The sequence below is a fragment of the Nothobranchius furzeri genome, chromosome 17, assembly GCF_043380555.1.
Source record: "Nothobranchius furzeri strain GRZ-AD chromosome 17, NfurGRZ-RIMD1, whole genome shotgun sequence".
Lineage (NCBI taxonomy): Eukaryota > Metazoa > Chordata > Actinopteri > Cyprinodontiformes > Nothobranchiidae > Nothobranchius > Nothobranchius furzeri.
The window spans coordinates 57,784,451-57,854,626 of NC_091757.1; the positions used below are offsets into that span (position 1 = coordinate 57,784,451).

Genomic DNA, 70,176 nt, shown 5'->3' on the forward strand with positions numbered 1-70,176 from the left:
TGCCATTCAGGTCAGGTGATTGACTAAGCAATTTCCTTTTCTGGATTTCTGGTCCAAAGATGAGAACTTCCGTCTTGTCTTGATTTAAAAGCAAAAAGTTTAGAGTCATCCAATGTTTTATGTCCTCAAGACAAGCCTGTAATCTACCCAACCGATTAGGTTCATTAGGGTTAATGGATAAATATAACTGAGTATCGTCAGCATAACAGTGGAAGTTTATCCCATGCTGTCTAATGATTTTACCAATTGGGAGCATATATATAGTAAAAAGAATTTTCCAAGCACTGAACCCTGTGGTATGAAGACGATTTGTCATGTACATTTACAAAATGAAATCTGTCAGACAGGTAGGATTTAAACCAGCCTAGCGCTGTTCCTTTGATCCCTACAACATGTTCAAGTCTTTCTAAAAGAACATTGTGATCAACTGTGTCAAAGGCAGCACTGAGATCTAACAAGACTAGAACAGACACAAGATTCTTATCTGAGGCCATGAGAATATCATTTACAGGTGCTGGCCAGTAAATTAGAATATCATCAAAAGGTTGAAAATATTTCAGTAATTCCATTCAAAACGTGAAACTTGTACATTATATTCATGCAATGCACACAGACCAATGTATTTCCAATGTTCATTACATTTAAATTTGATATTCATAAGTGACAACTAATGAAAACTCCAAATTTGGTATCTCAGAAAATTAGAATATTCTGAAAAGGCTGAATATAGAAGACACCTGCTGCCACTCCAATCAGCTGATTTACTCAAAACACCTGCAAAGGCCTTTAAAAGGTCCCTCAGTCTTGTTTTGAAGGCACCACAATCATGGGGAAGACTTCTGACTTAACAGCTGTCCAAAAGACAATCATTGACACCTTGCACAAGGAGGGCAAGACACAAAAGGTGATTGCTAAAGAAGCTGGCTGTTCGCAGAGCTCTGTGTCCAAGCACATTAACAGACAGGCGAAGGGACGGAAAAAATGTGGTAGAAAAAAGTGTACAAGCTCTAGGGATAACCGCACCCTGCAGAGAATTGTGACGACAAACCCATTCAAAAATGTGGGGGAGATCCACAAAGAGTGGACTGCAGCTGGAGTCAGCGCTTCAAGAACCACCACGAGGAGACTCATGAAAGACATGGGATTCAGGTGTCGCATTCCGTGTGTCAAGCCACTCTTGAACAAGAAACAGCGCAAGAAGCGTCTCGCCTGGGCCAAGGACAAAAAGGACTGGACTGATGCTGAGTGGTCCAAAGTTATGTTTTCTGATGAAAGCAAGTTCTGCATTTCCTTTGGAAATCAAGGACCCAGAGTCTGGAGGAAGAGCGGAGAAGCACAGAATCCACGTTGCATGAGGTCCAGTGTAAAGTTTCCACCGTCAGTGATGGTGTGGGGTGCCATGTCATCTGCCGGTGTTGGCCCACTCTGTTTCCTGAGGTCCAGGGTCAATGCAGCCGTCTACCAGGAAGTTTTAGAGCACTTCATGCTTCCTGCTGCTGACCAACTTTATGGGGATGCAGACTTCACCTTTCAACAGGACTTGGCACCTGCACACAGTGCCAAAACCACCAGCACCTGGTTCAAGGACCATGGTATCCCTGTCCTTGATTGGCCAGCAAACTCGCCTGACCTTAACCCCATAGAAAATCTATGGGGTATTGTGAAGCGGAGGATGCAATACGCTAGACCCAACAATGCAGAGGAGCTGAAGACGACTATCAGAGCAACCTGGGCTCTCATAACACCTGAGCAGTGCCACAGACTGATCGAGTCCATGCCACGCCGCATTACTGCAGTTATTGAGGCAAAAGGAGCCCCGACTAAGTATTGAGTGCTATACATGCACATTCTTTTCATGTTCATTCTTTTCAGTTGGCCAACATTAGAGAAACAAACATTTTTTCATTGGCCTTTAGAATGTTCTAATTTTCTGAGATACCAGATTTGATGTTTTCATTGGTTGTCACCTATAAATATCAAAATTAAACGTAATAAACATCGGAAATACATTGGTCTGTGTGCATTGCATGAATATAATGTACAAGTTTCACGTTTTGAATGGAATTACTGAAATATTTTCAACCTTTTGATGATATTCTAATTTACTGGCCAGCACCTGTATAACTCTCAGTAATGCAGTTTCAGTGCTGTGATACTCTCTAAAACCAGACTGAAATTCCTCAAACAGAGCATTAGTGTTTAAATGCTGACATACTTGGATGGCCACTATTTTCTCCAGGACTTTGGATAAAAATGGAAGGTTAGATATTGGTCTATAATTCACTGGGTCATCTGGATCCAGAGAAGGCTTCTTAAGTGAAGGTTTGATTACAGCAACCTTAAAATCCTGTGGTACATACCCATACACTAAGGATAGATTGATTGTATCTAGAATGGGGGCAGTAACCAAAGGAAATGCTTATTTAAATAATTTGGTTGGGACTGGATCCAAAATGCAAGTTGAAGGGTTAGATGAAGCTAATATTTTTGATAACTCTGAAAGCTCAACTGGATCAAAACGGTTCAAGCACAGATGAGGTTCTACAGTCACCTCTGATGCTGCCTCACTTACTGAGGAAGAAGAAATCGCATTAGGGAGGATGCTAAAGATTTTGTTTCTAATAGAATTAATTTCACTTGTAAAAAATCCCATGAAGTCATTGCTGCTGAGGGCTAAGGGAATAGATGGCTCAGAGCTATGATTCTGTGTAAGTTTAGCAACTGTACTGAAAAGAAATTTAGGATTATGTTTATTCTCCTCAATTAGTGCTGAGAAATAAGCAGTTCTAGTTTGTCGAAGCTTATTTTTATAAAGCACAAGACTATTTTTCCAGGACAGGTAGGCCTCCTCATGGTGCGTAGAGCGCCATGTTCTCTCCATTTTCCTAGAGTTTTGTTTTAAGGCTCGTAAATGAGAATTAAACCAGGGAGCCAACTTCCTGTCCCTAATTACCTTCTTTTTTAAAGGGGCAACATCATCTAATGCCACACGTAAAGAGGAATTAACATGATGAACTAAGGCATCAATTTGTGAGGGGCTAGAACTGAAAATATTGCCCTCTGCTACGTTCCTCTGAGATGCTGAGGACAGTAAAGATGGATCAGTTGATTTAAAAGATGCAACTGCGTTGTCAGATAGAGACCGACTATAGTGAAATTTACTTTCATGTCTCGAGAACTCAGTTATAAAAAAAACTCAAAGGTTATCAGAAAGTGGTCCGATACTTCTCTTAGCATACGGTGAACTGAACTAAGATGGCGTGGGACTGGTTTTTATTAATCTGGATGTTTTGATTTACGGTCGAATCAAAGTTGGCAGATTTATAAACACCACAGAGGCTATGCCACGCTTCAGAATGAGTAAAAGCAATGTGTCATGCGTTTACATTACGTGTAATCAGGATGTCTAGTGCAGCTAGATTAAAGTCATATTACTTATTAAACTTACTAATCATAACATTGTCATTTCATAGATCAGTCAATATCTTATTATTGACTAACACTTTATTTTTAATAAAGATAATCAGAGTTCTTTGATTTATTAAAAGGAAAGAGTCCTTTGTCTTCATTCTTCTCTTGAGCTGGAAAGGAAACAGTTTAGAAGCAAATGCATGACCAGGGTTAGGGTTAGGGTTAGGGTTAGGTCTCATGCAGATTAGTACTGTGTCAGAGGCATCTGAGGAGAGGGGGTAAATAACCTTCGGTGGAATAGCTCACGTTACACCTACAAATACAGGCCACTAGAGGGCAGTTGACAGGACTGCAGCAGGTTTTTGATGAAGGTACTAATCCTGATACTCCATCTGGATTATTCACGGCCAGATGGATTTTTGATGATTGTCTACAAGTTAAAGAAATGATTCATTCATATTTCATACAGAAACACAGAGCTGATACACACAGACATTTTCAAGTTTTTTTTTAAAAGCCTAAAATTTAAATGAAATTTAAGACCTCAGGAAGGTGTTTCCACTCATGATCGCTCTATATTTTCTTGCATTTATCTTTACTTCTGGGTTCCCAGTCCCCTAAACGCATCCAAAAAAATTACCCACATTAGTAATATATTCTTACATTTATATTCTCCAATCACCATACTGGGAAAAGGACACATTCACTCCTGTCTTCTAAATCTTTACTTTTTTATCTGTAGCTTTTTGAATAATTCATGTAAACCAGCTACCAGATCTCTCTACCTGAAGTCTAAAGTCTCAAATATCAGATTTATTTATAAAGCGCTTTTCAAACAAAGTGCTACTCAAAGTGCTTTACAAAATGACCCCAGATTCCCATAACAGGTTAAAAACATTAACAGACATATGCACTCACACACACACATGTAAAAATTATATTTGGCTGAGTCCAGATGAGCCCAGTAAGGTAAGGCAAGGAAACGCCATCAGAGGAGCCGTCTGCCCCGGCAGCATCAGGTCTTCCACACTAAGTCAGGGCGCTCAGGGGAGGGGGAGCATAGACCCCCACCTATAGAGCGCCCAGGAAGCTACAGTCGACCACCGCTCCCGGGGCAGAGGGCCCCCACAGAGGAAACACTGGATTAAAATGAGTAAACATATCATAAAAGAGCTAATATAAATGACAAAAGTTAGAAAATAAGTAATAAAACCATATAGACAGTAAAATAATAATATTAAATAATAAAACTGTGCTAAAATATAATCATATAGAACATGCAAAGCAAGTAATAAAATACAATCATGTAAAACGAGAAATAAAACTGTAGTAAATATTTAGATGAAAGCTAACCTAAAAAGATGGGTCTTGAGTCTGGACTTAAAAACATGAATGTTCTCTGCGGCCCTGAGGTCCTCCGGCAGCTCGTTCCAGAGGTGAGGGCCATAACACTGGAAGGACGCCTCGCCGTGAGTGTGTGTCCTGACTTTAGGGATGACCAGGAGACGCCTGCCAGAGGAGCGCAGAGGCCGCGAGGGTTCATATTGTAAAAACAGTTCTGATAGATAAGAAGGCCCAAAACCATTAAGACACTTAAAACCATTAGAAGAACCTTAAAATGGATCCTGAAACATACGGGGAGCCAATGCAATAATTCTAAAACCGGAGTGATGTGCTCCCGCCTCCTGGTCTTCATCAGGACACGTGCTGCCGGATGTTGTAGAATTTGTAAGCCTGAGATGCTCTTTTTGGGAAGACCAGAAAGCAGGGCGTTGCAGTGATCTATCCTACTGGTGATAAAAGCATCAGCGTCTCCGTATTGGCCCGAGAGAGAATGGGGCGGACTCTGGCGATGTTCTTTAGATGATAAAAACCTATTTTGGTGAAACTTTAAATGTGTGGGATAAAAGTCAGCTCAGAGTCAAAAATCACACCCAGGTTCTTCACTTGTTCAGAAGGATTAAAAGACCGAGATTCATGTTCAGCTTTGAAATGAAGAACTTTGCAGAACAATACAGTTAAAATACACATAAACCTCTAACTCATCTGTGTGCTTTTTTCTTTAGCAAAGACCAGCTGGTCTTCTAGTTTTGTTCACCTAACCCTAACCCATCTGAAAACAACCCTTGAAGTACAGATTGGTGAGTTTGAATGAATGGTGCCAACTGGAATCTTTGAAATTAGACCAACTATTTTCCACATGAGCTGTAATTTAAACCCCAGAAAGTCTGAGTCTGGGTGAAAACGGTTATCTTTGTAGCATAAATGACAAAAGAATTAATTTTGCTTTCTCATAAATTGTGATATTTCATATCGTGTAGCTTTTGTTCAGTGAAGCATTTTGTGTGTTTTCTCCGTGAAAGGTGCAATAAAAATAATTTACTTATTTGATTACAAATGGAATTTTCAGATTTGTACATCAGAGTAATTCATATAAAACAGATTTATGCTTTGTCCCATCCTGCACTTCCTGAGATACAAAGTTGGATGTAATCTGTTAAATGGCCACTAGATGTCGCCAAACTCTTTATACATAATTTCGTGGCATTTTTTTGCAATAAATCTACATTTTTTAAAAATCCATGTCCAGCAGTTTTAAACTTAATGTACCATACTTTATCCCAAGTAAAATGGAAGCTGAGAAAAAATTACAACAGCAGTTTTATTTTACTAAAATTAATCTCTCCAAAAATATATTGATAAAAAAACCTTCAACAAACAGCTTAAGACAAATAATGCTTAATAAATCGAGAGTACAACATGTTTTTCCATCCTGTGACGTGAAGAGCAGCAGCATTTTTACAAATATTTAAGAGGTTTAAAGCTCATGTTTCACTGGGGCTGAAGCTGCAGGCTTTTGATGAACACAGTCTGCAGCTCAGTGATGTCCTCAGTCGCTTCTATTGGGATGCTGAGTTTCAGTTCGGGCTCACACGCTCCATCGTAGCCATATTGGCTAAAGTGGTCATAGCGGGAAAACGCACAGCCCCCCACAGCACCCTGAGGATGCTCATAGATGTCCAAGTGGTGCTGTGGGGAGAGGCGGTTCAAGGCCTGGCCCTGGTGTGACCCGTGGTAAAGGAGATGCTGGTGGTGTTCAGGCCCCGGGCTGTGACATGGGCTTTGGGAAGGGCTGTGGGGCATCGGGCAGGTCTGCAGGCAGCTGTTCCGACGCATGGCCCGGTGGAGGTCCAGTCTAGCGATCAGTGGCTTTCCTATGTTGACACTTCTGGACCAGTATACGGGATGATCGTCATCCATGGCTGCAAAAGTGCCCTGAAGGCACACGGTGAAAACCAGCTCCTCCTGTTACATTATATTAGGAGAGAAAATAGTTTTCAGTAAGAGAAACAACCCAGATGCTTCCAGAGCTAAAAGAGAACCTTGGAGCAAAGGAGGATTGTAACAAACGATTAAAAAATGGGTTTCTGGTGTTGTTGTTGTGGAAAAAAGAACTGTTATGAACTATAAGCATCTTTATCAGACTGCAGAATATCAAACCCTAATGCATACTGTTGTAGTTTTTAATAAGTAAGCCTTAGTGTCACAATTGATCAGTCTATGTTCTTTGTACCCGGAGCTTCTGCAGCGAGCTGAGTCTGGTGTACAGACAGTGCTGTGGCAGACTGCTGGACAGCAGGTAGATCCCCGTCTCCTCTGGAGTCTCTCTGTTCATCTCTTTAGGATCCACATCTAGATCCTGAAAACAAGCAGGGACACTTTTCAACCTCAAAACCTAATCGATCTTTAACGTTTACAAAAACCAAGAAATCACAACTGTCAGATGAAAATGTGCGACATCACCAGTGAGAAGTCCGTGACATGAGCCTGGCAGAAAGACATGTCCTCTGGCTTCTTAATGATGTGAGTGTAAATGACGAGAACGTTGGAGAACTCCGCAGCGAAGCCCAGCTTGATCTGAGCCCCGCAGTCAAAATGAAGACTCATCGTCTCAGGAAGTTCTGGAACAACAAGCAAACACTTTGGGAACCAGGTTTTAGTTGCTAAAAACAAATCATGTTTAAAGAAAATATTTTATTTATTTGTAATGAAAATTATCCATAATTAATACTAAAAACCAAAACCACGTAAAATATCAAATCTGAGAATCTACCAAGAAGCCACGCAAATAAATCGATTTTTAAACTCGTTTCCCCCAAAAAATTAACAAGAAAACTTCAAGTTTTCATTTTCCGGGATTCCAAAGGCTACTTTTTATTGGGAAATAAAAACGCATAAACATCATTATAGTTCAAGTCAAACTGTATTCTTTTAGTGGAGCTAATACAGCCACATATCAAGCCGAGTTTCAATAAAGGAGACGAGTTTTTCCTTCAGAAAAATGACTTTACTGCAAAAAAGCAACATTTAAAGTTTTAAATGTCAACATTTAATTTTAAAGTTACTTTGAAATGGAATTAATACATTTTTAAATCTTCAACTTAATACATGATATAAACCGAATAAAGATGTTTAAAAATAAATAAAATACCTAACACAGGAAGGAGAAAATCTCAATAGTTTTGAGAAAAATTGCTTTCACAAAAATAAAAAAATACGCTTTTGAAGGAATAATTTAGATTTAGGCTGTTGAGTGAATTCAACACTAAAAACTTAGATTTAGTTTTTAATATGAATCACTGACACGTTTATCTCCTCAGACTCCTGAAAAGCTGCAAATACGGTATCTTTAGTTTTGTGCGACTGGTTGGCTGAAACCCAAGAGTAGCTGAGTCATGGTTTACAGATTTGTTTAGGCAACTATTTCTAAGAATATGATGTTAATCTAACAAGCTTCATGCAACAGTTGAGCTGTTGAAGGAAACTCCCATGGCCGTGTGTCTTTCCTGTAAAGATCGATAACTGCCAACATCTGGCTGAGCGAGACGTGTTCAACCTCCGGACGCTGAGAACTGAAGATTAGCATGTTTTATGTCATGCTGTGTGTTTGCTAGTGGGCGTACCGTGAGCTTTGGCCCACAGCCGGCTGTGAGCGAGATCGGCGCTGTCGCCGGGCAGAATAGGATCGGTCAGCGCTCTCCGCTCTGCCAGACTGCTGCGGATCTCCAGAGCCTGTTTACCCTTGGTGGCATCAAACTGGCCCATATCTGGAGACGAGAAAACCGTGAATTGATATTATTAATAAGCACCTGAATAAAAGCCGCAACCTGCTTACTTTTCAAATGGATAAAAAGTTGTAAATAATCTGGGCCACACTCGTCTACAAGCCACAGGTGTCCACTTTTATATGTCCAGGTAACGTGCACAAATACGTAGAGTAAATGGGTTTTTCCAACATGTGCCTGTGACATGGCTGGTTAAAAATAAATAAATAAATAAATAAATACATACAGGTACAATAGCCTGCCACCTCCATCTTCCCACTCAGAAACAAACCATCCTCAGTCTCCCTTTTGCTGTCGCTGTCAGTATCCTTTTATAAGGAGGAATGGGACTGTTGCAGTACAGTAAAGTACTAATAATACTTCACCTTCAGCAACTCTGTCCAGCAGCACAGTGATCTTCTCATCCTCCATCAGCCGCTTCTTTAAAAACTTGACAAACACACCGTTGGTGAAACCCGTGGAGCTCAGCTCAAAGGCCTCAGCATCTTGGCACCTAAACAAAACAGACAAATGCGTCACGTTACGATTCTGAAATCTAAAATCGCAGAAGGAACTGGATTGTCTCAGACTCACGTTGCATATCCAAAGACGATGTTGGCTGTGACTCTCAGGACATTGTTTGGAGCGCTGTCGTCGTGAAAGTTCCTGGACAATAAATCGGTGAATAAAAATGATTAAAATGACGAGTGATCAGTTCAAAGTGCTGAAATACACGTGGAATTACTGACCTCTTTCTGCACATATCTAGCAGAAAAACATTGAGGCCCGTTTCTTTCTCCTGCATCAGTTTGAGGATGCTCTGCACACACAGACAGTTGGCTGAGCGGTACGGGTTCGGCGCATCAACCGGTACCATGAAGCTGTTCCCGTAGTTCTCATATCCGTGACCGGCGTAGTACAGCAGGCCTGCGGGCACATGAACAGGTCATTTCTGTTTTATTCGTCATAAATAGGGTCACATTTAACTTTAAAAATAAATGCATCTAAACTCCATTACCTTTAATTTTTTATTTGTAATAACTACAAATGTCCAAGGTTATCGGTTCTATTTTGGCATTAAAACGTGATTTTGGCAATGATCGCTATCAGACTCTTTTATTTAAAGACAACTTTTACATACCAAGCACATCAAACTCTTGGGCTACTTCTCACTCAAAATGTCAAAATATAGACAACTCTGTTTAAAGTGTAAGTATGATAGGACACGCGTGATGTTAGGTACCTAGAATGATTTAGCGTTTCTGTTAGAATTGGGGGACGCCGCATATGTTGGTGGTGGTTAAAGTTGGTGTCGTGGACTATTTCGACGTATCGACTATCTGTAAAATGGTAAACGGCCTGTTTTTGATATAGCACCTTCTAGAGCCCCCCAAGGGGCTTTATAACAGTCATTTACCCATGCACACACACTTTCACACCCTGGTGGTGATGAGCTACAATGCAGCCACAGCTGCCCTTAGGTGCACTGACTGAGGCAAGGCTGCCACGCACCAGCCCCACCGGTACCTCCGACCACCACCAGCAGGCACGGTGGGTTACGTGTCGTGCCCAAAAACACGACAACAATATTCTCTGCCAGGAACCAGGGTTGATCCTACAACCCTCAGATTTCCAGACAATCCGCTCTACCTCCTGAGCTGCTGCTGTAAAAAGCTGATATCAAACATCCCTGGTAATAGCGGAGCCCAACAAACCACAGGAGAGGTGTGTTGAAGCAAAGTCCCACCGTAGACACCCTTGTGTAGCAGCAGCAGGAACTCGTCCACGGCGTTTCTCATCTCCGACTCGGTCAGGTCCAGCAGTGAAACAACTTTAAAGTTCAGCTGCTGCAGCAGGTTGCTGAGGTCGTACACATCCACCATGGGGGCTTTGAGCTGCGGGTGGTTCTGGTACGAAAGATTACCAATCAAGAGGGCCACTTTGTTGGTCGCTGGAGGGTTGAACATGAGAGAAGGAAACAAAAACCGTTTCAAAAGGTAGGAAATGACGTGAAAAGGTGAGCTGAGAAAAAATATTCTGTTCATCGCAGTGAATACATGACTGTCCACAAATGCCTTGATCAAAATCAGAAAACCTGCAACGTCTTTATATTTGCTCTGAAACTGGACTAAACTTCTTGTTGTCAGGACGCTGTTGTTGGTTTGCAGCCGTGAAACAACCACAGACGGTATAAACCATAGAGAGAGCCTCCAGGTGTGAAAAGTGATGCTAAAAACCATCATCTATGAACAGATCTACAGATACAAAACGGGAAACCAGGAACATTTTCAGTAACGTTCTTTAGGGGAACTTTTGACTTTTTTATGACAACCGACTTCAACAGGAAAAGAACAAACAAACCATAATTGTCAGTGGTTTAAATGAGACCTATCAAAGACGTCACACCTCACAAAAACTACAAAAGCCGGTTCATAACATGCAAAGGTCTGCTCTAAAAGGATCGGTCATTTCCTCAAAACATGCGTGTGTCAGTTAAAGTGTCAGAGGCATCAGCGTGAGAAGTCCTGCAGCCATTGTTGGATAGTCCAGCGGCTTCGTCATGCTTTCATTACGACCCGTTCCAATGCAAAAGAGTCCAGCTGTGCACAATTTTAAACAACATACTCTGTATTTGGTAGTCACTGGTTGTGCAAGTAGACCCACTTAAAAAGATGAGAGGTTAGTGGTTTTCATCAAAGGTCCCTTCAACGTGAGAAAGAATGTTAAAGAAATCCAAGCTCTTCTATATCCTCATTGCATTTATTACTGGCAACTATCTGAACTCGTTATCTGTATAATGGAGCTGTTTACACAGCCTGCTCCAACTTCCACCAAGGCCAAGAACGGGGAGCTGTCTAAGGACACCTGGGGCAAGATTGGCTCATCCCAGGCTTGTGCAGGTGTACAGTCTACAATAAACAAGCAGCAGGGTGAGAAGAGATCAATTATTAGCCCCCTCGACCTGGGGCTCCATGCAAGATCTCACCTACGAAGGTACAAATGATCTTGAGACAGATGAAAAACAGCCCAGAAATATATGGGAGTGTAGCGTCAGTGACCTGAAGAACACACCCACCTTAAAGCATGGGGGTGGAAACATTATGCTTTGAGACTGCTTTCTGCAAAGGGGACAGGATGACTGATCCATTTTAAGGAAATTAATGAATGCGACCATATATTATGAGATCTTGGGCGATAAAAAGTCCTATAGTGAGAACACTGAAGATGACATGTGGCTGGGTCTTCCAGAATGACAACGATCCCAGACACACTAACCCTAACCAATGAATGAGTGACTACGTAAGAAGCATTTGTGTGACGTTTGGACATTGGATTACGCAAACCAAGTCTTTATTTTTTCACTGTAACACGAATTATTCTGACCAGTAACGGTTAGACTGAATTTACACCTTTGACTTAATGAAATTAGCTTTGTTTTGTTGCTGAGTTGCTTGAGTTTTGCAGGTAGAGTAATGGAACTCATTTTGCTGTAAAGAAGAGTCTGGGCTTTAATTTAAGTGGCTGCTTCTGTGGATAGGATCATAGTGCATTGTTGCTGAACTGGTCCAACACACCCACTGCCAACTGACTGGCTGGCTCAAATTCACGATTTAGGAAGAGCCTCTGATTGGCGGATAGAATCAACCATGGGGGTGGGGGGGGGGGGTGGGGGGGGCTTCCTGCATGCGCTAATCATTATGAATCTGGATGTTGAGAAGTAAATGTTGCCACTGACTGATGCTGCGGCAGCTCTGTCTGTTTTTCTCACTGCTGTAAGGAGCACACACACACACACACACACACACACACACACACACACACACACACACACACACACACACACACACACACACACACACACACACACACACACACACACACACACACACACTTCCCCGTTCCTGAGAAGTGTGTGTGTGAACAAACCCTACCGGTTCGGGACCCGGACCAACACCACCCAGTTGGATCGGTGCAGGCCCAGATGTGAAACTAGAGACAATGTTGAGGTAGAAAACTGGATTCTATCATAAGATTGGTAAATTGGCATCCCCTAGTGGTGATATGTGGTTAGTGCATCTAACAGACCGTAAATGCACCCCACCCAAACAAACTGGACCAACCGCTACTGGACTCTGTGGAGGGAGTTGGGATTCCACGTTGCTCAGAGAGGCTCTAGAGAGGATTTACCAGGAAGAATGAGCCAAAATACCGGCGGCTACAGTGTGTGCGACACTGGCGAAGACCTACAGGAAACGTTTGACCTGTTATTGCCAACCAAGATCACGTTACAAAGGTGAACTTTTGTTATTAACCAAGTACTACTTTTCTGCATCATCATAAAATACATTATTTAAACATCAATGTGACTTCTCACAGTTGACGTGTGCCTGTGATAAAAATTACAGACCTCATCTTTTTAAGTGGGACAACTTGCACAACCAGTGGCTCCCAAGTTTGGCCCAACTGTATCGGAACCGAACGGGAACATAGGACTGTAAATCCTTCTTACACATATAGATGCTTGTCTTCGAGAGAAACCGTTCTAGTTGGGGAGACATTTTCAGGAAGAAAAAGCATCACTTTGCTTGACAAGTTCTGACGATTCAAGAGTTTTGAACGTAATGACTCGAGCAATGAATACGTTTAATAAGGAATGACTTCAGCGTCACAGGTATGGTACATTCTGACACGACAACACAAAGTAAGAATATTCTAAAACAGCAAAGAAATTGTATGAAAGCAAATGATGCATCAGGTCCAAAAGCACCGAAGGGATTACAAACTGCTGCTAGGATGTGCACAGATGGCTGAACGTTTGGAGGTTTGAACTAACACTTATGAGAATTTTTATTTTCATCAGAGAAATTTACCAACAGCTGAGAAAAACTGATCCAAACCGAAAAAAGAGAGCAAAATACAAACGCGTTGATTAATTTATTATATTTACTTACTTTCTCCTTCTTCGTCACTCTTCCTTCAAACTCTCTAGTTTATTTGCATAATCTATAATAATGTTATTCTGACTGACATCACCATCAGCATATAAAATAGCAGACACAATAATATAGCTGAGAGAAAAGTCGACTGTAGTTCAGCCAAGAAAAACCAGATTAAATGTGTTTTAGTCTCTCACCACAAAGTTGTTCTGGCGCACTGTTTAGGAAAAGTCCACTGGGAGCTGAAATTTGTAACAGAAAACACACAAAATTATCCTGATGCTTAAATATGTTCACATGATTCCAGAGCTTTAAAATGTTTTACCTCCTCCAAAAGCATAAATGTCATCTAGAAATCAGAAATGCAAATATATTACCTTCTCATAAATACAGCGACTTTCACACCACTGAATAATAAAACTGGGGGAACAAATGATCAACCCCAAAAGTCTTGTGAGGAATTTGTTTCATGCAGTAACCGACAGACATGGTTAGTGTATCCTACGTTAAATGGGTTTTCAACAAATCCCAGGAAAAGATCCGAACAGTTAAAAACAACATCCTTGAATATGTAGGGTTGTGTCTTTATGAACTCCTGGTGCAAATCTAGACTCTTCAGGAAACACGGGTGATGGTGTGACCAGTGCAAGCTTCCTGCAGCGTTCTGAACCTCATTACTGGTGTTTGCTTTAAATAATCTGTGCAATCGAAGCTAAATGAACACAGCAGAGATCCACTACCATTCTGTGCACACGACTGCAGAAAATGTTGTCTACTTGGATTTATTTTAATTGAGTTAAAATGACTTGTTTTAATGAACGAATGAATGCGGCATGAGCTTCCAGGCAAGATGCAAGATGTGGGTTGCACCTAACAACATATGCAAAACTACCGCAAAGATTTTCAAAAGCAACATATTTTATTAGTAGTAAATGTTTTCTAATTCCAATAGAAGTCAACAATACAGACAACTGACAGATTAAATCTGAGACCAGTTCTGTGTTTGTTCCAGACTTTCACAGGATTTGTTGATGAGGGACCCAGACCGCCCTCCTGTGCTGATTGGAAGTGACACTCAAATAAAAAACATGCAAAGGAAAGCAAAAGTTAAAACCTTGTCAGGTTTTTGATTAATAACCACGAGGTGGTGATAGAAATTATAATTCACATGCATTAGAGTCCTGGGTCGGGATGAATGACTAGCTACGAGTCGGCCAGCTGGAGGTTTCAACTCTACCTTCAGAGCATTCCATTGCTCCTGTAATCTGGACAGAGATCCTTGGTGCTTTCAGCCAGGAACAGAAGCAAACATCCACTCATGGTGAGAAATAAAAGCTGCTTGTGAACAACTTGTACAACATCTGCAACATACCTACTGCAACATCAACCTCATTGGTCCACATTCTTTCAGAGCTGCTGCTGATCTCACAGCGGTACCTGCCGTGATGATCCTGCATCGCATCAGCAACCTGAAGCACGTTTATAAATCAGTCATCTAAACAACGATGCCGAGTCGACTTCAGTGTCGAGTGGGATTTTTTTCTAACGGTACCGTGAGTTTTCTCTTCGTGGCGTTTGGAATCAGGACGCCGTTTCGGTACCACTGGTAGCGAGGGATCGGCCGCCCCACGGCTCCACATTCCAGCAGCAGGGCTTCCCCGGCGTGCAGGTGCTGCGACTGAGGCTGGATCACCAGCTTCATCCGTCCGTCTACGGAGTGATAACTCTGCCCTGATGCTGTCAGAAGAAAGGACCTCGTCTGTTAAGTTTAACTGATCATCATCAGTTCTCACGGCAGAGCGGCTGGGCTGTTTAAAACGTTACCACAAGGCGTGCTCCCGTTCAGGACGTCCACTTGAGCCCACTGGCTGAATTCACAAACATCTCCACTGTTGATCCTGCAAATGTAAAAGCCAGCGTCCTCCAGCCGGACGGGACTTATCAACAGTTCTGGAGTAGCGCCATGTGGGACCTGGGAATAAGAAATGGTTTCATGTTGGGAAGTAGTTTAGCATCAACCCAGCCGCCACACACACACACACACGCACAAGCACGCACGCACGCACACGCACACCCACACACACACACACACACGCACACGCACGCACGCACACACACGCACACCCACACGCACACACACGCACACACACGCACACACACACGCACGCACGCACGCACGCACACCCACACGCACACACACGCACACACACACGCACGCACGCACACACACACACACTGTTTTACTCTCTTTTATTTTCACTTCCCGTTTGGAAGTTTCTTAAAGTGGGATTTTACGCTCGTCATCAATCCTGAGAACATCTTGTAGTAACGAGCCACAAGGACACCATCTGGTCCCGTTTCTTTAGTTGAAGCTATACAAATATGATGTAACACACTTTCACATTCAAAAATGAATGTTAGTACCTAACATGTAGTTTACACAGATATTCAGAACGTGTCCGAAGTCTTTATAAACGTGTTCCTCAGGTTGTGTCTGGATTTGCTGAAACTTTTAGAAACATGACGTTGTTCTGCAGTAGGCAACGTTTTTACACCTCCACTCTCCTCACCTTTAAGGCACAACACGTAGAAAGAAGAAGAAACTACTTTTCATGTAAACACCTCTCAAGATTAAAGTCACGAGGTGCATGAATGTAGCCAAAAGTCTAAAGAGAAATATTCAAATAGGCTCTAAAACCCTGAAGAACGGCTGATAACCACTTTTGAAATACTACAAGAAAGTCTAACCTATGGAAAAGATTGATTTTTGTAAACAGAGCAAATGTAAAGTTCACTTATTTATTATTATGAGCAGCATGAAGAAAACGATGTTGGTGAGGGTGAGAAGCCGTCTGCTTCCAGGCCCTTTTTCTGGAATGCCGTTGCCCTGCTCCGGTGTGCCTGACTTCCTGGTTCTCTTCACACGACACACTTTAATCAAATTATTGAGCAGAAAATCTTTTTTAAAGTTTATATCAAACTGAGTCATTTTCTCACCACAGCAACTGCAGACAAAAACAATCTGACAAGGAGAAAAGCCACCAGATTATCGTGCAGCTTAATCCTAATCTAAACTAATTACTGGCATGGTCTCGGTAAAGGAAGAGGGGAAAGTGAAAGGAAAAGCTCCTGCCTCAGACAAGCACGCATGGATTTGTCCTAAAGCTGCAGAAGACGGGCATCCCAAGTCCAGACAGGTTTACTGTTTGTGTTTCTCTTAAAAGCTGATGAGACGGCACAGTTATGGGAATGTGTGTTTGGTGGTAAAAGCTGCAGATAAAATGTTTAAGAAAATGTAAAAAGATAATAATGTTTGAAAGAAAAAGACCAGAAACGCAGCATAAAGAGGATACAGGGTGTCAAAACTCTTAAAGAAAAGGGCTAAAATGATCAAGTTAAAAGTCTCTGAGGGCCATAAATATGTGATTTTGTTTATAATTAAAAATGTTAAAAATGTCGACCTTCGTCAGCAGCCTGCTGGAGTCAAAATTCCAGAGAACAAAATCAATCAGAGGGCCGCAGACGGCCCCCGGGCCACACTTTGGACATGGCTGATCTAAACAAATACAGTTTTTATGGTGCAAGCATCAACTGTAGATCAGATATTAGTTATTAATCTGATGCATCTAGCAACATATGACAAACTTATGAAAAAGCTAGTCAGACGTAGCTATTATTATTATTTTTTTTTTTTATCCATTTGTTTTCATGCAGCAACGGACAAATATTCATTTAGAAGAGGCTCCAAACAATCTGCAGCATGTTTCTGTTTCCCTACCAGCTGTCTTTGTTTAAGAAGCTCTCAGATGAAAAGTTTTCCTCCTAAATAACCAAAAAATGTACATTTTGTAGAATCACCCAACCATCTTAAAGCTCTGCACATGAGAATGACATCTTGTCACCATCATTCCAGAAAATGCAGCACAGGTTTCCCAGGATATCCTAGCATGCAAACAGTGTATTTCTGTATTACTCCTATTGAAAACCCTAAATTAGACTTGTCCTGCAACACCATATAAAAAACAGTTTTGCTCTAGAAATGCACGGCGTGTGTTTCAGGGCAGCCGATCATCAGCTGACGCTCATGACATTCTCCCAGTTTGAGTCTGAAGATTGTTGTTTGTGTTCTTTCCAAAAACACTCACCTCTTCTCTTGATTTAAACCACCGGTACTGAAGTGGAGATCTTCCCACGGCGTAGCAGCTCAGGCGCAGATTATGGCCACATATGAGAGCAACAGACTGAGGCTGAACGAGGATCTGCAGTACTGTAAAAGGTTGAAACAAACGTTTGATTATAGAGCATCCTGCTTGTTTTTCTCACAATACTTTCATGTGTTGCTGCATTTTCCATCCCAGAAAGATCACCTCGTTTAAGAATATATGCAGTTAGAAAAACCTAAACTGAACATCGCTCTACAGAGCGGCACCTTTTATAAACATGTGTGGCGTGTTGGTGGGACAAACCATGAGCCATGTAGAAGTCAAATAACCTAAAAGCTTGATATTAGGCTGGTGTGGGGTTTCCTGTACCTGGTGGCTTCAGGCACTGCAGAGCCTCTGAGTTGCTCAGAGTTTGGAGGTAGTCCATCAGGTGACCCGTGGTGCATCCTCGCTCTCCCATCAGCCTCAGCAGCATCAGGCTTGGGCTTCCTTCCACCTCCAGAACCCTGAGAGAACACATCTCCATGTCGTCCGAGCTGGAGGATGATGCAGGAAAAGATGCACAATCTTAATGATGTGTCACACTGACTGTTAAACGGATTAGTTCTAATAAAACTAATTTCAAAAACACAAAACGATTAGTTTAGGTGGAATTTGGAATAAAAACACTTTTTAATTAAAAAAAACGTGTATTTTCTAATAGAATACCCAATTTTAGTTCAAATGCACACTCATGTATGGCAAAAAACTGCTGCAAAACACTAAAGTACACACCCTAAACATTTATTTAAGAAACAGCTGATAATTAGGCTCATCGCCTCTATCCAGTAAACATTAATACCTTTTAACTGAATTAATTTATAATAACCTAATAACTTCAGTCTCTTGAAGAGATCCTAACAACTGAATCAACCTACCTTACTTTAAATCTTTTGTCACTGCCAACAATCTCTCCTAACTTTCGCCATCCGTTATTGTTTGATTTATCCAAAACCTCACAAAGTTTCTTCACCACCGACTCTTTCAGTGAGCTGATCTTCGTGGACCTGTCCAGGGAGTCCGCCATGGCAGCCAGCTACAGAGCTGTACACACCGGAGCTACACTTCACTGCAGTCAAGCCTCGATCAATAAACGAAGAAAAACATGAATAAAGTTACACATCAGGTTTGAACTTCCTGGAAGACGTACGAGTGAGCAAAGCACGCCCGTGTTGGATTTCCCCTTGCCAGCTGAAGGTTGTTTCGGACAAGATAGTTGTAGCATTATGTCGACAGGTTGATGTGAATTTTAGCCAACTGCACCTTATTTTAAACGTTTTTACAGCGTTTTTCAGTACAAAGGGCATTTTCCCAAATTTCTACATGTGTTCTCATGTGTACTAGCCACAATATTTGTTAGTTTGAGAAAAGCAGGGCGACGCATCTTTGTTAGCTGCTAATGCTAGCTAGCAAAATATGATAAATAGCAAAAAGTAAAGGTTTTAAATTTGAACGAAAATCCAATTTTTACAAATTTCATACTTTTACGTTATTGTGTCAGACATAATGTTAGAAAAGTTCTTACAAAACATAGTATAAATACTTAAGAATTGTAAAAATGCTTTTAATTTGTCTAGAAGAGGACTATCTTGTACTAGAGCTATCTTGTTTCTTGTGAACTCTTTGGCTGCATGAAGCTCACACGGTGCATTCTCTACCTGCTGTTTAACACAACACCTCTCCCACTCGATCAGAGATGTTCAGGATGTGAAGAAATAAACACTTTAATGGAAGAGACGGCATCCACCCCTCTTTGGATGGAGCAGCTCTTCTGTCTAGGAACATGGCCAATTTTATTAGTCCAGGATCCAGACCAGGACGTAGTTTAACACACCCCTCTGCAGCTTCTGTTACTGTTACCCATAGATATGTATATAAACACATCTATGCTGTTACCCACCCACAATCAAACAGATGAAAAATCAGGCTTAATAGAGCAAATCGTGGGAATCTAAAAAATTAGAACAAATTCGACTGAGCAGAAAACTAGAAAATTTAAATGTGGTTTATTGAACAGTAGATCTGTTTTTTCAAAGACTTTGTTAGTGAATGACTTGAGTTGTGATAATCAGATCACTTTGCTCTCTCTCTCAGAATCCTGGCTGCAGCAAGACGACTTTTAGTATAAATGAGTCTAATTATTTAAATCGTCTCATTGCTCAAAGTACAGGGCGAGGAGAAGTAGCAACCATTTTTCATTCGGACCTATTAATCAACCTTTTACCAATTAATAGTTACAGTTCTTTTAAACATCATATTCTTAGTTTTCCTAATCCAGATTACAAAACTCTAAAACTACTTTTGTTTGTAGTTTTATATTGTCCGCCAGGCCCTAACTCTGTTTTTGGATCAGATGTCAGATTTTTTTTTTATATCTGATTTGGTGCTAAATACTGATAAGGTCATTGTAGTGGGGGATTTTAACATTCATGTGGACATTGAAAATGATAGCCTCAATGTAGCCTTTAGTAATATCTTAGACTCAACTGGTTTTACTCACACATAGCTCCACCCACTCCTGCCAACATGCATTAGACCGTGTGCTGACTTATGGTGTGTGAGAAAATAACAGTAATTCCACACAATTCAATCCTGTTGGACCACTTTTTGATAACCTTTGAGTTTATTATAACTTAGTTCTCTAGACATGAAAGTAAATTTCACTATAGTCTATCTCTATCTGACATCGCTGGAAATTTCAATAAACAGTCCAAACTGAAACGTAACATGCTCAACTTGAAGTATCTGAACCATAATAGAGGGATTTACATTTCAATGGTGGTGGAAACAAAACCCATTGCACACTGCTGCCAACTAGCGGTCGGCATTTGAATTACACCAAAAGAAAAGAAAATACACTAATGTTTGCATGTAAATTCTTCCAAAAACTAGTGTTTATTTTGCAGATGTTAATAGATGTTAGTAAACATAAAAATAGTGTGTGTGTGTGTGTGTGTGTGTGTGTGTGTGTGTGTGTGTGTGTGTGTGTGTGTGTGTGTGTGTGTGTGTGCGCTCTGTCTTCTCCATCCCCAGTGAGTCGTGGTGGATGGCTGCTTATACTGAGCCAGGATTCTCTGGAGGTTTCTTCCTGTTAAAAGGGAGTTTTCCTCTCCACTGTCGCTGCATGCTTGCTTAGTATGAGGATTGCTGTAAAGTCACTGACACTAGTCAGTGACTTGATGCAATTTGCTGGGTTCCTTATATAGGAAACATTATTTCTGATTGGCTTAATGAACTGACCTGAATTGGAATGTTTATTATGTGAAGTGCCTTGAGACGACTCTTGTCGTGATTTGGTGCTTTATAAATAAACTTGAATTGAATTGAATAGATGGTATAGAACAGGCATGTTCAAAGTGTGGTCCTGGGGCCATTTAAGGCCCATTTGAAATTATAAAAGGATTAGCTTTATCTCTCCAGCAGGATGTTGATGTAGATCTACACTTTCTGACATACCTTTATGTTCAGATTTGGAATAATATACCTGTTTTGGGCTTATCTTAATTTAAAATTTTCAAATTAACTTGTATTTTTGTAGCCCACTAGGACTATTGACTTGACAGTATTGGCCCTTGTCTTGAAAGGTTTGGACAACCCTGGTGTAGAAGCTCGTTTTGGTTTGTTTATCTCCACTTTTCTGATTTATATTGTTACTTTTATGACTCAGAAACTTCTGCAAGACTGTGACATCCATCCCTGAACAATAAAAGCAATTAGATGAAAGCATTCAGCACAGAAGTATCACAGATGCTGAGACTGCCTGAAGCTGAATGTGAGATTAACTCCATGGCTAGAGTCGTTGTCATTTTTTCCCTGCCTTATTGAAAACTAATTACTGACAGACAATAAGAAAATACAGCCGTGATGTTAACCCACTTGCTCTCTTGAATAATAACTGTCTCAGTGATTTCTGGGTCTGCTGAAAGCACCTCCAAATCTCAAAATGAGCCTTATGATTTAGTTTTGTTGTGTGCTAAATCAATAAAACAATGTACAGTTTAGTATAAACTTGTATAACTTGTTCTCAAAGCACAAGAAAGCAGCGGATGTCCCTTTCCAACTGAAGGAAGCTGCCAGCAATGATTCCCAGTGAGTACTCTTGAGGGTGATAAAGTAAAGGTGGTTCACACAGGGGCGGGGCTAGGGGGTGGCTGCTTGGGCTCAAACCCACGATGTTTTCTGAAAAACCCCAGAATCTGAATTTTACTTTTAAGTCCACCAGAGAGGGCTGGGCATCTTTTAATTCATTTACAACAACATTTCGATGGATATTTCCAGAGATTAATGGTAAAATCTACTGTATTTTCCAGATTATAAGCCGCTACTTTTTCCCACGCTTTGAACCATGCGGCTTATAATGAGGTGCAGCTTTAGTCAACCAGAAAGGATGGATGCTGGAAAGTCTAATGAAGGAATGGTTAAAGGAGCGCTACGGAAAGCACCCAGGAGGATTTTTTTCACAGTAAAACGGCGCTGCTTGTTTTCCCAGCTTCACCCCGGGATGATGACAGCAACATGGAGAGCGACACGGACATCGCCACAGAAAAGGTATGTGACGAAGCTCTTCTGAGGCTGTTCAACTCCGACACTGAAGAAGAAGAGGACTTCAGTGGTTTCAGTGCGCAGGAGGACGATGAATAAACTAATCAATAACTTTTCTGTTTTGTTTGATACTGATCAGTTCAGTTATGTTCAGTTAAACTACGTTTTCAATTCAGTAGATATCTGCGGCTTTTAGCCCGGTGTGGCATATATTGGGGTGCGCTCTATAGTCCAGAAATTACGGTACACATTGTCACTTTAAAATTATAAAAGTTCATAATATATTTATTATATCATTATATCGGTTCACAAGAGTAATCTAGTGCTTTTTGTCTTCTTTAAGGTGGTCAAAATGTGAAAATTCAAATGTATCACCAAAATGTTAATATATATTTCACTCATCTGGGCTAAACCCCAGATCTTTTAAATCCTAAATCCACCCCTGGGCTCACACAAATGGGTGTCTTTATTGATAACTTGCTCCACCTAAAACCACACGTAGACAATCCTGTGAAGAAGTTGAGGTTAAACATAGTTTTTATTTTAAAAACAAGTTGTGCTTTTCTTTTAATACAAAGAAGCAGCGTGTTGCTGCCACATTTTTGCCTGTGTTGGACTCCAGGGACATTTTATTCATGAATACTTCTGGTTGACACTCTGTTTCATGCTTGATCACTTGTTGCTTTCTGTTCCATTTGCACAAACTGAACTTAAAAAAGAGCTTTTGTCTAAGAAGCACCATCGGCTCAGAACACAGGAACGCAGAATGACATGAAAGAGAAAATTTCACTGTGTGCTTTTAATTGCAACCGTTTCATCTAAACTGCTGCAAATCTATTCAAATTTTAATTAAATCTTTTTATTTCCTCCCTGAGTTTAACGGTGTAATCTTTCCGTGTTTTGATACCTGCTGTTGCCATTCTTGGCCAGGTCTCTCTTTGAAAAGAGGGTTTTAATCACATCTGGATAAAAGGTTAAAAATGGCTCCAAATTCTTTTACTGCCACTCAGATTTTCCTGTTAGATGTTTTCTGTGATTTATGAGTCAGAAAAATCTAATCCTTAAAATGGCATTAAATGCAGACAGAGAAAAATGAAATTCACAAAGAGATATTTTTCAGCTATGTGTCCCTAAAAGCCCAGAAAGCTGGAAGGGTGGAGGATGAAAGATTATGAAGACATGGATGCTGTGGCCTCTTTGTCTACTCCAATTAGTTAAAAGTGGGGTTCTGGATAAGCAGTTGTACAAATTATCAAAGGCTTGATGAACTAATTGCACACAAAGGACACGAGAGGCCTAAATAGTTAGATCTTGTTTTATTTTAAAACACTGACTTCATTAGACGGTTCAAGTACTTTGTCATTTCATCAATATTTTAAAAATAAAAGGAAATCACAGTAGTTTGGACAGATGTTTGTCAAAAACTGCGTACTCCTAAAGTAATGAACAAAGGACTGAGTACACATCCCTGAGGAGCCCCTCATGTTTCTTTTTATGTTGTGATCAGTGTTGTTGCTGAACGCGTTCATTGAACGATCGTTCGTTTTTTCGTGAACTGAACTCGTTCGTATTTTGCCTGATGTACGTAAAATTGAGTGCGTTTGTCCTGGTGTGCATGAACGGGTTTATGAACGCTTTCTTTTGCCGTTCTAGCTCCAGATCTCCACGGAGCTTTTCCGGAGCTAAAGCCTAGCTAAAACATTGTGTTAACCATAGGGTTTATAAAAAGTAGAACCCGCAAATGCGGCCAAACGTAGGCAGTAGCAGCTGGTGCGGCGTCTACTCTTCTACGTCTATGCTATGTGGAGGAGTCAAAGTTCATTCAGAAAAATTGAAACAGGACTTAACTGAAAGATTATACATTTTTAATGTTTTGCACTTTTAATATTGCACTTTGAGTTTGCTACCTCAGCCTGCTTCCTAAGATTGTTTAATCATTTCCCATTTAAAATAATGTTTTCCTGGTGTTATTGAGAATATACTGTCTGGTAAAAACTGCAGCTGGGTATGAGTGGACTATTGGAAAATTATGTCATAAGTTTTATATATATATATATATATATATATATATATATATGAGAAAAAAGAACTATGAAGTTTGTTTTTGGAACAGTGAACTTAGTTAAATTTTTTTAATTATGAACTAAGAAACAAACTAGTTAGTTTTAAAATGTATGAACTGAAATTTCAACGCTGGTTGTGATGTATTACTACATGGGTGTTGTCATAAATCCAGGTACAGGAGATTTATGTCCTGGCAAAGATAACTACTACGAGCAGACCTAATATGAATAACGGCAGAAGAAATGTCAACAGTTATAGCTCTGCTCTTTTTTCACCAGACTGCATTAGACTAAAAGTTGATTTGTGACCAAATATGATCAAAATCTGTTAAAATCCTCGACATAGACACTTGTTCAAATGTATATATGTTAAATTGGTTAAAATGCACTAATTAAGAACAGTTTCAATATCTAGAACAATGGTGGTCTGCGTCACACAGGTTTACATGAAGTAAACGTCATGGAGTTGGACTGAAATATAAAAATGAGTGAAGCTTATAAATCATCAAAAGTGGCTAGATTACTTTTAATTGAGTGTAATAGTTTGAGCTTTTTTCATTATTTTTAGTTTGTGACAGTTTTTAAAAGGCACAGCCCACATAACAGGGCCTCGAATTGGTTATGTTGTACAAAAAATAATTGATTTCAATTGATCTTGATTAAAAATAAAGACAAGTACCATTCAGACACTAATGCAGACATAAAATCCACGATGTTTCGATTTTTCGTAATTTTTTAAAATAATGTTTTAATAGTTTTGGACATTATTTTAATAAGTGTGACAGCAAAAACTTTATCAACAGCACCATACTATTTGTATACATTATTGATTGGAATCTTGCTATAAAAATGGCAAAAAAAGCAACCATTGCAAAAGCGATAAGGTATGGATGCTCTGAATTCTAGCAGTGTGAAACTGTCTAAGTACTTGAATGGTCATGGTACTTACATATTTGTTCTAGTTACCTGTTTGGTAACATTTTCTTTCAACAGCCAGACAGGTAAAACTCCCACTCTCGTGTTTTACCTGACTCGTGGTGCGTTTACAGGTCGCGGCATTTTCCGTGATGCGTTCAGGACACTCCGGACTTTAATTGTCATTAAAAAAAATGACACGATGCGTTCAATAAAGAAACACAAGACTAAAAATTATTCTAGCTCCCTTTTTATGATAAACTACTAAACACAGTGAGCAAAAGTATCGTTCAAGTAAGTAAAGTTAGTTTAGAAATCTGCTTTAAGAAGTGGGAAACAAAACTAGCGAGGTGATGCATCTCGCATCGGTTTTCGGGAATCTTTGTCGGCTCTCAGGTGGGCAGGTCGTCGCGAGAGGCTCCCCCCTCCCCGATGACTCAGAGTACACCTCTCTCTCCCATCTCATAAACCAGCATACCTGAGTCGTCAGGCGCAGCGGTTGCCAGGTGAGGTCATAATGACTGAGGAAGACTCCTTCTCCACAGCATTTAAATGAAGAACAAGAAAGCTGCGCGCGCCCTAAAGCGACAGGTGAGTGATAGCGTCATGTTAAAAAAAGCAACCTGACACAGAAAAGCTGTTTTTAATGTACTTGTGCTAACGCAGCTGGAAGCAGAATGTTATGTAATCAATCATTCACAAGGCTGTTTCTTTTCCGTGTTGGACTGTTGCGTGGATCTGCGTGTGCGCGCGCACAAACACCTGCAAAACCAGCATATAGGCAATGGCACTATATTTGAGTAAGCAAAAATTCAGTGTTCAGGCTCATTCTGATGATTTTCTATTGCCACTTAATGACATTTAATTTAGTTATTTGTTTTTATTTTATTACTCAGAAAATAAGAAAAGCGGATGAAACCAATTTAGGAGGACCTGCTGTTGTTTTTGTTTTGCTTATTATTTAGTTTTTTTTTATTAATCAGTGTATTGATATTACTGTATTGTGTACTCAGTCATCTGTGTTGCAGTGAGGTATTAAACAGTACAGCATGGAAACACTGTTGCCTTGGTGACAGTGTTTCAGCAAAAAAAATTACCCTGTTTACCTATAAAATAGCATTAAAATCAAGTTTAATTCTGAGTGCGGAGTTTAAAAATGATCAGATTTAGCTGTTTAAAGATCTTTTATTTTGTTTAAGACTTTGTTTTAAATAGAAACAGATTACAATCTTCTGGGTTTCTACATTAAAAAATGCTGAATTAGGTTTAATTTTTAACATGCAGTCTCTCTGAGTGTAGAAATAAGGGAATAAAGCCTCGTCCAGGTCCTACCTTCCCCAAGCAAGTGATCCTGTTAAAACTTGTCAGAGCAGGTGTCGTAGCACGAAACTCGGCTTGCTGTCGCACCAAAGGTGGAGCAGAAATTGTGAAAATGTTTAACAACTAAATTACAGCCTTGTTGTTCAGGGAAGGGAAGTTGCTCGTGTGTCCGTTTACATTTGGCATTTTAAGATTTATCATTTTTCATAACAAAAACAAAACAAAAAGCGTGTTTCCTTTGAGCTTGTACATTTCCAATGAGTGTAGAAACTTGTGGGGAAAACAGCAAAAAGTGCGCAGCAGAACAGCCACTCTGGTGGGAATTTGCAACATGAATGTCCCTTTTTAACAAAGCGTATTGTGTGTTGACCTGAGCCTGCACATATTCGTATTCATAAACTCCCCGCAACACGGAAGTGCATTAAACGACCTCAAGTGAATTGATGTCTGCCAAACGAGTTAATAAAAGGAACAAAGTGCATGAAATGAGTACTAAATCCAGTTTTTACAGCTGAAAATCTCATCTTTGATGTTTTTGTTTAGCTGATATTTTCTGTTATCTAATAAATTGTGACCCTTTTTACATTGAATATCGGGTTTTATCAAGCTTCCATGTCAGTTGATGCTTGAACAAACCGTTACCGGTTTGGTTTGCTGTTTTCCCTCCATATCTGCTTGTTTTAGGTAAAACAAGAGCTGTGGCCGAGCCCCCGGGTTTATACAAGTGCATTAAGGCAACACATTCTCACTCCCAGTGCGTCAAAAACAAACGCTTGGTCAGCCACCCTCCGCGTCAGACCCCTGACGCCAAAAGTGCCCTTTTTCGTTACTTATGTGCGAAAAGTTTTTTTTTTTTCCCTTTTCTGACTGCAGATCCCAGCGCAGCGTTACACTGACGCGATGGGATGTCCGCAGCCAGGGCACCAAACAAGCTCATTGTACCTCACCCTAACCTTATCCTCTTGTTATTTAACCTTCCCCTCACCCCTATCCTAACCTTAACCCGGATATCCCAATGCGTCAGTTTTACGCTGCTTTGGGATCTGCAGTCAGAAAAGGGAAAAAACCCTTTTTGCACATAAGTGACGAAAAAGGGCACTTTTGGCGTCAGGGGTCTGATGCGGCGGGTGGCTGCGTTTGTTTTAGACGCGCTGGGAGTGAGAATGTGTTTAAGGACATGCATCTGATTTCACTCTGCTGTCTCACAGCGTGACGGGTCGGTGCCAGGATGAGGGGAGATCTCGGGCTGGTGATGCTCTGGATGCTGTCTGCAGCTAAGGAATGTGATGGTAAGTTCTTCCATCGGTAGATCCGATTTTGAATCAGTTTTTTATAGGGAGCCTAAGTCTCCTCCATTTGCGGTTGGCTCATGGGTCCCCGGAAGAACGAAAACATTAATGCAAGTAAATGGGGCTAAAAGAGCTATTTTGTAATCCGTTTTGCCTCACGCCCTGGATCGCATATGTTGTACTGCAATTTAAATGGAAAGGAATGATGGATGTTTCGCCCACGCCTCTCATGTACTTTGAGATTCATCAGCTTGTAAAAGTTTGTAAGTAGCATGACTACAAACAAGACGTCAAACACATGTGGAATATATGACGTCCCCACAGAATCTGGCTGCATGGTGGTGCAGTGGTTAGCACTGTTGCCTCGCAGCACGAAGGTTGCAGGTTTGAAACTCGGCTGCGGCCTTTCTGCGTGGAGTTGCGTGTTCTCCCCGTGCATGTGTGGGTTTTCTCCGGGTACTCCGGCTTCCCCCACAGATCACAACATGCCCTATAGGTTATAAACTGTAAGTCGCTTTGGATAAAAGCGTCTGCTAAATAAATAAACATAAACATAAAAATCTCCTCTCCCCTAGCTTAGCTGCTACTTGCCACATGTTCAGATTTATGGTGATTCTCTCCTACTGGAAAGGAAGGATTTGAAGTTCGCTGTACTTACAGCCATTTTCCCACTGTTTTTCTCTGTGTCTGGTTCGATGACGTCACTTTCGTGAAGCGCGTCCTGGACTTATTTTCACACACAACCTAAAATTTTGTTTCCCCCCATTTGAAAATAAGCACATTCTTGGTTTAAAAATGCGTCTTTGAAATTCACGGACATGTGTGAAATACATGGCACATAACAAGTGGAATTAGAAAATAGCATTTTTAGCCCCATTGACTTGCATTCATTTGTTTGTTCTTCCGGGGACCCGTAGTCCGGAAGTAGATGGGCTCCCTGTTATAGTGTAGCCTAAAGCTCCATGAATGTGATTCGTAACATGGGGAAAAATAAGAAACTTGTTTGAGCTTTAAGATTAAATGGCTCATGGTCACATGACACCCATGTCTTTTGTAGATATAATTTCATAAAATTTCATAATTTCCTCGCACTTCCTCTGCTTCATTAAGAAATTATTGCAAGCCTTCTTTTGCTGGTGATTTTTATATTTTATGCAGACTGTAAAATTGTTGACAATTTATTTTAATTTTAACTTTCAAGCACCCATGCACCACTTGTTATATATTTATGTCTAGGGATGGGTGATATGACAATAATATCACATTGTGATTTTCTTTCTTTTGACAAATAATTTTATCACAATTATTTAAACAATTTTAACTATTGCTACTGAATATTTCAACTATAAATGAGAAATGACCTGCACTTGTAAAGAGCATTTGTGAGTCAGTGGACCCCAAAGCACCTTACACTACAATGAATCATTCAGACACTCACACACTGAAGGTGATGAGCTACACGTAGCCACAGCTGCCCTGGGGCACACTAAGGCGAGGCTGCTGTGAACAGGTGCCACTGGTCCCCCTGGCCACCACCAGCAGGCATGGAGGGTGAAGTGTCTTGCCCATGAACACACTGATGCGGATGGAGCCTGGATTCAAACTGACCACCCTCTGGGGCAAACTCCTAATCCCTGAGCCTCCGTCTCCACTTTTTTCTTATATTAAAACACAAGTGTAAAAGGACAAAAATATCTGTAGGTACTAATTAGCTATCTTACGCTAGCATGTGCCAATAACGCTAACTTATCGCCACAGCTGCTAATGAACCTAATCAACTCACAGTTAACAGATCAAAGCTGTAATAGTCAATGAGTAAACATCTTTAGCATTACTTTCTTTTAATGAATACGTTCAAGAGTGATCAGGGTCTGTCTGTGTCACATCTAAAGTGGTCTGGGCGGAAACATTTTCCATTAGATAAATTGTTACGGTTGTGATCTCTCTGCAGACGGTCATCATATCCTTCAAAATTAGATATAGCTATATCTCATCATAGCTGATTTTAGTACACTTTTTAGCAGACTGCTGTAGACCGTGTGTCCACGGGTGTGTAAATGCACACAAACTCTGGATTTTAGTCAAAACTGTGTACAACAATGTAAGCAAAACAAAGCAGGGGACGTTGTGTCGCTGCAACAGAACAACTTTCCCCGTCACTTTCTTTGCAGTCATCCATCTGATGTTTGTGTTATAAATCTGACAGTGACACTGCTTTTGCTCTTTCTGCATTCAGCCTTCAAATTAAAGCTCACATATGTAGCACTTTCTCAGATAAAAATCATAACAAACAAATGAAATAAATGTATTAAGATCAATCTGTTATGATGCTGAACAGATTTAAATATACAGAAAAGCCAATAAAAAGTGAGCAGAATTCATTAGTTCTAATTAAAAAATTCCTGAATATTAAAAAATACTTTAGGTGTTTTGTAAAATATAGAAGACTGACATTCCTTCATGCCAGAAAATTTGTTGAAAAATTGAGTACATTTTGTTTGGTCCGATCTTTATACCTTTGTCACAATCGGATGAAACATTACTGCATCTTTTAGCACATGGAGTTAATCAGTATAACTCATTTTCGCTATAAATCTGTCAAACTGATAAAAGTTTAGCCATTTTTGTTTCCCAAGGTCACCCACACGGCCAAAAGTTAATCAGCTGTTGATGGAAATCCAATGTTTACTTTCTGATAGTTTAATTCAAATCTGTCCTGTGGTTGAAGAAAGGTTTTGCTAGCCCTATGAAAGAACACACACACACACACACACACACACACACACACACACACACACACCTGGATTTTAATCACGTCTTGAACACATCTGAAATATGCTGAGCTTCTAGATCACGCAAAAGCCTTAAAAGATATTTAATGTCGAGGTTTAAAAGTAACTAACTAGTGAACAGACAATAAAAGTAGACCTGATCCTATTAGGAGCTTTACAAGATCTGAATGTATTTTTTATTAAATAAGAAGTGCTTTAAAATGTCACTGAGAGAAAACATAAGCTAATATAATACATGCACTGAGGCTATAGTACAGCTGTGGTGCTCTTGTGACAGAAGCATCAAAATAGTACCACTCTATATACGTAGCCTAGCCTCCATAGCAACAGAGCACATGTCTGAACAGGACTGCCAATGCTGTTGGAGATCAGTCTTTTAAAATGAGTCATGAACATGAAATCTCTCCTGAAACATGTGTGCACAGTCTTTCGGCGCATGTTTAAAAGTGGCACAATCCTCTTAGGGTACAGTTCACACTATGACACTACTATGGTACTAAATGCTTCTATGCTGTAGAAAAAAACAGGTTTCACAAATTAAAGGTTTTGTCACATTATTATTATTATTGTTATTGTTATTATTGAATCATTCATCTTAAATGAATAAAACCAATTAAGATTTTTTAAATGAAAGCCCGTCCATTATATTGTAAACATTTTAAAATAAAATAAATAATATATTCTTTTTTATGAACTGAACGTGGAAAACCGATGCTGATGATTTCATCTAACCCTAATTGTTAATTCACATCTAATGATTGTTTGTGACCTGTGTTGCCAGGTACATCTCCACCAGGGAAACCTGCTCTGGTTGGTTGCAGGTCTCCGGAGAAGGAGACGTTCACCTGCTGGTGGAAACCGGGCTCTGACGGAGGACTGCCGACCACGCACCGCCTCTACTACGAGAAAGAAAAGTTAGTTCTGAATACAAACATTTTCCAATTCCTCCATTTTGAACTCAGCTCACAGGCCGATGGAGACAAAGGAGGAGTAGAATATAATTTCTTAATCCCACACACACACTTAGAGTAACAGACAAACTTGTCTTCAGCTGAGTTTGGCTGATTTGTTGTTTGTTTCAGCTTCAAGGCCACCAGATTGTCTACTTCAAGATATGTTTATCACCCACACTGAGGGCAAATTAACCTAAAACCTGTTTTCAGTCGTATGTCCTGCAGAGTAGCAGGTGGAAAACTACTGGTCCCTTTGCTCAAGTCTATGTGCTTTACTACTACTGTAACCACGCCCATCTAAAAGTCACCTGTGAGACCCTCACCTGCCCTGCCCAAAGGGGTAATAAAAGTTATAATGGGGGATATAACATTTACAATCTTGGAGCAAATTTTCATTTATTTTGTAGTAAAATTAAAATTAAGCTGTGGAATAATAATAATGACCACTTTTAAAACTTTACATTGAAGTTATATTATGTTTTTAGACAATGGTACAATCAACCACCTAAAATTTAAATATCTGTGCATTAACTGAATAGTTACTTATTTCTTAAGGTTCTTTTTGACAAGCAGGTTATAAAATTATTTGATTTAGTCATAAACCTTTGTGTGAAGTAAACCCATTCACATCAATATCTGGCCATTTATTTTTTATACATTTTTTATGACCTGTTTTTGCGTTCATCCCAATCATACAATATGTGTATTTCTATGTTTTTTCCCAGTTTGTTTGTTTGTTTTTGCTAGTTCCAGATCTTCAACATGGATGACCACAAACAAACAACATATATTATTACATTCTCTCATTTCTTTTAATAATCCTTACTTCTCTGTGACTCAGACGTGACAGCTATACGTTATCTTTGGAGGAGTTACAGGCGTGCAAATTAGAAGGCAATTTTCTAACATTTAATTAACTTTTTCTATTTGATCTGGAAGAAATTATTTTGATTATTACAATATTGATTAAAAACACCTAATTAATGAAGGAAATTGAATACAGTTGTTAATACATCATAAATCATATATAAATGTTGTAGATTTCCAGTTTTTGATGATTATAGAAATCACTGGTGGATTTTTAGTAAGTCACTGTGTTATAAAAATCATAAATGTGGGTTAAATTATTTCAAGATGACACTTCGGAGCCTATTTCAGTCGTCTCAGCTGCCAAAATACCTGATTCGTGCAGTTGGCAGTGAAAAGCTTTAAACGTGTTTAGTAATTACTGCTATGTATTTACTGCCCACAGCATAAACGCTGACTTCTTCATGTGCGCATGTTAACACCCACATGTTGGTCATTAAAGGTCTTGTTTTGGTTGTTTACAGGGAAGAGGGAATCCATGAGTGTCCGGACTACCACTCAGCAGGAAATAACTCCTGCTTCTTTGGCAAGAACTACACATCCATCTGGGTGGAGTACAGTCTGAGAGTGGTGGCCTTCAACGCCCTCGGGAATGCCTCGTCGGACACATTAGACATCGATGTTATGAAAGTCTGTAAGTTGTTACTGCCAGTTAAGAATAAAAACACTTTCTCAACTAGGAAACAAAAGTGTCCTCATAAAAAAGGTTAGGGTTACAACCGAGGCCTAAAATGACCTGCTGCCTTTAGGGAGTTGAAACTGGGGTCTGTTAGCCTGGCAAGCCTTTCTATATACGTAGCTATATAGTCTGGCCCAGTCGTAGGGTGGAATGGTTGTTTTTCTAACTGTCCACATGCAATTACAGTGCTAGGACCAATCAACAAACAATGTGACGTAGCTCATCACTATGGATGTCAGTCAACAGGGCAGTCTACCATACATCGTCAAAGAAAAAGCAAATAGGCAAGGCAGCTTTATTTATAGAGCACATTTCAAACACAGAGGCAATTCAGTGTGCTTTACAGTCATCACAATATGATATGAAAACAACATAAAAAATTAAAATACACAGCTAGAATTATAGTTTAGAGCTAAAGGAGAAGATAAAGTTACAGCGCAGATTACATTAGAGAACACAACATAAGAAACAAATCTTTTAAAAATCTGATGAGGTCATGAGGGTTTTTGGTTTAGGGTTAAACAACTCTGGGGTTGGGGCAGATCTGAGGTCATGGGGAAGCTGACTCCATATGTGAGCAGCATGGTAACTAAAAGCATCTCCACCGTGTTTGGTTCTGACCCGAGGTTCTACCAGCTGATTGTTTCCTAAGGATCTCAGAGCCCTGTTGGGTGTGTATACAGGAATGAGATGGGACGTGTATTTTGGTCCCATGCCACTGAGTTATTTATAAACTAGTAGGAGCACTTTGGCATCTATTCTGTGGCTTACTGGTAACCAGTGTAGGGATCTAAGAACAGGAGTGATGTGCTCCGTTCTCTTAGTTCTTGTTAAGACTCCAGCAGCAGCGTTCTGAACAAGCTGCAGCTGCTTCACAGCGTTTTGGGGAAGACCAGTTAGGAGACCACTGCAGCAGTCCAGCCGACTAGAAATAAAAGCATGAATAAGTTTCTTTAATTCTGGTCTGGACACGAGACCTCTGACTCTTGATATTTGGTGAGGTGATAAAACGCTGATTTAGTTATAGCCTTAATATGTCCAGAGAAGCTCAGGTCTGAGTCAACGATTACATCTAGATTTCTAATCTGGGTTTTTGTCTTTATTCCCCTGGAGTCCAGCTGAGCAATAGCATCCATTCGTAATCTTTATTATGCTTTTCCACAAAAAGTCTGACGTATAGCATGGTATGATAATTAAAATATAGATTTATTTAAACAAAATAAATAGTCAACATATAAAATCCCAACAGGTAGGCTAGAAAAGTCTATGGTAACCCCACATGACCTGTTTAATAGTGTGCTGGTTGTTGCAACTGTAGGCTGTACAAAAGTGGGCATAGTGGCTCAATCTGCGTTGACTCCAGCTGTGTTTGAAGAGTGAAGAGACCCACCCAATATGGCGGGGACGCTGTTATGCTCTCCAGCACCTGATGGCACATCTGCATATTCATGTCTATAGTTGTGCTTAGCTGCTTGAGACGTCTGTACACCCTGCAGTGCATGCTGGGTACACGGGCGTATTATCGTTAATTGACCGCTCCGTCTTGAGGAAACGCAACTCTATTGTGCAACAGGCTCACATAAATTATTCATTTTGCTGTAGAGGTAAGGGGACGGACTTTGTGGAAATATAAATTATGAAAGATTACCTACTTTATATCATAGAATGGGGTCAAATAGTCACATTTAACATTTTGAAACTATACACACCCCAGCTTTAAAGAATAGTGTTTTGTTCAAATCTTGTAAGAAGAATCTCGTGTGATTGCCAAGATCTTGCATGGTCATGTTCAAAGTATGTGCTAAAAATGACGGCTCTTCTAACATTCCAAGTTTTAGCTCTGCAACGTGTGCAATAATGAGGACAAACATGTCATTAGTGTTTACTTCTATCCCCAGGGGCTATGCGTCATGACAGCTTCTTGCTGTGATATTTTATTCAGGTAAACCTAGACTTGTTTTTGTTATTTATTTATTTGTTTATTATTGGGGAGTTTAAAAGATCAAAGCTCAGTTCTCAGAATGATGTGAATAATTCAAAACGACAAGCATGTTGGCAAAACCAAACATGCGTTAGAGATCATTTTGATGTCCTGTTGTTGGTGACCTGTCAATGATGATAAATAACAACAACAACACTTTGAGGAGCTTGTTTGAACCCGGAAATGTTTGGGTGATGTATATTCTAGTATTTGATAATAAATAGTGGATTTATTTGCCCAAAAAATGTTCTAAGTGGACCGTGTGGGATGTAGAAAAACTGTAGTCTTAAAAGTACAATAAATGGTGTAAATCGGGCTGCATGGTGGCGCAGTGGTTAGCACTGTTGCCTCGAAGGTTGCAGGTTCAAAACTCGGCTGCGGCCTTTCTGCGTGGAGGTGCGTGTTCTCCCCATGCATGCGTGGGTTTCCTCCGGGTACTCCGGCTTCCCCCACAGATCACAACATGCCCTATAGGTTTCTAAACTGTACGTCGCTTTGGATAAAAGCATCTGCCAGATAAATAAACATAAACATAAATCGTAGTGGTAATTGACTGTAATTCCTCTGTTTTTCTTAAGTTTTTGAGGTTTTCAGAAAGGGGCCAGTTTAATAAAATCCCCTGCTTTTCTTTTTTACATATTGTAGAAAAAAAGCTTTTTATTAAATTCCACTGTTGCTGAACCAAAAAAAAAAACACGGTTAGTTTAGATTTATTTGAATTTGGATTAGGAATATACCTCCAGCAACTTTGAAACCGTTTTCTTTTTCATCCCTACATACACACTTTTTGGAAAATATCAACCAGAAAGTAAACACTAAGCTATTGACCTCTACTTGAAGGAGAATCCACCCTACAGAATTATCTTTATATATCGAGCTAATGATTGGCTCTGTTTTATTGGCTGCACAGGCGTCTTACGCTGAAAGAGGAATGGAAAAGTACTGAGCTGGCGGGCTCAAGTCTGAGGAGAATGAGGTGGAACTGGTTTGAGACCGGTCTGAATGGCGTGTACAGTCGCAGATCAAATTTCCCGTCCTTTGTTTGGTGTTAAAGATTGTACGGTGGTTTTGTACTACATACATTTTTTTTATTTCCAAGGGCCTTTGTTTGAAATGAATCATATTGGAGAGAAATGTGTTTTTCCAGTGGAAGACGTTCTGCTACAGCAGCTCTCATGTGGGGAAATGAGCTTGTTTCTTCACATGAAACTTGCTATCAGCTGAAGGGAAGGGCCGTATATTTTGTTAGATTCAAACGAGGTTAACTGCATTTAAGCAGCATAATGTTTCCTATTTCTGTAGCTGCAGAGTTTTTCCAGTCGCGCTCTTTATTTACCTACATGCTCAAAACATTTTAGCCATAGAAATGCTTGGTAGAAACCACGCCACAGGCTTCACTCGTTGTTTTGAGCCGACATTTTAAAAAGAGCTTTCTAAAAAACTGAATGGAACATCAAGAAAGAGCAACAGTCGGGATCACGTTAAAACTCGTTGAAACCTCAATGAAGTGTCAGATCAACAGGTGCAAACCTACCTCATCGACTCCACATTTACAAAGCAGCAGTTCTTTAAAGATGGCTGCAACAAAGGAGACCAGCTATTAAAAACTCTAATATTAGGTTCAAGTTGAGGTTAATGAAGCGGCACATCAGACTAAAATCCCTCATGAATTTAGCTTTATTTAGCTTCCTTAGTCTGCTTGTGGTGCTCAGCAGCAGCAATGTAGCTCATCATCACCATGTGTGAATGGGTGAATGACTGATTGTGTTGTGAAGCGCCTTGGGGGGTTGAAGAACCTCTGCTATATAAATACAGACCACTTATCATTTAGCTTTTTGACAATTCGCTCAATCTGAACTGCACAGCACATGTTTGTAGGGCTGCATCATTATCAAACATTAATCCAATGGGTTTTACATCTCTCTAATGTGCTTTAAGGACCCTAAAAGGTTCATTTTCTTATAAATATTAGAGAATTATATTCTAGTGGTTGATGGTTCAGCTAAAAGCCTGCAAAAATACACGAACATCTTGTTTTCTCACCAAAAATGTTGGTTTTGTTTATTCTAAAGCAAAATGATTGAATGCACAGGTGAAACTCAGAGTATCATGCAAAGGTTCACTTATTTCAGTAATTAATGTATGAGATAGACTAGAAAGCCAGACACTTCAAGCCTTTGTTAGAACTGTGATGAGAATGGCTTACAGCTCACGAAAAACCCAAATTCTACATCTCAGACAATCAGAACATTGTGAAAAGGTTCAATGTTCTAGACTCAGTGTCACACTCTAACCTGCTCATTCACCCACAACACTCGCTAAGGGTTCCTGAGCATTTAAATGATTTTTGTTGAATTACAAAATTGGATTTCACCTGTAATCTAATGCTAACGGATTTAACCGCTTCTTTTTTTATTTTCATTTTTTGTCGCTTTTCAGTAAAGTCTGATGCTCCAGAAGCCGTCACGGTGTTGGTGGATGAGAACCTCAACACTCCCTGTCTCAATATAAGTTGGAAACGTCCTTCAAAGGTAGACGTCACAAAAGGCTGGGTCTCCTTAACATACGAGCTGAGAGTGAAAGTCCAAACCGGCCTAGATTGGATGGTGAGTGAGGAGAAGATCATTTCTGCATATAAATCAAATCACCAGGTGTGAAAAGTTTATTTATTTATTTACATTTTTGGATATTTCCAAATCCATAAAAGGAAAACAAGAGACAAGGACAAAGAAAGGATTAACTTGAAACCCAAAACCGAATTTAAAATGTACTAATTTAATGCAGAAACGAACACATGCCTTAAACAACTAGTACAATTAAACACACGTATGTACAAAGTAAAACCATATTGATATTTTGAGTAAAGAACCAGTGAATCTGATATTTCTTTATTTTGTAGTTAAAAACTTATGTCTCTGCATTTAAAGTGTGCAACATAATTGGTTAAGCCCATTGAGTTACATTCATCGTACGATTAAGTGCTACATAAATAAAGTTTGATTTGATTCGTTTTAGGCTGTAATCGTGTTTGACACAGACGTAGCTCTATCGTGGTACGGAGTTGCATTAGTGACTTTGGTGAAGTCACACTGACTGAATAAGAAATGCAGAAAAAACACATGATTAAAGTTGGTTTTGAATTTATCATTTTTAAAACAAATTTCTGCTCACTTTACAAATGTATGGCTGCAGGAGAAATGACTATTAGTTCCGACTTTTTACTAAAGCAGCCAATAGCGTGAAATCTGACCATGTACCCCTTGTGATAAAATTTAAATACTTTGGTACTTGCTTTCAGTTATCCTGTTAATGAACTGTGAAGGAATGTCAGCTAGACAAAGTGGTATGAAGCTTTAGTATAAATAGCTTGCAGAACTTCAAGTAAATGGTAAATGGTCTGTATTTGATATAGCGCCTTCTAGACCCCCCAAGGCGCTTTACAACACAATCAGTCATTCACCCATTCACACACACATTCACACACTGGTGGTGATGAGCTACGATGTAGCCACAGCTGCCCTGGGGCGCACTGACAGAGGCGAGGCTGCCGAGCGCTGGCGCCACCGGTCCCTCTGACCACCACCAGCAGGCAACATGGGTTAAGTGTCTTGCCCAAGGACACAACGACAGCGACAGACTGAGCGGGGCTCAAACCTGCAACCTTCCGATTACGGGGTGAGCACTTAACTTCTGTGCCACCGTCGCCCACAATAAGCACTGCAATAAGTTCCATTAATTTTGGATAAATTGATCAGATAAAACTGGGTGGATAAACACGTGCTTCACAGTTACGCTGTAAAAAGGGGCATCTATTACATATATACATATTACATCTATAGAAGATTTTAGTAAAAAAAATCTGTTGGTTAAAAACGAGAAGCTTGGTGGTACCGTTTATTCCTCGTAAGGTTTCTTAAAGACCGATGTCCTTGGGGTGTGGGGTGAAATCCTGATCTGTCATTTATGAAGAAATCTGCCTCCAACTACCGCATACAAAACACGTTATAATAAAACTTTGTTTGTTTCTCAAGTCAGTAAAAGAGAACCAGTTACAAGGCTAAGGGCATTCTGCACAAAACAATAGAGAGCCTAAGCTACATCTACTACTTCCACTACTACTACTACTACTACTACTACTACTACTACTACTACTACTACTACTACTAATCTACTTCCGGACCACGAGTCCCCGGAAGAACGAAAAAAATGAACGCAAGTCAACGGGGCTAAAAGAGCTACTTTCTAATCCGCTTTGCTTTAGACCCTGCATCGCACACGTTGTACTGCAATTTAAATGAAAACTATCGATGGGTGTTTCGACCACGCCAGTCACGTACTTTGAGATTTATCAGCTTGTAAAAGTTTATCAGCACGTCGCATAAATGTCGTCACAACAGAATCTCTTCTCCTCTAGCGTAGCTGCTACTTACCACATGGCCAGATTTATGGTGGTTCTTTCCTCCTCTATCATGTTGTACAGCGCTTTGTGATTTATATCTGTGAAAGGCGCTATATAAATAAACTTTTACTTACTCCTGAAGAAAGGATTTTAAGTTAGCTAAACTCAGCTATTTTCTCTGTTTTTCTTCATGTCTGGTTCGATGACGTCACTCTCATGAGGCACATTTGTAGTTCTGGACTTATTTTCACACAAAACCTAAAATAACATTTCCCCTGTCAGAGAATAAGCGCGTTCTTGGTATCAAAAAACTTCTTTAAAATTGACAGACATCATATATGAAATTCATGGAACATGACAAGCAGAATTAGAAAATAGCATTTTTAGCACCATTGACTTATTTTTTCTGTTCTTCCGGGGACACGTGGTCCGGAAGTAGATGGGCGTGACTTAGGCTCACTATTAGAATTATGAATTCAACAAATTTGTATTTTTATAAATTCATCAGACCTATATGAAGCGCCCAATCCTTTCCTAAGTTGTTTAATACTAATCCTAAAACTGTAAAAGTTATTGTTTGCTCTCGTTTTCCCTACTTTCTTATTGCATAGATGTTCACTGAAGTTGCACAAAACTCACTAAGAATGTACAATATCGAACCTGGGGTGACCTACGAGGTTCAAGTGCGTTGTAGTCTGGACCACAGCTCCTGGAGTGACTGGAGCAAAGCCACTTTTGTAGAAGTCCCAGGCTGTAAGTGTTGAAGCTCTTTGCTCCACGGTTGACTTTGAAACAAGACTGTTAATGAAAAATACATCTTTTGTTTCTCTTCATAGATTTTCGCAACCAGAGACTTGTTTGGACACTCGTCTTTGTATTCTCTTTAATCCCTTTTCTGGCTGCAATTTGTATCTTGATCCTGAAGAGGAAATTGTAAGTATCCTATACGAGATGTTTCCTGTTTGCAGGTCAGCTGGGTAAATATCTACCATGGCTCTTTTTTATATTATTACTACTCAGAGTGAAGCAGTGGATTCTGCCCCCTATTCCCGGCCCAAAGATAAAAGGACTTGATGCTCAACTGTTCAAGGTAACAATGCATTTGATTGTTTTCCCTTAACATTCTAGAAAAGAAGATGTTCTTTGACTTTTTAAGAAAACTGATCTACCTCTTCCAGAGCGGGCGATCCGAGGATGTTGCTAACGCTCTTATTGCCAACCAGAACTTCCCTCCCACGTCGGTGTGTATGGACCAGACCGAGGAGTACCTACTGGTGTCTGAGAGCAACGACTGGCTTCTAACAGATCCCTACAGATCTCAGAGAAAGAAGAAAAGCTTGCTTACTCCTTCTGATTTAAACTTAGACCCAGAAATCCAACGTGAAGTTTCAACTCCAGGCCACAGTGACCGTGAAAAATCAAAGAGCAGCGAAGATGAAAAGGATGACTTTACACCAACCAGTAGATGTCAATCCAAGGAAAACATGTCTAACACTGAGCCGCTGCTGCTGCCGCCTCCTGAGAAACACCAAAACTCAAGTGTAAACGTTGTAAACGAAGATGCAGCTTTACTGCAGACAACTTGTGAGAATGTTGTCCAGGCCGTTGCCGGCTATGTGGATATTCAGCAAGGTGAGAACACGCAGGAGGTGGGCGTGGAACAGTGGGCCTACAGCCAGGTGAAGGAGGTGGACGAGACTATTCTCCTCATCAAGAGTCATAACCTTCCCGTTAGCTCGGCCAGCCAGCCACGGGAGGGGAGCGTGGCAGAGAGCGTGCCAACAGACTATAGCAGGGTCAAAGAGGTGAAAGGTGACAATATGGTTATCCTGCATAAAGACTTGCACAAGTCTCTCTGTAAGAAAAAAGAAGCTCTCGACACAGAGTGGACCAATCAGAACACAAAAATGCCGCATTCGTCTGACTGCAGCAAAGGAATGTGCTTAGAAATGATCGGTGACGGATACGTAGATTCTGTTCCCAGGTTTTCCACCGAGTGATTTGTGACTTTGGTCCTTTATGGGACGTCGAGTTCGACGACACGGCGTGCTGATCCTCATTTTGTTTTGGTTTTTTGGTTTTCCATCATGAAATGAAGGTGAACATTTGCTGGATGGATTTGCACAAAATGTTGATATCCTGGGTCCAAGAAGACAAATCAGCTGTTTTCTTGTGTTTTCAACAGATTGTTAATTTTTCTACAGGTCAACGTGTCCAAAGACACTCTTCTCATCTCTTGCTGCAGTTTGGTTCACAGAACCGTCAAACCGGCTCATTTGCTCCCAGTTGTGCACCACATTAGTGAACAAGTGGTACAGCTTTAGCGACAATCAGGAAAAAAACGACCCATCACCAGTTTCGAGCTTTAAATGTCGTCACTGAAATGGTTTGTGGTAAAACTCATTCCACACTACAGCCAAGTATTACCAGCAGAACCACTAGACGTGATTCTTCCTGCTGGATGGGGCTTCATTTAGTTTGGATAAGAAAAATAAAAGCAGACTGTTTATGGTGAATAAATATTAGGTTATTTATTAAGATGGATATTTTAATCACCAAAATGCTGCTAATTTAATTACAACTAGACCTCAACAATGAATATGTTATTTGATATTACAATAAGTTGTTTTACTTTGTGATTTAATAAATGTAAACATCTTTCTGCAGCTTCATAGAAACTAAAGAGATGGCAACTTAAAAAATAAAAGTGAAGTTAAATCCTGCTTTGTTGAAAATTTCAGACATTTTTTTATCTGCGGCAGAAAACAAAATAAGAGTCAGACTGAAGATTGTGTTGAGTGCTGCGGGGTTTGTGCTGAGTCATCATCTGATGAGACGCGACCGTAACCAGATCAGATCCGAGGAAAGCTGAGTCACAGTTGAGCGAGTTTCCTCATCTACAGGATGCAGAGGCTGTCGGCATCAACATTCGTCTCATCAAGTCATAACCTAAACCTCTGAGGAGATATTCTGTTAAGCATTAGTAAGCAAACTAAAATGATTTAGGATGCAGCATTTTAAACATACAGCTTTTATTTCAAATAATTAAATGAATCATTTTTCACCATAAATGCATTGTTAGCATACATTTATAACACGATTCTTCTAAAACAGCTGATTTTAAAGAGTAGCAGCAAAAAGAAGAGAGATTTGACCAAAAATGTGACGTTAAATTGTGCAAAAACTTTAAAGAAATGTATTTTTGAACATTCTGCGACATTATTTCCCAGCCCTAGCTTGGCTATGGATGCGTGAATGAGCATTTTGCTTTCCTACACTACTTCCTTGCTGTGAAACTGCAAAAATCACCTCAACAGAAACAAGTCTAGATCCGTCTCCAACAGTTTATGATAAATTAACTCCATTAATCTTCTATAAAAATAAATTTCTCCTCACAAACAGCTTTTAACGTGAAAAAGCAGCCATCTTGGCATGCTTTGAGCTTTCACCGTTTTCCGCTTCGTTATCATCGTTATGGACACTAGTCTTGGATTTTTCCTTCTTCCCCTCAATATGAGGAAATCACCGTGGAACACTGGCTTCACAGTTTTGAGCATTTTCAGTAAACATACATTACTGCCTAACCCTAACCCAGCAGGAATGAGTGGTTTAGAAAATCCAGATAAACCAACATGGTCTACATGTAGAAATGATTAAACGATGATTGAAAACAACACGTGCAGCTCTGATTCTAATCTGATTGTTTTTAAATCTGCGTGCACACGCTCCGCTTACAAAAATGGATGTATTGAATTTGTACTGGGTCTTAACAGGTAAAGGTGCATTTTGCTAGTCTCATTAAAGTTATTTCATGTAAATCTAAACACTATGAAATTCAAAAAGACCTTTTAAATCATCTTTATCAGTTTTAACAACCCGAACCTTTCCTCTTCGGGGTTTTCTGTACATAACCTGTCCAGGTGCACGTAGCCGAGCCGCTGCTCAGAGTTCAAACGGGCGGCTGCTGTCTTTCTCCAACATCTTCTTCCAGAACTTTACTGAAAAACAAAATGCAATTATTTGAAAGCAAAGTGGTTCTGATGCATTTCTTGCCTTAAAGAGAAGGACGTACTGTACTCCGGCTCCTCTGGAAGCTGGACGTCAGACCCAGAAGTTGGTTCTTTGTTATTCTCCACGTCCAGGTCCTCATCCGTCTGGTCGTTCTGCTCCAGGCCCGACAGCTTCGCCTCGTAGGCCGTTCTGGCCTCCGAAGACAACTCGATCATCTTGTGATAGTGGTCCTGAGGGAATCAGAGGTTCGTTTCATCGTCATCTGATGTCGCCGTGAAGGCTTGCTGGGCAGAAGTCTGACCTGAGCTCCGTCATAGTTGAAGATGCCCACCAGGCTGACGGGTACGGTCTTGTTGACGCAGCGTCCCAAAGCTCTCCTGGAAAGTGCAAACACAAACGGTACGCCCTGCTCGCGACACAGGCTGATAATCGTGTGGAGCGCCTCGTCCAGGCCACCTGTGAAGGCGATATTGTTTCCAGAAGTGTTCAACGCTGTCTTCATCAGAAACGGGGTAAACTCGTTAAACCCGACGTACCTTTAGATTGGATGCGCTCACAGTTTGGCGAGATGATGACACATTTGACCTTCCTGAGTTTGAGGTGCTTCAGGACCTCTCGGAGGCCCATGACGATTCTCCTCTTCATCCGGGCCTTCATCGGATCCTTCTGGTAAAGGCGATCCTGGAAACGGACCAGCTCCTTCAGCAGAGACGTCACGCACTCGTCCAGGTCTTTACTCAGCATCTGGCTGCAGTAGCTAAGGAGCATCAAAAACAAAACGATGGCGGTTATTTTCCTCCGCCTGATTAACAGCGAGCAGAATCATGCAGCTTTGGGTCGTACTCTCTGAACTTCCTGCTGTGAATTTTTGGAAGGCTGTCTGTGTGGAGCTCGGGTGGACCGAGCTCTTCCTGAATAGCTCCATCGTTCCCGTCCTCTCCTGGAACTGGATCAGCACCGACCATCTTCAGCTGATCATCAAACTCTTGGGAAAGACTGCCAATGTCATCTGAAACGAGACAAAGAAGCCCGGTTGTTACTCAGCAACATGAACGTGAGTCCCAGGTTCGGGTGCTGGCGCTGACCTGTGGCGTCTGCTTGGTTCTGCTCTTCTGTGACATCACTAAAGGGGCTGGACTCACTTCCTGGTAGAACTCCTCTCTCCTCTAATAAACGCTTTTGTTTTCTCTCTTCTCTTTCTTTCAAAATGACCTGACGATCCGACAGAAATAACTTTAACGTATGGTTGTGAATGCTTTCACTCCGCAGTGAGACGTGCTCTTGCCTTTTTAAGAGGAGTGGGTTTCTTGGCTTTAGGCACCTCTCTTTGCTTGCCCTTCTTGACTAGAGGGCTGGTCGAATCCAGGGGGTTGTGAGCGATTTTGTCTTGCTGCCAGTGTGGCTTCTTTGGTGCAGGTGACTGCTTCTGGACAACAGGCAGTCCTCCACCGACTACAGTCACAAACAGAACGAGACCTGATGCTGAGCGGGTTTAATCAAACCTCGGACTTCTGTCACGCTGCTGATAACCAACCTGAGAGAATAACCGGCTTGGTGTCCTGCTTGGATCTTTGAGATTGTTGCTTCTTTTCCAGGACTGCCAGCATGTTTCCGATGTCCAGCTGGACAGGTGCCTTGCTCTTTTTTCCAGATACCTTCTCGGCTTTCTAGAAATCAGACGTCCATGAGCCAATTTTAAAAAGGAGAAACAAGACTCTGTTCAGTCAGTCAACACAAACCTGTCCTCTATTAGCCGAGTCTGTGGGCTGAGTTTTCCCTGCAGGTAACTTTTCCTTGTTCGGGTCACTGGAATGATGCTGCCCTCCTTCTCTTTGGTTTTCCTTAAATGCAAACCAAAACATTTTCATACAAAGCTGGAGGTTGGTGTACCTTTTGTTTCTCAGAATGAAAGACTGATGACCTCCACCTCACTGCATAGCTTTGTTTTACTGCTGGTTATTAGCCCATCAGCTCCAGGAAAAGAAACCGCCAAACCCGGGAACTCCTCTTCATCCTGAAGGACAAAAACATTTACATTAACTTCCATCTAGCTAAATTTCTAAAAACTGAAAAACAAAACCCCAAATTTTCACCTCAAACTTTGGAGGCTCTCGAAGAACCCTCGGGTCTTCTGACCCAGCTTCAGCACCGCTTTTGGCTTTCTTCTTTTTCTTACGTTTTTTCTTTCCTTGGGCTCCATCTTCTCCCGCAGGACCCATCTTCTCTGCCTGAGTCCACAACAAGACCTTCAGAAACAACCTCCTCACAGCCTGAGCATCTATTAATGATAACGTAACTAATAGCTGGATAAATAAATGAGCCCAAAGATCACAACGTTAACTTCCTCAAACTTTACACTTTTATTATGATGAAGCAGAGCACCGCGTCCCCGGGTTTATCGGCTCTTGGGACTTTGAAACAATACATTGAAGTTGTTGTATAAGATCACACCTGCATGGCATTGCTTTTGATCATCTTGTCTGTAAAAACTGGCTGTTTCTTTGGAGGCTGGGATGCAATATTAGCCCAGGACGTCTGAGCTGTTTAAAGCAAAAACACCATTTTGTAAGAAACAGATATTTTCCTCATCAGGAGTAATTACAACAGGAACATAATAACAGACCTGCTGGGTTTACAAGGGTAGTGGCTTTAGCGTCAGAGGAATTTTGCAGGGAGTCCTTTTGTATTGTGCTCCCTCTCGCACCAGCCTACTCACACAATGAATTATGTTACTGAAGCACAACAAATAACAAGAATATCATACAAAACAGATTCTTACCTTCCAAGTAGTGGTCGGAGCTTGTGTTTGGGGGCTTGCGGTGTGAAGACTCGGACCCCAACTTTCTTTCTGAGACACTTTTATCTGTGCATCACCAGCTAACTCGGGAAAGTCGGCCATTTTCACCTCAAAAGGGACAAAGTGTGTTAGTGCAGGTGATGTCCTTGCAGCGGTCGGGGCTGACTTGACATTTCTGAAACCTGAAGATAAAACACAAAAGGTTATTATTATTTAAACTAATAGATAAAACATTTGAGACCAAACAGGTGTGGGATAACTACCTTTGTTGGGAGTATCCGAGTTCTTGCCAGTGATTCTGCCCTGAGACTCATTGTGGCTTTTCACAGTCTGCAAAGGTAATTTACAAAATACTGAAACTGATCCATTGACTATGTTTAATTATTAGGCATGCTGGTATATCGATGGCACAAACCGTAGCTTGAAAGGGTCTGCTTTTGTTGGTTTCTCTTACTGGACGGTGACTACTGTAACCATGACTCTTCGAATGATCTCCTTCTCCTTCAGGTTTTGGACTCAGGTCTGCCCGGTCCCTTACAATAGAATTTGAAAATCTGTAAATGTGTATTAGATGACTTAACAGCTTAATTAACAACTGACGGTGTATTCTAACTCACGAGAACGTTAAATGACTCCCATACCTTCTTGAGTCTTGATATGTGCCAAATGGATTTGGTAAGATCAGAGGACGTGAGGTGTCTGTGAGAGGACCGTCAGCCTGTTTGCTCTGGCTCCTGTGTGGTTTGGTGTCAAATGCCGAGGCAGAGGATGTCAGCATGCTCTCCTAGTGAAGTCAAAGCGCGGTATCAACTGTGTTCTTGAAAATGACATTTAGCAATCATGTTCACGGACTGCAATTAAAGTTTAAGGCACACAAACTTTATTTAACTTTACGCAACCGCTATCCTTAAGTCTAATCAACTCCAAAACAAATCATTTCTGTCATTAACCTAACTTTTTGTTTTGTCAGACACAATGCCATGGGCCTATTTTTGTTGAATTCCGTCATACATTCGTGACTAGAACATTTTAGGTTCGTAAACATTAACTTTCACACAACTGCCAGCGTGCATTAGCATGAATTAGCCCTATGGCTAGCCAAACAGAAACGTAACTTCGCGTAAATGTGTTACCTCTTCCATCTTCAAGTTTAGTTTTTTGATGCAATCACATCCTCGCGTTTTAACCTGAGCTACAGTGAGTCCTCAAACTTTGCAATAAGACGGTACAACATTTATCTGTTTGTTGGTTTCGGGCAACCTGTTTGATACGATAGCTTAGCATGACAGGTCTACTTGTTAACAGAAGTGGCTCATTTTTACACACACGGGCCCACAGCGCCACTGTCTGGCCAAAGGGTTTAAAGCAACTAACATACTAACTCTCCTGCGTAAAACCTCTCAAACACTCTAAAATTAGCAAGGGCAAATTGTAAATATGGATTCTTACAAAAGTGGATGTGGTTGAGAGAAAATAAGCAAAATGTAAACGCCACATTTTCATTTTTGTTACAATGGCTTTTTTTTTAAACGACGGGGCCAACAGCGCCATCTTCTGGGCGTAAGGCGTAAAAGCAAGCCCCTAAATTCACAAAGTTATATTTACCTAGCCCGAGTGTTTTGGTTGGTTTTGACCTGACTGGTTTTGGCATAAAGTCCAAGTTTAAATACCACTGAGTGTCTGGTTCATGTGCCGAACACTGCTGTGTGCCACGGTGCAACGCTGTACTTAGTTGTATATTTTACTTTACTTATTTATGGCGAGCTATATCTCATGGCTTTATCTGGACTACTGGCTACAAAAATAAATAAATCACTACCACCTTAAAACTGAGCGGTGTGGCCAGGCAGATCATAAAATCAGAATATCATTATTTCAGTAACTCAATAAGTGAAACTTGTTTATTATATTAATTCATTAAACCCAGACTGATATGATTAAAATGAATAAAAGTGTAGTACCAGCTTTCAGGCACTGGAAGGCGCTCTTTTCTAAATTATGTATATGTTGTTTTTCGCCAGCAGAGGGCGCAAATTTCCCATTCTTTCAAGGCAACAAAACAGTGTTTGGAAAAATTTAGAGCAGGGGTGTCAAACTCATTTTAGGTCAGGGGCCACATTGAGGGAAATCTAGTCCCAAGTGGGCCGAACCGGTAAATTAAAACAACTTCAGATTGTTTTCTTTGAGCAATCAATATAAAACAAGGCTGGAGCCTGAGGACAGTGTATCCAAAATAGTACAAGTACAACACCTGAAGTGTACTTGAAAATTTGAAATAAATAAATAAATAAATCAACAAATAAAAATATTCCTTAGTGATTCAGTGCTTACAGATCACATGGCAAGATCAGTTTCATGCAGCACTTGAAGTATATTTGACTCATTTTACTTTACATCTGTTAGCTTCACCAGCACATCAATATCAGGAGTCACATCCGGAGTGGCGGCCAACTTCAGGATGGGATTCAAGTTCTTGTGTGAGCCTTGAGCGCAGCTTTTTTTTATTTACACTCATTACAGAGAAAACTTGCTCACAAAGATATGTTTATTTTCACTCCACATTGTAAAGTATGAAAATAAAGTTTATCCAACCATCTCACGGGCCGGATTTAACCCACTTGCGGGCCGGATCCGGCCCGCGGGCCGCATATTTGACACCCCTGATTTAGAGGGAGCGTTTCTATTAATCCAATATTTTTTTTATTTGTAACAGTTACAATAAAAATCTGTACTTTGTAAAGAATAAAACTTGAGTTTCTTTGGGTCAAAGTATTCAGGGTAAATACTAGAAATACAACAAAAATATATATATCATTTTTGAATAATCATGAATAGGTAAGCTGAAGTTCCTTTTATAATATTTAATCTAAAAAAAATTATCCCTAAAGCAATTTTTAGTTTTGATAAATTCATCAGGCACAGATGAGTCAACCATGTTTCTGTGAAAATTCCATGTGTTGAAAAACAAGATATAAAGTAGAAAAATACAACCAACAATCAGTGCTCAGTGAAAAAAGTCAGAATCTTTTGGTGCAGCTTTACTAATTATTTTAGGAGAGGTATTTATTTTGACAAATACATTTGTTCATTTTTTAAGCTTAAAATACTTTATAAACACTTTTACATGAAGAAAAATGAAATATTAAATTTAATTGACTTAAAATACCATTTTAAAATTATATTTGATCATATAGAAGTGTATAAAAGGTCGGTTTTCGTGTGCAGAAAACAGTGATTTCCAGTCATTTCCTGCTCACACTAGGAATGTTCAGTATAAACTCCTATTTGGAATACATGTTCATTAGAAAAAGCACATAAAATAAACACCATTACTGAAAAAAGAAGAGTAAAAACTCAGCATTTGTTCTCAGAAAATGCAAACACCACAAGTTTCCTTTTAAGGCAGCAAATCAAGTTTTTGTGGAGCTCAGTCCTTTAAACTTCTGTTTTTGCTCAGGAGAATCAGAGGTATTATAAAAGCGGCTGACGTGATGAGAAAACACGTCTGTGCTCCTGCAATCCAGTAAACTGTAAAGCAAAGACAACAGAAACAATATCCTTACAAATGTGCTCTAAAGCTTAATGTGGACGATTTATGACATCATCATTACCGGAGGATGACACAACTGGGCCAAATGCTCTCGCCAGAGCACCCAAACTACGCAGGATCCCCATCACGGTGCCTTTCTGATTGGCCGAACCTGGAAAAGTAGCCATGACGTCAGCACTGTTGTGAAATCAAAACGAGTAGAAATCATGAGAGGGCTCACCGTGGTCTGCAACAAGTGTCGACAGGCAGGGCACAACTATTGCAGCAGCTGCAACAACAGGAACAAAACAAGCGTCATTTATCATGTAAATAAGTCTTATTTTCATTTTCATTAGCCAGAATAAATCAAATATTTTTAGACTGATTAAATTGAACGATTTTGTTTATTTATAGGGTTTCTGAGCAGGACAAACAGCGCCCCCTTGTGGCCAAACGAAGTATCCGTCAACTCCATCCAGATGGATGAATTTCAGGTGTTTTTATAGCTTTTATTCTTTTTTAAACTTTCTTTTTAGAGGTGCAATCAAATATTCCCAAGACTCTCCCCACTTTGCACTAAACCTAAAGCATATTGGTGCTGACTGACTAATATGTTATGAAATGACAAAAAAGGCTGAGTTTGTTCGGTCAGAAAAACGACTGAGCATCCTTATAGAGGCTGCTTGCCTGTTATATTTGTATTATTCACACATATTCCTAAGATTAGATATCATCAACATTTCAAATCAAGCTTGACTCACCGTAGGAGTACAATGCCAAACCGGTATAAAGCATTGTTATATTCTGCGCTAAACCGATGAGTACGAACGCTGGAATTAACGTCATCATCGCCTAAGAAAAAATGGATTTGATTAAGACCAGAAGTTTATCCCGTCACAGATAAAAATAACTTTCTGATTCCAACATTTAGTCCTCTCACCTTCCGAACAGCACCTATATGTTGGCCAGGTTTGATCCTCCGAGCGTACCCTCCCTGGATTAGAGCCATGATCACACCAATGAAGAAGAACATCTTTCCCTGCTGCATGCTGTTGGAAAAATAAAATCTCTCTTCTGTTCCTGCTCGGTGTTTCTCGTCAGGTTTACTCTACCTAGGAGTTTCTACCTTGTGAACTGGAAGCGCTGGTGGGTCAGAAAACTCAGGCTGAACTCCAGACCAGAGAACAGGAAGAGGTAGCAGAAGTAAACCAAGCCCAACACCTGAAGCTTCTGCATTCCTGTAAAAACACACACCCACTTCCGGTCAGTGTGCCAAAGTCCCTTCATGCCTTATGGACATCCAGCATGACCTGCTCACGGTCTTCTGACGGAGGATCTTTTGTCCTTGTAACAGCAGAAAAGTGGAACAAAGACAGAGGACTGAGGAGATCCCAGGAGTCCCCACAGCCAGATGTCGAAGTCTGCAAATAAAAACCACAAAAAGCACGTCTTCCATTTTCAGCCTCAGTCAGCCTTAATAAGGAAAGAAGCCCGTTTGCAGGTTTTTAGCCAACGTTGTAATGCAAAGAGCTTCCAGGGGCAAAAGAAACAGGTTCTCTGGGTCTGGCGCCTTGTTTTGTAAACCTGATGAGCTTCTCAAGCCTGAATCAGCTCACCTGCAACTTCCTGAGCCGTTACCATCACCACGAGGAGGAAGTTACTGCGCCAGTCTCACCCTCTGCAATGCCGTAGCTCAGCTAACATGTCAAAAACAAAACTTCAGGTGTTCATGTAAAGATGTCACATCCAGACCAAGTCTGTTGGATTTAACGGACGTGAGGACGGGATCGACCTCTTCGTGCCTCAAACTTGTAGCTTCCCTCCTGGAAGTTACACAATCGCCTTTATTTTACTTCAGCGATAACAAATGTGATTCATAGAAGCTGGTTTACATGTTTGCTGTTAGTTAAGGGCCTTTGCTCTGATTGGTCAGAGACTCAGGTGGACCCTAACCCTAGACAGCAGTTTAGACCTCAACGCAGCCTTTTACATTCGTTTAAACGCTCAAGTGCAGGATAAGGAATCAGAATGCTTAAACACGTCTTGAAACGATCAATAATACCTTTTTAGTCACTTTTACTGTAAATCCTGAAGTCCCACAAACACTCTGATGCTAATTTTAAGTTCTGATGACTAGAAGATCTCCAAGCTAGTACGTTGCAAAAGCATGAGCTCTGGTTGTGTTTGTGCTCCATAAACTAACCTTTACGTCTTTCGGTAACGTCTCTGGCAACATCAGCCAAATAAAGAGCAGATCAGCGGCGCTGAAAGCCAAAGCCAGCAGAGCCGGAGTTTGGAAGAAGACGTTTCCCGACGTCCTGGAGCTGATGGCGAAGTAGGCTCCCATCAGGGGGCCGACGGTGAACCCCAAGGAAAAGGCAACGCCGATCATCGCCTGGTTAGAACAATATAACAGCGTTTTCATCTTTAAAGGAATCTCATGACAGAGTTTAGCTACAAGTCGGTACCATTCCTCTGTTGCGTGCTTTTGGACACGGCAGGTCGGCTACGACGGCGGTGCAGAGGCTGACGTTTCCCTTACAGACGCCCCCAATGACCCGGAACAGAAGGAACATGCCGAAGCTCCGGGACACAGCCCAGACGGCGTAGGAGGACATCAGTCCCAACTGGAACACAAGGCGTCCCACAGTTAAGTCAACTGGTGATGAACGAACAGCACAAATATTAAAAACACTCACTGTGGTTAGAATGAGGAGGGGTCGTCTGCCGTGACGGTCGGACAGCGCCCCCGTCAGAGGAGACGCCAAGAACTGGAGCAAAGAGAAGAGCGAGCCGATCAGACCTGAGAGGCACAAAGAGGGAACGTCACAACTAGAAAGCATGAGTTTCAGCTGGAAATCCGTCCAACACACCTCCAAACAGAACAGTGTTGTATTTCTGTTCCATTGGAATTCCGACGGCCTCCCTGAACCAGTCCACCACACCCTGGAGGGACTGGTACGCTACATCCTGGCCCAGAAAGGCAAACGAAACCATCAGACAGAGGCCACGCCCTTCAGAGTGGCTCACCTGATCTAATTACTCATGAGACAGTTCTGGCTTTTAAGCAGGAAAATCACACAAAAATCCTTCTGTTCTAACAGGCTTTGCAACACGAAGAGTCTTTTCAGGGGAATTCATCGTAACACACACTTCCTCAGCTGCAGAAAGCATTTTAGAAAACTCCACCAACCCCTGATTGTGCATAATGGTCCAGAATGGACGGCAGCAGAGGTAAAATGAGAGTAAATCCCAGCAGGTCCAGGAGCAGGATGACGAACACAGAGCTGATGACCTTCGATGAGAAGGAGCCTCCATCCTCCGCAGGTCTGTTGGCAGGAGACATTCCTCCGACCGTGTGCTAGTTTACAAAAACAAAGTACACACTGGAAAAGTAAATAATTATAAACACCATATTTATTCTATTCTATACTACACGTAGTATATGCAGCGTCCTGCCCCCCCCCCCCCCCCCCCCCCCCCCCGCATATGCAGTCAGAATGTGTAATCCATACAGTCACACATACGCTGACAACAGCTATCCTACTTATCTTTGTTGTTACTTTACTGTAATATTACAGTAGCAAACAACAAAAACAGGACTTTGGTGCTGAATGGAACTAACACAGCAACTTGTAATGTAACTTAGTTACATATATCAAGTAATCCATAAAGTAACTAAGTTACTTTAAGTTATTTTTGATAACTAATTAATACAATTAGTCTAACTAATGAAAGACACGAAGCCAGAATTACACACTACCAACATATAAAAGTTACTGAAACTTTAATCCAATCCAATCCATTTATATGTCGATGATGTAAACACGTTTACATCATCGACATATAAATACATGTTACATACATATGTTACATACATATACATATATGTTACATACATATGTTACATACATATAAATACATGTTACATACATATCTATGGACCCAACCAGAGCCGCCCCTCCAAAGGAAAACGCTTTCAGGATAAACATCTGCTCTGACAGCAGGACAGTTGAGTGGATGAGGTAAAACAGTAAAACCGAGCAGCTTCCCCTCTTTGTAAACTTTTTCACCAACAAACTTCGAAAATCAGCGAGTTTACTTACAATAGTTCCGTCTGATGCAGAACTCACGCGGTTCTCCGCCTCATCGGTCCAAAACAGAGGACCCAGACCAGGAACTGGTGACTTCTTTCATTAGGATGACGAGCTGTGACGTAATCACGACTCATATAAAAACGCCCCCTTCAAGGGATCCTATGCGGCTCGTAATTTTCAGCTTCACACCTAAATAAGCTTTCTCCTTTAACCCTCTCAGGCTCACAACAAGTTCTGATAAAAGGACGAACAACTGAGTCCTTCAGGAGAACTTCTGAGTTGAAAATGCTCCTGAAACACGTGTGTGGAGTAACCAGGCAGGCAGGTTTAAACGTTGCAAGTCTGCAACGCCTGCCTCCAGAGGGTTAATGATGAGTTTTATCTTACAGTTCAAACTTCAGCATCTATCCCAATCATCTTATAATCTCTTCTTGAAAACTATACCTTTTAAAAAGGTGTATGGTCACCGTTTATGATGAACCGAGCGTTGTTTTAATCCTAAACAATTAACTTTACACTATCTTCTTAAAATCAGAATTTGCTGTTAAAGGTGCATTATGTAGAAATGAAGCAAAAATAACATCCTGTAGTAATATTTGGCTACTGCAACCACTTTAAACCACTCTGGAGAATTTTACCAGCCTTCATTAAATTATAATTGTGGGCGCTGCAGTATTAGCTCGCAGGAGACACGGCAACCCCACGCTCACCGAGTAGTTTCGTCCCTCCTTCCTTTGTTTTGAAAGGAGAAAAACTGACAATGCCCGCAGCAGATGGATATTTCATTTATTTATTTATTAGATCCCCATTAGCTGCTGCTTCTTACACCAACCATTCTTCCTGCGGTCCGACACCACAATACAGCAACAATATTTACAATAAAATTCACTCAAACATTCTCACATCACAAAAACAAAAAACACAAAAAAACATCTGCTCCAGTTACACAATAATTACAAACCATGGCAAAAGCTGCATCAGCCATTTCGGACATTTCCTTCACATGTTCAATAACAATTCCCATAACTAAAACATAAATCTAACGCTCTTCTTAAGATAAAAACACTTCTACTGCTGAGTCAACAAAAATATATTTAACTTCTTTTTGTAAGTAATTAAGTTATCCTCCAATACTAGAAAGTTATAGGTAACGTGTTCCAAGCCATCATTGCTCTGTTACTCACAGTTATTTGTTTTAAAGTTGTTCGACACCTAGGTAACACAAACCAATCAATCAATCAATCAATCAATCAATCAATCAATCAATCAATCAATCAATCAATCAATCAACCAATCAATCAATCAATACTTTATTAATCCCAGAGGGAAATTAGAGTTTCAGTACACACAATTCAGAGATCAGACATACATGGGCAAAGACAAAGACACGACAAGAATTGGTGACTGTGGTCATTTGCAACCCGAGTCGCGCTACCTTCATGGAGATCAGAGGGTTTATATGAGGATTGGTTCAGGTGGAGGGAAGAAAAAAGGCACTTCAGAGTTACCCTCCACCGGGACGGCAGCTTTATCTCTATAGAGTGACGTTAGGGTGGAATGATGATGTATATCTGAGAAGAATAGAAATTTTCTCGTACTTTAGTCATCACTACTCTCTTAACAAAACACAAAAGTGAATACTTCATTCTATTTCTCACACAAAACCATGATAGACGAGAATTCATTACACTTATACTAGTACTATATGAACACTGCAAAGCCAGACAAGCCGCTTTATTCTGAGCTACCTGTAATCTGGCCAAGTTACCCACCGATGTACTCGACCAGACTACAGAACCATAATCCAGATTTGCCAAAACTAAAGCTTGGACTACTTGCCTTAGCAGCTGATTAGACATAGACTTTCTACAGTTTCTAACTACAGCAATCCCTCTTCCCATTTTCATCGATACCTGGTCAACATGATTATTCCATGACATTTGGTTGTCTACTATTACCCCCAATAAATTAACATCCGTGACTTGCTCTAGGGCTGCACAGTGGCGCAGTGGTTAGAGCTGTTGCCTAGCAACAAGAAGGTCCTGGGTTCGCTTCCCAGCCTGAGATCTTTCTGCATGGAGTGTGCATGTTCTCCCTGTGCATGCATGGGTTCTCTCCGGGTTCTCCGGCTTCCTCCCACAATCCAAAAACCTGTCTGTTAGGTTCATTGGTCTGTCTAAATTGTCCTTAGGTGTGTGTGTGTGTGTGTGTGTGTGTGTGTGTGTGATTGTTTGTCCTGTGTTGCCCTGCGATGGACTGGCTCTCTCCCTGCCTGATTGCCCGTTGACTGCTGGAGATAGGCACCGGCCCACCGCGACCCTACGTGGACAAAGCGGGTTCAGACGATGGATGGATGGACTTGCTCTATTTTTGTGTCACCTACCATTAACACTGGGTTCTATTTTAAGGAACGTTGAGATCCTAAAATAATACACTTTGTTTTTTTCTTATTCAAACCGAATTTATTTCTAGTCATCCGTGTGTCTATTACTGCTAGTTCCTCATTTAGAATCCCGTTTAAATCCATATCTGTGTCTGCAGAGGCATGGACTGTGGAGTCATCTGCATACATTGTAATAGTAGCTTGATGTAAACTAAGAGGTAAGTCATTGATAAAGACGGAAAACAACAATGATCCTAGAGCGCTCCCTTGAGGCACCCCACAGCTCACCACTACTTGCTCAGAATAACTTCCATTGAAATATACTACATGTTTCCTATCCTAAGCTGCTCATCCATGTTATGGCAGTCGATTCAAATCCATAGCACTGCAACTTATCCAATACCACATCTAGTACATCAAAAGCTGCACTTAAGTCTAACAGCACTGCACCAGCTAATATTTTATTATCTATTTGTCTTCCAGTCATCAGTCATCTGCACAAGAGCGGTAGCCGTGGAGCCCTTTCCTGTAAGCGTGTTGATGAATTCAGTCCATTTATACAGAAGTAGTCTTGAATCTGTTCACATATTACTCCATCTTACCAAGAGCTAACTAACCCTAACCCTTCTCTATTGCTCTTTGGTGTTGGGATTATTTTGGCTATTTTCCATTCCAATGGACAAACACCTGCTCCTAGACTTGTATTAATAACGCGAGCCACAGGTATGGAAATTAAATCAGCTACCGGCTTCATCTCCGATTCATCAGCTGGTTTTTCTTCACCATCCTGAAGTAATTGTGCTGTTTTATCTGCATCTACAGTCACAAAAGAAGATGTACACGTCTTGTTTGCCATAATTTTCTCTCTTATTAATTCACCAGATAATCATCTTTATGCACAAAACCAGGTCCTTCCCTTATATTTAGAGCTTTATTGCTATGATAGTTGCTGAAATAGCGATTTCTCTCGGCTTGGTGAGAACTCTCCCGTCCACTTCTAAAACAGATGCTGTTCCTTTTCTTCCCATTAATTCATTAATCGTATTCCACATTTTTTATTATCCCCTTTTACAGAATCAATTTAAAACACTCTTCTGTTTATTCTACTTAATTTAGTGACTTGATTCCTCGGCTTCTTATAAGACTCCCACCTCACCGTGTCTGCTGACTTCATCGCTTCTGCCTTTGCCTTCATCCAACCAGGAGCCTTCGAGTTCCTCACAGTTACTTTCCTTATTGGTGCATGTCTCTCAGTGACCGGCGTTAATCATTTATAGAAAACTCTTAGAGCCTCATTAGGATCAATCTCTTTCAAAATTATCCACCAATCAATGCAGCTTACATCCATGCAATGCTTATTCCACTCCAAGTTCTTTAAGATCTGCTTGAAAATGATCTTCTGACCAGATTTAGGCGTTTTTGTCTTTCGGCCTGTTGCTACTACACTGATCACTGCAGCCTACCGGTACCGTCGTAGCTTTTGAACACTTTGCTGGTGCGTTTGTACAAATTAAATCAATACAAGCGGCTGATCCTGATCCATCAGCCCTGGTACTTATCCTAGTTGGGCTCCTGATCATCTGCTTCACGTTACAAGTTTGTGTCGCTAACAATATACGTCTGTTGGCACATGATGTTTTATTCCAGTCAATATTAAAATCTCCCAGTAAATAAATCCCATCATCCACATCACACACTCTGTCAGTCACTTCACATGTTGACATATTTCACGTCTGCATTAGGCGGGCGTAACAGCACCCAACTAACAGCGGCTTTAAATGAGGTAAATGCACCTGTAATCAGATTACTTCTAAATCCCCTCTAACCTTTACTGGTATGTGATCTCCAACATGAGCTGCCACTCCTCCTTTTATATTCCTGTCAGCTCTATATGTACGACACCCCTCTACACCTGGCTAACTACTGACTCCTCTAAGTGTTTCAGTAGAAAACCATTATCTGTAAATCTGGATGTCATTTCTGCTGCTTCCTGCATCTTATGTCTTATGAAGAAGAAAATATCATTTCTATAGCGCCTCTCAAGATAAAAATCACGAGGCGCTTCACAAAAACAAACAAAAAAAATGTAAAAATATAAAACAGCATTTCGAAAATGTTTAAAAATATATTTAAAATGAGCAAAAATGAGCAATTGTGATTTAAAAGAAAGAATGTTAAGAAAGAGAGTGAACAGGAAAGAGGGAAACCAGTGGATCCTGAGGAAGGTGGAATAGGTGGGGAGAGCAGAATAAAGAGAGAGAGGTGAAGAAGGTCATACAAAAGCCAGCTTGAACAAGTGAGTCTTCAGCTGCTTTTTAAAGGAGACCACTGAGTCCACTGATCTCAGGCTCAGGGGGAGAGAGGTCCAGAGTCTGGGGGCCACAGCAGCAGATGATCTGTCACCTTTGACCTTTAGCCTGGTGCTGCACAACCAGTAGGCTTTGATCACTGGACCTCAGGGACCTGCTGGGGGTGTAGGGACTAAGATCACCCATGTAAGACGGTGCTTGTCCATGTAAGGCCCTATAGACCAGAACCAGGATCTTGAATGTTGTTCCTCCTCAACCCTTTTTTAGGTAATTCAAGAACATTTGTCATTATCTCCATACACAAGCCTCCACCATCGTCGTAAAGTAACACACATTTGAGCATCACATCACACGCATTCACTCATTCATACTCCAAACCACCTTTAACCGCACGTCTTCCTTCCACAGTGACTGAAACATTAGCTCGTGAGGGATGTTCTCTGTTCTTACACGCTGCCCCTTTAAAGAATTAGCAAACCCAGTTTTTCTCCCGTATTACAGAAGCTGCACTCAGGCTGGGCTGCCAGTCAGGTCAGGTTTGGTGAAACGACACATGAAGGCAGATGGATGCGGTCATCAGTTATCGATGTGAAAAACCCACAACAACGGTTTAATGAGGGATGCACCGAGACTTTGGGATGATACAGATATTAACGTTGCTGTTACGGCCGATACTAAAACGTTTATACGTCCATACGCGGACGCTCGTGCTCCTGAAACGAGCAGATGTCAGACTGAAAATTATGCAAGCTGAATTTTTGATGAAGTGCAAACTAGATTTTATGTGTGTGTGTGTGTTTATATACATTATTTGGGCTGTGTGGTGGCGCAGTGGTTAGCACTGTTGCCTCGCAGCAAGAAGGTTGCAGGTTCGAAACTCGGCTGTGGCCTTTCTCCGTGTTCTCCCCGTGCGTGCGTGGGTTTCCCCCCACAGACCACAACACGCCCCAGGTTACCGATCGTGCATCGCTTTGGATCAAAGCGTCGGTCTAATAAACACACACACACACACACACACACGCTTCTGAGATGATTACTATTAAGGTCACATGACACAGCAATTACACATCATCACCCACCTCCACCTCTGAAACAGACACACACCCGCAAACATGCTGGGAGAAAATACTGGTAGTTCACATCGGTCCAGTCGTGTTAAAAATGACAAGAAAGATATTAACGACATTTCGTGCATCCCATTCTGTCCGCATTTATATAACTCCATCATGTATCTGAAGGTCACCAAAGCTTAAACTTTTAGTCGGCGTGAGAAATTAGAAGTGTGGCGTGAGAGGGTGAAAACAGTCACTCACGCCCAGCGGGCGAGAGCGGGCAGCCCTGCAGCTAGGCTGCTAGCTTGTCGCTAACAGAGCCAGTGGACTGTTGTTAACTACGAAGATGGCTGATGAGTGAAAAACGTTTGTTTATTCGTGTCACAAAACAAAAACGCAGACCAAGTTTTCTGAAATGAGACGACAGAAGTCAAACATCCAAAAGCGCCTGAAGGCAGCACAACCAACATAAAGAGCAGGAAGTGAAGCGGTTGTAATACAGAAAGGATTAAAAACACAGGATTGGTGGAAATAACAGTAATACTTTATATTTTTGATTTAAAAATAACTCCTGCTGAACTCTAATCTTAAAACTGTGATAAAAACTAAACGAAGTCTAAACATTTGTTGTGACTTCCGTTTTGTTCTGAAGTTTTATTTAGTGGAGCTCCTCAGCAAAAGGGTTCAGATCCACAAGGAAGCCAGTTCAGTAGCGGCGTTAGCTAAAGACAACATCCAAACAGCAACAACGGGATTACAATCCGTGACGCTTGACGTGACGCTTCAGTTCAGCGGCGTTAGTCAGGTTTCGCCCACAGAAATGACACGTGAACGGTTTGTCGACACGCGGGACTCCAGCAGCTTCGTCTGCTGTGGAGAGAAGAGGTGAAGAGCGTATTAAAGGTTCTGTTGTCTTTACCGTGCAGCCACATTTTCCTGTTTAAACTGGAAATACAGACTCGTATCTATATCCTTACCATCACACATATTTGGAATGTCCTGCTCCTTGCATCGAGTCTCATCCTTTGCATCTTGCTTCTGCGCCAGGAGCTCCGTCTCCTCCTGCTGCTGCTCCTCGTGACGCTCGGTTTCAGGTGCTGGCACTTCTCCACGAGGCTCTATCGTGTCCTTCCAGTCTGATGGAGTCTGCTTTGGTTCTGGTTCACAGCTCTCCAACCCAGCACCCACATGGCTCTTCCAGTCGAACTTCTGCTGTGTGTAGCGAGTGGAATGGGTCAGTGAACGCCTCTCGGACGTCAAACCCCCTGGAGTTGTCTGTGCACTGCTCACATTTGCTGAAACAGAGTTGGTGGTGGGGTTCGGCGAGCAGGCGGCGCTGCCCTCCTCATCCCTCAGGTCTTGATCAGCACACACCGTCTCTACTTTTTCTATTTTGATGGTCGGCTTCCGGTCTTCCCAGTCGTGTGACCTGCTGCCATCTTCTTCCTGCGGTAAGGCTCCACGCTCTGCGTCGTCCTCTGAAGTGGCCTCGCTGATTTGCCCTTTTTGCTGAAGCTCTTGAAAGCCCAGCCCATCGACCTGTGCTTCTTCTGCTTCCTCTTTCAGTTGACCTGTAAGTCTTGCTGGATTCTCCTCCTCCTCTAGACCGCCGAGGCGCTCGTGCATGCTTTTACCTTCTCCTTCAGCAGAGAGAGCAAAAGCCACATGCACGTCTGCTGCTGGCGAGTCCTGCTGGCGCTTCTTCTGTGGCTGGGCATCATCAGGCTGAACGTCCGATACAGAAGTCTCCTCCTCCCGCTCTTGCTTCACGTGTGCTTCCTCGATGGGCAGAAACATGGTGTCTCGAGCGCCGTACTCTGCCATGAGGTCATTTTGAGGAATTTCATCACGGTCAGAAACAGACTCCTTATTTTCTGCCTGCTTGTCGTTAGGGATGCATGCGTCAACCTGGCTCACCAGCTGATGGTTCCTCAGGACCTGCCCAGTAAAGAAACACCAGTTAAATGGATCCCACCAGCGAGCCCCACAGAGCACCACTGACATCACTATCTGAGCTTCTCATTGGAGTACAGCTGCTAACTTCCCGGGGAATTTCAGTGATGCGGAGAAGGCCTTGGAGACTAATCCTCACCTGATGCTTATCACTCAGGTGTGCCTCCAGCTCAGCCATCTGACTGCAGTCGAAGTAGCACAGCCGACACCGGTACGGCTGGATGCCGCCGCCGTGCTTCAGCATATGCAGACGCAGGGTTTCAGCACTACCGCTGGAGAAGGTGCATTTGTGACAGCGGAAGACCGTTCCCCTTAAGTAACGGGAGAGTTTGGGACGGTTCAGTTCAACAGGTAGAACGCGTTCCTCTGGAAACCAAAGAGCCAAAAGGAGTGGAGATAAGGAGACATGCAGTAGAGGTGAGTGAGGGGAATGAAGGCGGCTGCCGTACCACGGTGCAGGACGATGTGGTCGATCATGTTGTTCTTGTTCTTGGAGTGGTAGAGGCAGAAGGGACAGCGGATGATGTGCTGATGCGTGGGTTTGGACTCGCAGGTGGAATGGCCCATCTGTGAGTGCAGCTCCAGAGTTTTCCTAACAAACACGAGAAGGAAGAAAACTGCAGATTTAAAACATTTCAATGACAAGAAAAGAATTACAAACTAGTGATCTCTCCTGATGTTTAACTCATTCCCATCTGTACCGGGTCGGCCCGGGCCGGGTAGCCCCAGTCGGCCCAGCCTGGCCCGGTTGCCTTAAGCCCATGTGGGCTGATTCTACCCACCAATCAGAGGCTTGCTCTAATGGAAGGTGTGAAGTTGCTGTCAGCAGTGGGTGTGTCGGCCCTGGTCGGCCTGAAGCAGACCCCCTCCAGAAGAGGGCTGAGAATGAGCCTTGGTTGGCCCGGAACAATACCAGGCCACCCAGATATGTAAACAACCTACGCTACCCGGCCCGGGCCGACCCGGTACAGATGGGAATGGCCCATAAGAGGGGGGGACCTCTCTTTGGGCGTTTCCCTCAGCAGCTTTAAACTAAACTGCTGCTCGTTCCAGCGTCCAGCGTCCTTCATCATGTACACCTGCGCGTGTCGACCTCAGAAAGCAGCACGCCGCAACTCTACAGACATTTCTTGTTGAAATGTGACTTATTTTAGTTTGAACCCATCAAAGAGCTTTCAGGACCAGTTTGCTCCAGCCCTTCTTCGTTTCTTCTACGTGTGACGTCACGGCTGCCAGTGGACGCGTGCTCCTACCGGATGATGTGCAACGTGCTTGTTGATGGCTTTATTCCTCTGCCGTTACGATTCGGTCTCATTTTCTACATCAATGCAGTTATTTTATAATCTGAACTAGTTTAACTGCAGAGGTGCTTATTAAGACTGGAACAATGTGTGAAAGTTCATGACTTAAACCGTTTTACACACTTGGCACATCAATCTTATATTTTGGTAGAAGCAGAGCGCCACACACCACCAGCAGTGTGAACACCCGCGGGTTCACACCAAGCTGCGACAGCGCCAACACCCCAACACCACACAGAGCTCCACGGGGCAACAGCTCACCGTAAGCCAGTGACAAATTCACAGTCTTTACACTTGAGCAGCTTTTTCCCGTGCCGGTTCATGTAGTGCCGTCGGATGCTGGACAGATGTTCTGTGTTGAAAGTGCAGATTTCACAGTAAAGAGTGCAGTTTTCAAGGAAGAGCGACTTCAAAACGTTTCCGTTGGTTTTATCGTTCTTCTGCGCCACGAGGCTGTAGTGGTTCAGCTGCCGCTGCACATCGGCGTGCTCCGAGTACTCCGATTCTGTCGGAGAACAAAACATGGGGGTTGCCAACACCTCCAGAGCAAAAGCTTCACTCACAACGTGCTTAGACTCAACATCGGGACTCGCCTTCAGTTTCCTCCGGGTCTTCGTCGGGTTCAGGTGAGTTCCTCTTCTCAGACGACTCAGAAGGCTCCATTTCCTCCCTCTGAGGCTGCTCCTCGTCTTCATTGCTGCTCTCCTCCTTTTCCTTGGTCCTCTGAATGATATCTGAACATGAAACCATAAATTATTCAGAGGGGATTCAGTGGTCGTAGTAGCGAGGAGCAGTCTGGACACAACCATAATAAAACAGTCAGCTGCAGCTGGCCTGCGAGGCAACAGAGCTACCAGCAGCTCTTCCACGCAGGGCGGGATGTCGTATACATGAGAGGAAGCTCAAGAAACATGCCAGACCTTGATGGTTCTTCAGAACGTGACTTCGCATGAGATTGATGATGTTGGTCCGATAAATACAGCAGCTGCAGCGGAAAGGCTTGGAAGTCCCGGACTTGTACAGAATGAACTCTTTGATGCTGGAGAAAGAAAGCAACGATGAAATATCTGACAACACAAAGTAGCACTGATGCACCTGAACCCCACCTTTATGTCTGATAGCAGGTCAAACTAAATAAAACCAGAGTCAGAAACTACCGTTCGACATCTACAGACTCGCTTACTCCTGATTCAGCTTCGACACTCGGTCCCGTTTCCGGATGGCAGCTAGCGCTGCGTGGCCGCGCTCGTGTGTTTGCAGCGCTCTCAGTGACTTGAATGCTCGGTGACACCGTTGACAAGGATGTTGGTTATCTGCCTCAGACTCCTCCATGGTGATTTTGTCAGGGGACCGAGGACTCGGCGGTGGAACGATGGCCTCAGCTGGTGCGCTGCTCCACTTGGACAGCTCAAACGTGGGCCCTTTATCTCGTCTGCGGACCTGCAAGTGACCCAAACTCACAGTGACCAAGCCACAAACGTAGCTCCGAGGTGAGGCAGAAACAAAAATCAGGAGTGTGCCATCAACTTACCTCGCTGGGTTTAGGATCCAGCGGCGTACCGACAGCAGGTGTAGCCTTTCTCCGCTTAGTCGTCACCATTTCTTTGTGGCGATCCAGGTGATAGCAGAGTTTCTTGGTGCCGTTCAACTGTATCAAACATTCTGCACACCTGTACAGCCCTGTGGTGTTATACTTCAGTCCAAGCGACAGCACTGTGAAGTCCAGTTTGCTGTTCAACTTGTGAAAAGTACTATAATGATCGATGAGCAACTGGCATGACTCAAAAAGCAGGTCTGGACACACCTTACATCTGATGTCTCTGCTCTTCTTGTACTCGGCGTAGGCGAGCAGGTAGTTGCGTTTGCGTTTGTTGTACTTTTCCAGCAGCTTGTACACAGACGCTGCATTAAACTTGTGAGTGTATTTGTAGTGATCCCGCAGCTTCGGTCGGGTGGACGTCTTGTACGTACAGACTTGGCACTGGTACAAACATTCGTTGTTCTTCGTCGTGCTCAAACTGGGGACGGGTTCTGCGGTACTTTCTCTCACTGGTTGGTCTTTCAAGGGTCCAGGTTCAGACTCTGAAGCTGGAGGGTTTTCCAGCGAGTCATCCGAAGCCGCCACCTTCCCATGTTTACATTGGTGAGCTTTCAGGCTGGCCATAGAGGGATGAATCTGAGGACATTCCTTACACTGGTAACCTCTTTGGTATTTTCCTTTTCCATCGGAACACTTGACAATATCGGAGATCAATATTTCACCCGTTTCGAGTTTATGGCCTCTTGCTACATGTGTTGGATGCTTCATTTGGCAGTGAGTGAGGATCCCATGGTGGCTTACATGAATGTACGAGCAGCGTGGACACTTGTAGATCAACAGTTTTCCTTCGGTTGACTTGAGTTGCTCTTGCAGGCGGTCCCGAGGTTCTGGCTGGCTGGACGGGTGCTCGTGCACCGGTACATAATGCTTCAACAAGGCAGGCTTTCCGTGAAACTTCAGATAATGGCTTCGGAGTTTATTTTTAACAAAGTAGGTTTTGTGACACAGCATGCACTTGAACAGGCAGTCCTTTGAGAACGTATTCAGGTGCTCCTTTTGCATGTGGCGATGGAGAGCAGTTTTTGTGTTGCAAAAGACCGAACAGTGCTGGCACTTGACTTTGGTGTACTTGTGCTTACTAAAGAATGAGGCCTTGGACACGGACTCGTGCGTGCTGTAAGGCTTAGCTGGGGTTATGGCCGATTTGACTTTACTAACAGGTCTGACCGTCTTGTTGTGCTCCCGCTCACAGTGCTTGTTCAGTCCGTACTTCGATTCGAAGATTTGAGGACAGGTTTTACACATGTACCCGCTGAATTTCACATTCTCACCGGCTTCATTCGTTCTCCTGCACTTATGTATTCGAGCTGGACTCAAATGAAGGCTGTCCGTCTTGCAGGTGAGGGATGGATGCTTCATGTAACAATGGGTGAGGATGCCCTGAGAAAGAGTATTGAAGTAGTTGCAATATCGACATTTGAAGACGTGTATCTGTGATTGGGTGTCTGCAGGGTCCCCCCCCCCTTTTTTTGCATCGAACGATTTTCCACGGTTTGCTGGAGAGTGAGTGGTGGGACTGTGCTTGGTATCAGACGCTGTGGAAGATGTTATTGGTTCCTCTGTTTCTTCAAGAGGCACTTGGAAAGACTCAAACACCCCGGGCATTTCACTGAGCTCTTCCAGTTGACTTCTTGCACTTGCTTCCTTGCGACTCGGGGAATCTCGGCTGTCTTTCGCAAGTACGGGATGAATTTCGTTAGTATGCCGTGAAAGACCTGACTTAGATTTACTTTTAAAAGAACATCTGGTGCATGAATATGTCTCACTTTCAATTTGCTTTGAACTTTTGGACGCTGAACGGTCCTCTGCACCATCTCCAGGATGTGCCGACTCTACTTTGGGCGTATCCTTTTGCAGTAGCTCTTTTTTGGGCCCAACATATAACCGAGCATGAATGTACTCGAGGCTTGACGTGTGTTGAGGGTGCGATTCCTGGTAGTGCTTATAAACTCTATTTGCATTTTTGTGACTGAAAACGCACCACTCGCAGTGGTAGCCCTCTTTTATCGCTCCTTGCCGAAAGCAGAACGCCAAAACGTCTTTGACCGGTCGATTTGAATGATGAGTGTTCCGTAAATGTGCCCTCAAAAGAAACACATAGGGAGTACTGAACGAGCAAGTGTTGCACTTCAGGTTCCTGTGTGTGTCTGAGCGTCCTGCTGCTGGTGGCACTGAACTAGAAGACTTGATGGAATTGTTGGCTTTGTTCTTTCCATTCTCAGTTTTCTGCAGCAGCTCGTGATTTGCCGCTGCTTTCGAGAGGGACTTCTGCAGCCACTTGAGAACTCTGTTGGTGTACTGTTGGACAACAGCAGACTTATTGGCACTGCCTTGATGTGTTTTGGAGTAATGTTGTAAAACCTGGACCAGCTTTGCTTGTCTAAAGTTGCATAAGTTACAGAAATACTTATTTTCGTCTCCTTTGTTAACAATAGGAAGCGGTAGATATGTAGGAGATTTAGACTTTCCACGGGATTTTGACCTTTTAATATTTGAACGAATTGAAGCTGTGTGCTTCATGATTATTTCAGCTTTGACAGTTAAGGTCTCATGGACTTGGTTTTGATGATTGAGGACTCCTTGTAAGGTTGGATTGCCTAAATTGCACCTTTGGCAGTAGAACAAAGTTTCTGCATCTCTATAATCATCAGATTTTTGCCCCGAGGCGTCTACATCCTCCTCCTCTTCATACTGAGATTTAACCTTTTTGCTTTTTTTAGTCCCCTTTCGGGCTTTAGCAGAATTTGTACTCGTCAGTTTGTTTCTAACATCAGCACTATACTCTATGATGTCTTGCCGAGACGCCGGTAAATGTTTAGAACAATGATGCCCAACAACACTTTTCAGCTGGGTGTTTGTGTAGTCACAGTGCATGCAGTAATATAGTTCCTCCGCTGAACCTGGCACTGAATGGTCCAACTCAGAAGTCATTCTTCTGTTAGGTTTAGGTGACTTATTCAGGGTTTCATCCTGCACAGACTCAGTTTGCTTAGGTGCACATGACTCTGAGAGATCCTTAGCAACCCTGGGTTTGGACTCCAGTGGCGGTAACTTAATCTTCATCTGCAGAGGTTTCTCCGGTTTGTCATTTGCCTTCTCCGAAGACTCGTTTTCAGGCATCATCGGTGATGTTTCAAGGGAATTTTTGTGGTTTGCCTGTTTAATTTCATCTAAAGTGACTTTCTTATTTGGGTGTTTTCTTTTGTAATGCACATGCATAACAATAGACGACTTATGCGTGAACTCACACTTCTTGCATCTATACAGTGTCCCTGCTGGCATGGGGGAGGGTTGCTGTGGTGAAGGCTCATCCTTCACATCCTTACAAGGCGTTACGACCCTCTCAGGAGACAGCTCTCTGGACTTTTCCGGACTGGGTATTTTTTGACATGTTTGAACCTGGGGTGACTCCTCCTGGCATTTGCTTACCGAGTACTGACAGAACAACAAAGAATTATCTATTTCACATGTTGGATGTTTTTCCTTGTAATGCTCTCCTAAAGCTTTTGATCTATTAGTGGTAAATGAGCATGAAAAACACTTAAAAGCCAAGCTGAGCTCATTTAACTGCAGGTTAAACACATCTGGAGCCTCTGGATGCTTTTCGGTGTAGTGCCACTTGAGATCAACTGAACTTGGAAACTCAACTGGACACTCGAGACAACGAAAGGTTGCACTTTGATCATTTGAGTCGTGAATGAAGGACGAGTTGGATCTTACATAAGGATGGTAATTCTGATAATGGGATATTATACATTTAAAGCTCCCATCACTGTAATCGCAGAGCTTGCAGAAGAAAACTCTTGGGTTTGGTGGGTTTTCCTTAACAAGGACAGAACTCTTCTCCATTTCCTCATCACTGACTTCAAAAGAAAACTCGGTGCCACCTGATGGTTGCTGATTAGCGTGTTTGCTTTCTGGAAGTTCGGTCTCCCGATTTTTTGATTTGAATTTTTTAGCAGAAGGGCCTTCAAAGTTGTAATCAGGGGTTAGTAGTCCTTTTCCCCTCTTGTCCCCTTGATTATGAACTTCTTTGTTTTGTTCCTTAGGCTTAAGTTGATCTTCTTGCAGATGATGATCAGCTTGGACATGGGAGATATCAATCACAGACATTGCAGTGACTTTACACACACCGCTCCAGATGGGGTTGAGGCTGGACGAGGCCGTTTCCTGCAAAATTATAGTTCCTTTGGAATTATCAGTTACCTTTGCGTAGGGGTGCTCATTTAAATCAGGTGATCCAGAAGATACTTTTGTGGCAGTTTGCAGCGGCCTCTTGTACATTCGGAGATCCTTGGACGAGTTAGATGTGCAGTTAAGTACTGGGTCAGTCTCAATGCAGGGTTCATCCTCCGCTTCACTGTTGCATTGGTTTGTTGAAGTGTTGATTATTTTGGATTCTGGAGGCTCCGTTTCATGGTTGACTACAGACTCTGTCGGGTTTTCATGGTTTTGTTTCTTGTGTTCGGTTAAAACGTCCAGATTAAAAGCTGCAAAATCACAGAGCTGACACTTGAAAACACTATTTTCTGGACATCTGCTCTCGTCAGCGGCGGCTTTTTGAATATCAGCGGTTTTCAAGCCAGCACTTGTGAGGGCAGCATCAACATTTAAACAATGCACTTTGTTGAGATGATCAAAAAGATAGACCTTAGATTTGAAGACGAGTGAACATTTAGGACAATGATGGGACTTCGACCCTTGATCTAAAAGTAAAACATATTAAAAGGAGTTGAAGCATACAGCTTGACTTGGATAAAAAGTATTGAATTTAGAAAACATACCGCTTTGCATCTTGTACTCCTTATTCGTTTGCTTTGGCTAAAGAGGCAGCTGTACAGCATCTGAAACGGCAGAAGTAAATACGTCTATGCTCCACAACTACTTAGTTATCAGTTCGCAACAACTCCTAGATAAATAACCACACAACAGACTAGAAAACAACGCAAAGCTGCGTGTGTGTATTTCATTACAAATATACTAGCGAGTCCAGAAAACAACGGGGTCTGTTTAACTTTCTCTGCAAACACGGTCGACAGGAAGGAAGCGTAAAATGAGTCCTCGCTAGAAAGAAACTACAAAACTTAACCAAACGTAGTCAGGTTGGCAAAAACGCAAGCGGAAGCAAACTCTGGACATATTTAATGTACTCACGTATAATGAGAAACACGACGCTAGTCTGTGATGTTTAGAAAGGCTTTTGTTGTTGATAACGCGGACGAACCTCACGTTTCCGCCATCTTTCCCGCGGTGCAACAGCTATTGTCTTCCTCCTCAAAATCCACCTCTCCATCTGAACCTGAACGTCTCGTGTGAGGTCTTTACTGCCGCCCACAGTTTAAACTTGTACATTGATTTATTATTTATTCTCATAAAATTGTCATAAAAATTATACTTTTATTGTCTTTCTCTCACATTAAACAATGATGCCATAATTCTTGTCTCATTTAAAAACCAAGACAGCTACATATAAAGATGAATGCGGACAATAATGATTTTAACCGTGCAAACTTTCAACTTAAATTATTTTAAAAGTACTTATTTGTACACTGTTAAAAGTATAATCCATTTTCAAAATGTGCTACTAATTATTCATTCCACCTACTTATGTTGTTTCCACCGGAGCAATAATCGTCACGGACAACAACAGCAGAGTAAATGCGGAAGTAGAGTCTATTTGCTGTAATGG

At 41.7% G+C, this 70,176-nt stretch overlaps 6 protein-coding genes and 1 long non-coding RNA gene across 10 annotated transcripts in view; 2 read left to right on the forward strand and 5 right to left on the reverse strand.

Moving 5' to 3' along the window:
* Positions 1-6,054: 6,054 nt before the first annotated feature.
* Positions 6,055-18,819, reverse strand: malt1 (MALT paracaspase 1). 3 transcript variants are annotated; one of them, XM_015973252.3, is made up of 17 exons: positions 18,534-18,819; positions 17,986-18,152; positions 17,599-17,720; positions 15,278-15,425; positions 15,006-15,190; positions 14,826-14,922; positions 14,691-14,738; positions 13,779-13,802; positions 13,651-13,695; positions 10,264-10,467; positions 9,266-9,443; positions 9,111-9,182; positions 8,903-9,030; positions 8,376-8,519; positions 7,216-7,373; positions 6,986-7,111; positions 6,055-6,717 (listed from the first exon to the last, which is right to left on the reverse strand). In XM_015973252.3, exons 1-17 carry the CDS (start codon positions 18,680-18,682, stop codon positions 6,244-6,246), a joined length of 2,469 nt encoding a protein of 822 aa, XP_015828738.1. In that variant the 5' UTR covers positions 18,683-18,819; the 3' UTR covers positions 6,055-6,243. The 3 variants fall into 3 exon arrangements, with proteins under 3 accessions (XP_015828738.1, XP_015828739.1, XP_015828741.1); XM_015973253.3 differs by lacking the exon at positions 13,779-13,802; XM_015973255.3 differs by lacking the exons at positions 13,779-13,802; positions 14,691-14,738.
* Positions 16,239-16,540, reverse strand: LOC129153019 (uncharacterized). Its single transcript, XR_008559252.2, has 2 exons — positions 16,451-16,540; positions 16,239-16,370 (listed from the first exon to the last, which is right to left on the reverse strand). It is a non-coding gene; the product is annotated as an uncharacterized lncRNA (long non-coding RNA).
* A 6,805-nt stretch (positions 18,820-25,624) lies between the features above and the next one.
* Positions 25,625-42,178, forward strand: prlrb (prolactin receptor b). Its single transcript, XM_015973251.3, has 9 exons — positions 25,625-25,766; positions 27,704-27,784; positions 31,358-31,490; positions 32,861-33,030; positions 37,496-37,662; positions 40,067-40,208; positions 40,292-40,388; positions 40,476-40,545; positions 40,634-42,178. Exons 2-9 carry the CDS (start codon positions 27,724-27,726, stop codon positions 41,453-41,455), a joined length of 1,662 nt encoding a protein of 553 aa, XP_015828737.3. The 5' UTR covers positions 25,625-25,766; positions 27,704-27,723; the 3' UTR covers positions 41,456-42,178.
* Positions 42,179-42,470: 292 nt separating this feature from the next.
* On the reverse strand, positions 42,471-47,571 carry secisbp2 (SECIS binding protein 2). Its single transcript, XM_015973246.3, is given in 19 exon segments — positions 42,471-43,409; positions 43,411-43,453; positions 43,528-43,696; positions 43,768-43,922; positions 44,003-44,223; positions 44,310-44,475; positions 44,552-44,678; positions 44,752-44,918; positions 45,001-45,133; positions 45,206-45,307; positions 45,388-45,480; positions 45,560-45,694; positions 45,918-46,006; positions 46,090-46,174; positions 46,246-46,445; positions 46,527-46,593; positions 46,679-46,817; positions 46,905-47,047; positions 47,397-47,571. Coding segments are annotated over 19 exon segments (2,349 nt in total). The 5' UTR covers positions 47,406-47,571; the 3' UTR covers positions 42,471-43,303.
* Positions 47,572-49,476: 1,905 nt separating this feature from the next.
* On the reverse strand, positions 49,477-54,014 carry mfsd10 (major facilitator superfamily domain containing 10). The gene is made up of 13 exons (XM_015973245.3): positions 53,899-54,014; positions 52,986-53,153; positions 52,666-52,762; positions 52,492-52,595; positions 52,261-52,419; positions 51,996-52,187; positions 51,111-51,213; positions 50,919-51,030; positions 50,733-50,841; positions 50,554-50,644; positions 50,034-50,081; positions 49,875-49,964; positions 49,477-49,791 (listed from the first exon to the last, which is right to left on the reverse strand). Exons 2-13 carry the CDS (start codon positions 53,136-53,138, stop codon positions 49,691-49,693), a joined length of 1,359 nt encoding a protein of 452 aa, XP_015828731.3. The 5' UTR covers positions 53,139-53,153; positions 53,899-54,014; the 3' UTR covers positions 49,477-49,690.
* Positions 54,015-59,987: 5,973 nt separating this feature from the next.
* LOC107394333 (zinc finger protein 462) lies at positions 59,988-69,735 on the reverse strand. Of its 2 annotated transcripts, XM_015973244.3 has the most exons (11): positions 69,642-69,735; positions 69,272-69,331; positions 64,419-69,193; positions 64,071-64,327; positions 63,808-63,926; positions 63,481-63,621; positions 63,149-63,392; positions 62,036-62,178; positions 61,726-61,952; positions 60,611-61,571; positions 59,988-60,503 (listed from the first exon to the last, which is right to left on the reverse strand). In XM_015973244.3, exons 2-11 carry the CDS (start codon positions 69,279-69,281, stop codon positions 60,388-60,390), a joined length of 6,993 nt encoding a protein of 2,330 aa, XP_015828730.3. In that variant the 5' UTR covers positions 69,282-69,331; positions 69,642-69,735; the 3' UTR covers positions 59,988-60,387. The 2 variants fall into 2 exon arrangements, 1 of the variants encoding a protein (XP_015828730.3); XR_011517079.1 differs by lacking the exon at positions 59,988-60,503 and having other exon boundaries at positions 61,434-61,571; positions 61,726-61,897.
* Positions 69,736-70,132: 397 nt separating this feature from the next.
* The window catches only part of coq2 (coenzyme Q2 4-hydroxybenzoate polyprenyltransferase), a 9,820-nt gene continuing 9,776 nt past the window's right edge, over positions 70,133-70,176 (forward strand). The window contains exon 1 of the mRNA XM_015973243.3: positions 70,133-70,176. This exon is cut by the window's right edge and continues 403 nt beyond it. The gene's annotated coding sequence lies outside the window, so the exon portion shown is untranslated.

Bases quoted from the DNA above. Each gene is read 5' to 3' on its own strand.
- prlrb (XM_015973251.3), top strand. From the start codon at position 27,724: ATGAGGGGAGATCTCGGGCTGGTGATGCTCTGGATGCTGTCTGCAGCT. The intron at 31,491-32,860 runs GTTAGTTCTGAA...GGTTGTTTACAG, and splicing joins CTCTACTACGAGAAAGAAAA to GGAAGAGGGAATCCATGAGT. The intron at 37,663-40,066 runs GTGAGTGAGGAG...CTTATTGCATAG, and splicing joins AAACCGGCCTAGATTGGATG to ATGTTCACTGAAGTTGCACA.
- LOC107394333 (XM_015973244.3), bottom strand. The intron at 63,927-64,070 runs GTAAGCGAGTCT...TTCTTTCTCCAG, and splicing joins GTGTCGAAGCTGAATCAGGA to CATCAAAGAGTTCATTCTGT. The intron at 60,504-60,610 runs GTAAGGATATAG...TTCTCTCCACAG, and splicing joins CATTCCAAATATGTGTGATG to CAGACGAAGCTGCTGGAGTC.
- mfsd10 (XM_015973245.3), bottom strand. From the start codon at position 53,138: ATGTCTCCTGCCAACAGACCTGCGGAGGATGGAGGCTCCTTCTCATCG. The intron at 52,596-52,665 runs GTGTGTTGGACG...TGTGCCTCTCAG, and splicing joins CAACACTGTTCTGTTTGGAG to GTCTGATCGGCTCGCTCTTC. The intron at 50,645-50,732 runs GTGAGAGGACTA...ATTTTTTCTTAG, and splicing joins ATATAGGTGCTGTTCGGAAG to GCGATGATGACGTTAATTCC.
- malt1 (XM_015973252.3), bottom strand. From the start codon at position 18,682: ATGGCGGACTCCCTGGACAGGTCCACGAAGATCAGCTCACTGAAAGAG. The intron at 15,191-15,277 runs GTAACGTTTTAA...TTCTTCTGACAG, and splicing joins GAACGGGAGCACGCCTTGTG to CATCAGGGCAGAGTTATCAC. The intron at 13,803-14,690 runs GTAGAGTTGAAA...TCTGATTTCTAG, and splicing joins AGCAATGGAATGCTCTGAAG to ATGACATTTATGCTTTTGGA.